This window comes from Pseudophryne corroboree, chromosome 5 (assembly GCF_028390025.1).
Source record: "Pseudophryne corroboree isolate aPseCor3 chromosome 5, aPseCor3.hap2, whole genome shotgun sequence".
In the NCBI taxonomy this organism is placed as follows: Eukaryota; Metazoa; Chordata; class Amphibia; order Anura; family Myobatrachidae; genus Pseudophryne; species Pseudophryne corroboree.
In genome coordinates this window covers 489,369,944-489,442,032 of record NC_086448.1, presented here as the reverse complement: position 1 = coordinate 489,442,032, position 72,089 = coordinate 489,369,944, and positions in this window count along the sequence as shown.

The window sequence follows — 72,089 nt, the reverse complement described above, 5'->3', positions numbered from 1 at the left end:
CGCCCCATTGCCGGCTCCGTCCCTCCCCTGATGGCAACCCAACTCAGCATATTGCTGGGTCGATTTGGCAGTTTGAAAGGTCCAATGGTGGGTCGTACCCGAGAAGGACCCGTTTTCAATTCCCTGGTGTGACTCGGCATTGCAGTGTGGAAGCGGTATAAGCAGTTTAACACTGGTTATACAGTCCAAAGCTAGACTCAGGGCTGTTTCTAGACAATTTGGCTCTCAGTGTGAACATTAAAAAAATGTGCCCCCCAGAGACATTCAAAAATGTACCCCCCATAGACATTCAAAAATGTGCCACCTCCCCCATAGATATAAAAAAAAACTATTTTGCACATGTCAAAGGCACATGTCCTCGTGCTGAGGGGCGTGGTCTCTCTAAAATGGGCCTGACCCCTCTAAAATGGGTATGGCCTTGCAGAAAAAGACTACTTTACACCCCAGTTTTTGACCCTGCAAAAACAGACCTTGGCCACCACAGGAAAAAAAAAATTACACCATATTAAACCCAACACAGTAGTGCCCCTTGCATCATATTATGCCCCTGCACCATATTATGCAATACACCGCAATGCCCGTGATACATTATGCCCTACAGTAAAGCTTCTTATTACTTTTAAATGACCTACTCATTACGAGGGATTTAATGCGCTGGGTATCATGCTCGTTGTCAGGGGTTTCATGCTCTGGGATCTATGCTTGTTGCTAGGGGTTTCATGCCCTGGGTGTCATGCTTATTGTTAGGGGTTTCATGCACTGGGTGTTATGCTTATTGCCAGGGGTTTCATGCCCTGGGATCCATGCTTATTGCCAGGGGTTTCATTCACTGGGTGTCATGCTTGTTGCTAGGGGTATCATGCACTGGGTGTCATGCTCTGAGGTACATGCTTGTTGCCAGGGGTTTCATGCTCTGGGATCCATTCTCATTTCCAAGGGTAATACTCATTGCCAAGGGGTGTATAATCGCTGGCTGGTGTTAGCCCGCCAGCACTGTTATCTGCTTCCCCTCCTCCCGCCCATAGAACTCCGCTCGGGGTGTGGAGTTTTGCGTAATGATGCGGTTGCATAGTGACGTCACAATGCAACCTCGTCATTCCACGAAACTCCGCCCCCCGAGTGGAGTACAATATGGGAGGGAGCAAGGGGAGCCACATAGGAGCTGCAAATGCCATAGTGGGCACCCCATGCGATCGCATGGCTTGCCCGCCGCTTGAATCAGCTCTGGCTAGACTTACACTATATAATACATTATATTGTACAATGTTTCTTACAAGAACTGTTTTTAAAGACTTAGGTTGCCAAGGAAATGCATGTAATGATTTCTGAAAGTGTATTCATTGTAAAAGGAAACATATATTGTGTAATTTAGGTGAGTTTAATATCAGCCTCATACTGCCCATGATGTGTGTGGGTTTTCTGAACTCAGGTTACAGGATTGTAAATACAGATTGCAACTTGCAAGCCATTCCAAATTAAAAAAAAAACTGAGAGAATGTGCGATTTACAGCATCATAGGTTACATTAAGTAAAGCCAACAACATAATACTAGACAATTTGATGGCAGCTACTTATCCATCACCTACAGTACATCATTAGATAACAACACAAAGAAATAATTCAAGAAATATATGCCAGACATTATGTAAAGGGCCAGTTACCACTGCAGGACAAAAATCAGCAGTTTGGGATATTTTCAGAGTAAAATGGATAACAAGCCATTTGTTAAGTGCATAGCTTCTGTGGAAAGGGGTCAGTCTAGGTCACCAGGGTTCAAAGCTTGAAACATTAGCTCTGATGTAATATATGTTAAGGCATCATCGTCTCCCTTGGGAAAAACACAAAAGATCTGACAAACCAGATGCCAGTTTAAAAAATAGACATGAACAGAGTAATTGTACAGCTAGCATTTTTGTCCTGGCTGGTGTTAATGAGTTTTAGGTGTAAAAATCTTTTTATTAAAGTCACACACAAAAAAGAAACAGAATACAAGCATAGATCTTACAGTGCGTTAAACATATTGCATCATTTTTCATACAAAATGAACTGCAGAATCCAATTTACAGAGTTTAATTACAAAGTGAAGTTACTTAACATTTTGAATATCTGTCTTTTACATACAGTACTGCAAAAAGAAATCTAAAGGCTACATAAAGGACATAATTTAGAGATAGGTCTATATCTATTTAGCGTAATATGCACATTTTCTTATCATGTATCTGAGCCATGCTGCCCCTTACTGTTGATCATGGGGGAAAGGAGGCAGTAAGCTGATACAGTAAGGTTTTGTAGTTATAAGTGTAGTATGCCCAGGGGAAGATTGGAAATTTAAAATGACCCTAGAAAAATTTCCAAAAGTGTCCCTATGTAGTCTTTCTAGATTGCAACCTGTAAAGAGGGGACATGGATTTAAGTATATGGCAGTTGTATCAAAGTGAAATGCCATTCCTACAAGCCACTCACCCCACCTTTGTCATGCTGGGGGCATGCCCAGTGCTCCGGAACTAATGAGAGTGCCCCCAGTTCTTTGCTCCAGTGCATAGGCACTGCACGCATACTGCATCTATTTACCACTTGCTATAATGTTGGTAAATTGTCGACAGTGTCGTAACTAGACATTTTAGCGCTGTGTGCAAGAGACAGCATCTACGCCCCCCCCCCCCTTCCATATACAAGACAGGGCCATTGCGCGTCGTAGGCGTGTGCCAAAAATATAAGGGCGTGGCTTAATGGGGAAGGGGCATGGCCACAGAGCTCCCTTTGACACATTACAGCAGGTAGAGCCCCCTTTTACACAGTGCTGCAGGTAGAGTCCCCCTTTTACACATTAGGCGGGTAGAGCTTCCTTTTACACATTATGGCGGGCCGAGTCCCCCATTTTACATATTACGGCAGTCAGAGTCCCCTTTTTTACACATTAGACAGGCAAAGGTCCCTTTTTTTACACATTACAGCACTAGAGTCCCCTTTTACACATTACAGAAGCAGAGTCCCCCTTTTAACACATTAAGCAGAGTCCCCTTTTTACACATTACAGCAACAGAGTCCCCCTTTTGTTCTACACACTACAGCAACAGAGCCCCCCTTATTTACAGATTAGGCAGAGAGAATCCCCCTTATTTACACATTACAACAGCAGAGTCCTCCTTTTTACACATTACAGCAGCAGAGGCCACGCCACATTTAAAAAAAAAAATGAACCATAGAGCAGGCACCTCCAGCTGACCTGGCCGGGAGAGGAGATCCGGGAACCAGGCAAGGACCTGCAGTGTCCAGCAACACATCAGTTTAGGTGCCCCTCTCAAGCTGGGCCAGTGCGGAGTCGTGACTAACAGGTTTTGTTGGGCGGAGTCTCTGCCTTGCTTCCTCAGGGACTGCAGCAGCAGGCAATTGTGAGGGGTGCTACTGCGGCTCCAGAGTCCCCCTCCCTCCTTCTCCTCCCCTCGATCCGGTGTCAGCAAACATCACAGGTGGCTTGTAATGAGCCACTCTGACTCATTACAATGTTGCAGACTTTTGGCCCCTTGAACGGGGATGCGGGCAGTTGCGCCCTCAGGCCGACTGCGCTGTGTGCCAGGCACCGCTGGCACACAGGTAGTTATGGCCCTGATTGTCGATAACCCTCATAGTGGCTACAGGAAGATTTAGTGAATAAATGAAAATTAGACTGTATGCATTAGGTGCATGTAGAAATTGCATAGTAAAGCAATGGGCCTAGTTATCAAAAATGTAATTGTTGCTATAAATGTAACTAGAAATAGTAATTTGTCATGGTGATTTCAACAGCAATTTATTGTCACAGAAGCTGAGTACAGTATCACTATCCAAATAGATCATTGATGAAGCTCTGGCTGTCATCTGGTTTTTTTCCCATATAGTATATTTATAAATAATAAGAAAATGTACATTGTCTGGGTAGCAGGAAAATAGCTCTATTTTACTTTATAGAAATGTAATAATTTGTTTCATCAACAGTATTTTACAGTCTAATACTTCAGCAATGTCATCTTAAGAACAGATATAGCAATGAGGATATAATTGTGGGTGAAAAGTTAGGGGGCTAAGGGTACAGTAGTGTGTGCAGGGTTAATGGACTAAGGATACAGTAGAGCGCATAGAGTTAGGGGGTAAGGGTACAGTAGTGTGTGCAGGGTTAATGGACTAAGGATACAGTAGAGCGCATAGAGTTAGTGGGTAAGGGTACAATAGGGTGTGAAGGATTAGGAGTGTAAGAGGTACAGTAGTGGGTGCAGGTTTAGGTGATAAGCACATGGTTTTGGGTGCATGGTTGTAGGGGTAAGGGTACAGTAGAGAGCACAGAGTTAGTGGGTAAGGGTACAATAGGGTGTGAAGGATTAGGAGTGTAAGAGGTACAGTAGTGGGTGCAGGTTTAGGTGATAAGCACATGGTTTTGGGTGCATGATGGTGGGGTAAGTATAGTAGAGACCACAGACTTAGGGGGTAAGGGTACAGTAGAGTGTGCAGGATTAGGAATGTGAGGGGTACAATAGTGGGTGCAGGTTTAGGTGATAAGCACATGGTTTCGGTCCATGTTTGTGGGGGTAAGGGTACAGTAGAGAGCACAGAGTTAGGGAGTCCATGTTTGTGGGGGTAAGGGTACAGTACAGTACAGTAAACATCACAGGCATAACAGTACAGTAATGGATGCAGGGTTAAGGGTGTAAGGACACAATATTGGATGCAGTTTGGGGTGGTAAGGACACAGTACAGGGTGCAGGGATAAGGAGTAAGATAGAGTTGTGGGAGTAGTAAGTGCAGGGTTAGTTAGGTAAGAACACAGTATTGGGATATAAGGCAACATTGTGAGGGTCAGAGTAGCATAGTGCTGTGGCAATAGTCTATGGATGCAATTCTGAAGAGTTCATAGGACTAGGGAGTCAGGGCAGAATATTGGATTGCTGGGGAGAGGGGGCACATACAGATGATACTGTAATGAAAAACTGCCTGAGATTTAAAGCCTACATTACACAGGTATAGTAGAGTGGTTTTCACCTTGCTGATATTCCCTATGCCCCAATGTAATGAGAAACAGGACGGTAAATATTATACTCAACTGCAGAGATCTGATCTATGGTGTGAAGTGAACAGTCTTATGAATTTATATGAGAAATGAAACTGCTTCACACGGTGCCGCCCTATGCTGAGTATAGACAAATAAATGTGGCACTGACTGAAAAGATTTCAGAAAAAATGCAAAATCATTTTGAGTACCTCAGACAGCGACTATGGGGGTAATTCAGACCTGTAGCAGCAAATTTGTTAGCAGTTGGGCAAAACCATGGGGGTCATTCTGACCCGTTCGCACACTGCAAATTTTTGCAGCCGTGCAAACGGGTCAGAAATGAGCATGCGCGCAGGCGGCAAAGGGCAGGCATGTCGCTGCCTGTCAACGGCCGTCGACGTGCAGCTACAACATGAACCAAGAAAGCGTTTGCAGCTCTGAACGCTAGAAGATTGACAGGAAGAGGCTGGCCGGGGTGTCTACTCACCGTTTTAAAGGCATGTCCGGGCGAACGCAGGCGTGTCCAGCCGTCTCCAGGGAGGGATCCTGACATCAGCTCCAGACAAGATCATCGCAGCGGGTAAGTCCTGATCTGTGCAGAAACTGCACAAACTTTTGTTTGTGCAGCTCCCAGCACAGCGGTTCACAGCCCGACAAAGCGAATCCACCCTTCCCCTGTAGGCGGTGACTACCTGATCGCAACAGTACTAAAAGTAGCCTGCTAGCGATCAGGTCGGAATCACCCACCATGTGCAGTGCAGGTGGGGCAGATATAACATGTGTAGAGAGAGTTAGATTTGGGTGGGGTCTGTTCAAAATCTTAATTGCAGTGTAGAAATAAAGCAGGCAGTATTTACTCTGCACAGAAACATTATAACCCAACCAAATCTAACTCTCTCTGCAAATGTTATATCTGCCTCCCCTGCAGTGCACATGGTTTTGCCAAACTGTTAACAAATTTGCTGCTACGATCAGGTCTGAATTGTCCCCATTATGGGGGTCATTCTGAGTTGATTGCTCGTTAGCTATTTTTTGCAGCGATGCGAACAGATAGTCGCCACCTTTAGGGGAGTGCATGTTTGCTTTGCAAGTGTGCAATCGCATGTGCAGCCGAGCACTACAAAAAAGTTTTGTGCATTTTCTGAGTAGCTCAGAACTTACTCAGCCGCTGCGATCACTTCAGCCTGTTCTTTCCCGGAATTGACGTCAGACACCCGCCCTGCAAATGCTTGGCCACGCCTGCGTTTTTCCAACCACTCCCAGACAATGGTCAGTTGACACCCACAGACGCCTTCTTCCTGTCAATCTCTTTGTGATCGGCTGTGCGAATGGATTCTTCGTATAATCCATCGCTCAGCAATGATCCACTTTGTACCCGTACGACGTGCCTGCGCATTGCGGTGCATACGCATGCACAGTTTTGACCTGATCGCAGCACAGTGAACAATCCTAGCGTGCAATCAGGTTGGAATGACCCCCTATGTCTTGATCTAGACAAAGGGTTAAGTGACTGATAGGTGCATTCCTATTTTCTTTCCCTTGTTCTTTTAGAAACATAACAGAGTAGTGGTTATACCAGTGAAACTTTTATGAACATGTATTAATATCAGATTCTCCTAATAGCAGACATTTTCTACTGACAAATGTAATGTTTACTACAATCTGCACATACAATACACACATCATTGCTGAATGTTTGACTACATAACACAGTGCTGGACCAGATCACCATCTATAAAAGTGTATAGCAGTGGGCTATAAACACAGAAACATGGTTATGCACAAAGACATGCGTACAAGTCCTGGGGCAGAAGGGAGTGCTGGTACCAGGGGTTATAGTAATGCTTGATAGGGAGAGGGACAAAGCTTCACCATGGACACAGTGAGAGTATGAGAAAGGCACTGAGGGAACAGCTACTGCACCCGGCACTGAGGGAGAAGCACAGAGAGTGCCGCAGCACAGATCACCAGCAGAGCGGAGCATGATTTTAAATGTGGGGACTGTATAGTAGGGTGCATATCGCACCAGCAGCAAAGAGTGTGAGACAGGACATGCGCTGCAGGAGATGAGGTGGGAGGGCTGTCGGAGAGGGCAGAGGTGGGGACTATGGGCACTATTATTATTGGCTGATAAAGTAACTTGGGCAAACTGGACAGTTCTTCAGATTGCAGAGGGATAAAGAGCTAACTAGAGAACCGATTACAGACAGAACAGGTTTCAGGGAGCTAGAGACTGTAAAGTCCTAGCAAAGAGACTGGCAATAAAAATATCACATGCCCTTAATCATCAATGCAATAATGACTGCTTATTATAACTTTTCCAGACAGCTGTATGCTGACCACTCTCTGGGGCACATGTGGGTGGGAAATGGGGACAGGAGGAGCTCTATCTTGTGAGAGCCCCTTCTCGCAATCTCAGTAGGTCACGGCCCCTCTGCGGATGGGCCGCTGATAGGCACCAGCAGGCTGCCTGTCAAGCAAGAAGGGTGATGCACTACTGGGATGGGGCCACATGTGACAGACAGACTCGCAGTAGGGATGACCCTTGACCATCAATGATTCAAAATCATCGATTGTCTATGACCAGATTGTTTCCCGCCATTGATGGTAAAGAGTGATTCAATTTTTTTTTTTTTTTACTCTAGGGTGTCAGAGACATGGAGCATAGCTCCGCCCCTGGCCACCTGGGAAGCCATGCCCCCAGGCTCTGATTGGCCCAAGTCTACCTAAATACTAATGTAATGGGGACTATCAATGGGCAAAACCATCGATGGTTCCCTTACAGATGGTTGCACACCATCAAGGTTATCCACCGATGGTACCATCAATGGATAACCCACCGATGGCCATCCCTACATCACAGTCCTGTCAGCTCATTGGGGATCTTCCCTGTGAGTTATACAACCAATACACCCCTGGCCACACCCCCTGAAACTGCACATTAATTAAAATGATGATGTCTGTCTCTGGCGGGTACGGAACTGGTATTAGAGGGGAAATACAACAGAGCACATCCAAGAATGCTCTCCCTAAATGCACACTTCATAATTATTTTTTTAAACTACTCTAACTAATGGTGGCTTCATACACAGACACTTAAAAGAACACACAATTGTAACTTTCAGATACCCTCCCTAGCTTTCACTTGCTGTGTTGCGCTGCTTGTTACACCCACATAGATTTTAGATGGTTGATAGGAAGTGGTCATGGTGAATAGTAGATGGGAATGCAATAGTGATTTCTGGATCTGGCTCAATACACAGACGCCTCAGTAAATGCAAATATAGATTTTAGACAATTTTATTATTTGCCACAGCTGTGAGTATTACTGTTTAATTATTTCATTGTTTTTGGTATTTAGGTATGCTATGAGGGTAGCTTCTTTACACCTTGAAAAATAATCTTTAGGTGTAGAAACATGTTGGTGGTACTGCACAAAATTGGCAGAAAAGCTTCTCCATCCATCAGAGCAGTTACCTGCATTGTGTTTCAGGAAGCCTGCAGTTTACTGTCATACTGTACTGCAGGCATTCCCAACCGCGGTCCTCAAGGCACACCAACAGTGCAGGTTTTAGTGATATCCAGGCTTCAGCACAGATGGTTAAATCAAAATAACTGAGGTACTAATTAAGTCACCTGTGTTCAAGCCTGGATATCACTAAAACCAGGACTGTTAGTGTGCCTTGAGGACCGAGGTTGGGAAACACTGCTGTACTGAATGCTTTATTGTACCATTTTGCTGGGGCTGTCTCTCTGGTAGGCAGATTATACTCTACATTGTGTTAAAGCTGTCAAACAACTGCTATATTCAAATATATTTTAGACTTTTTATTGTGAAATTAATATTCAATGAATTAATGCACTAGAGATCTTTTCTATTTTTTTATGCTATTTCCTTTTGGTGGAACACGATTTGGAGGTGATTGTGCAAGTCTGCAGATGACCATACTCTGCACTGTTAATGGAATATATCTAAAGAGAACATTCTGTGAAAATGAACAGGTCATCATAACTGTGTCTCTCCATTCTGTTGGTGATTGGGAAAATGTACCTTGTCAGATAAGGTCACATTTTTATCCTTGTCCTGAGAATCCTGGGTTACAGTGTCACATTTTAGTGTCTTGAAAGTATTTTTAATAGATTTTGACCCATTTTTTATTCCTTCCATATGTACGCATGAGAGTATGAAGAACTGTGTGTAAACAAAGGAGAGCACCAATGGACTTTACATATTTCTTATGTTACGTATAATTTTAAAAGTAAACTAATTGGGGTAAACACAGAATTTATGGTGCATCAGACATTCTTTATTATGAGGTGAGATGAAAGTTTCACTTTGGGTTGCAGAATTACTGTATAAGGGCAGAAGGGAAAAAAAAACATATTTTGTGGAAATGAGATACATTTTCCCAATATTCCAACCATATAGGAATAATCTTTTTTCAAAACGGCACCGTATAATGATGCTTAATTATGGAACTGCCATGACGTTTTATGAAATGTTTTCACCTACTCTGGTAATTATGTGCATTTTTTGTTAGGCTGGATGCAGGGCCACAGCTCGTTAATGTCAGATTTTCACTATTGCTGGCCTATAATTAGAGGAGTTTAATGGTTGTTTTCAGTTCAGCTGGCCTTTTGTGGAAGAGAAGCCTTTTTGTCTAAGCGCTCTGGGGAAATGTCTATAAACTGTAATGAACTTGGTGAAATAATGGAAATATACTACATTAAACTAGCCACAGAGTAATAAAGTCTGTAAACTTGAAATTCAAACAGTAAATTAATCCATAACACATGACCCTCTCCAGGAGGGACAGACTGCTCTGCTCCTGGACATCACTCTTAACGTATGATTGCCGGCACCTGTGCAGGTTAATGGATAAGAAAGGTGTTTCATCACAGGTGATGGCAATCATACATTGAGGAAAGTCCAGGAGCAGAGCATTCTGTACCTCCTGGAGAGGGTCATGTTGGGAGGTATGATAACAGTCAAACCCAAATTAAACTGGCTAAAATAATGATGGTCTTAAGAAAAAGTTTTATGCCCTTTAACCAGACAAATTTGATTGAATGATCAACAGTAAATCATACAAGTTGATGCCTCTACTGAAAAATGGGAAACCCATACCTCCCAACATGACCCTCTCCAGGAGGGACAAAATGCTCTGCTCCTGGACTTTTCTCTTTCTCTATGATTGCCGGCACCGGTGTTGTACAGGTTACTGGATAAGAAATGTGTTTCAGCACAGGTGATGGCAAGAGGAAAGTCCAGGAGCAGAGCATTCTGTCCCTCCTGGAGAGGGTCATGTTGGGAGGTATGGAAACCCCAAATCTCAACCTCACATTTGATAATATTTCTGGGAACACCATTGTTTAACTGAGTGTGTGCAGAGCAGATATTTACACTGAAAATGTGTTATTGCTTTTACCCATAACTCCCAACATGACCCTCTCCAGGAGGGACAGAATGCTCTGCTTCTGGACTTTTGTCTTAATTTATGATTGCCTGCACCTGTGTTGAACAGGTTAATGGATAGGAAAAGGTGTTTCAGCACAGATGATTGCAATCATACATTAAGAGGGAAGTCCAGGATCAGACCATTCTGTCCCTCCTGGAGAGGGTCATGTTGGGAGGTATGTTTTACCTGCTCTGTAGCAGGTGCACTGATTCAATGTGATGCTGTTTTTATTTGCATTCTACATGTGACCAGGTTGATGCGTGTAGGGAATAGTATGATGAAATATGTACTTTATTTGTATAATGGAGAAAATTGACAGTTCTATTGGCATTGGAACTATTGCATACTGTACTATTTTTATAAATCCAGAATGATACATTAGGGGCAATCTGTATACATGGTGATAGGTTGTGTCCATTAGACTGCTACAGTATAGTTAGCACTCCTTATGGGACTGTTTTTATAATTTATACAAACTGAGGAAGAGTAAAAAAGTGAGTGATAGACTTATAACCAACATTACTAAAATTGAAATGAACACCTAACCCTTACCTTGAAGTTCTGTTAACCTAAGTCTCCTCCACTTAACTGAAAGTGACCAAAATGCACAGAATGTTATGTCTGGCTCTGTGCTTAACAGTAATATAAGTCAGCAAAGGTTATTTTTGCTCAGAGTAATTGAAAGATCCTAGACATATGGGAACCAGATAAAAATGAAAATGTTATAAAAAGAAAATACATGGGGAACACATAGAAGCTGATGCTAAACTCTTTTATGCGCATAACTTACAGCACTTATTGTATTATATTGTTAAAAAATAGAAAAATACTCTGATAATGTTGCCACATTGCTAGGTTTCGTTCACTTTCCCATTTATGGGGAGTTGCCCTTATTAAAGTATAATTTTTTCCCAATGTATCCTACACCATCTAGAGATGAGTGGGTTCAGTTCTCAGAGAACTGAATCCCCCCCGAACTTCACACTCCAAGCCCGTATCCAAATCCAGCTCGGGACTTCCAACCAGACTCAGAAATCAGAACGAGGCAAATCTTTATCATCTCGCTGTCGGATTCTCGTGGGTTTTGGATTCCATATAAACAGCCGCACGTCACTGCCATTTTCACTCTGGACTTGGAGTGTGAGGGAGACAGACCTCTGTCTCTCTGTGGGTGGTGGTGTCAGGTGGGGTTAATTTGTGCTCTGTATGTGTGCTGCTGCAGTCACTGTGGTGTACCTGTGCTGTGTTACGGGTGCTGTCCTGGCTGTCACTGGTGTTTCATGTGCTGTGACAGGTGCTGCAGCTGTACATGAGTGTAGCTGTCCTCCTGTATTCTGTAAAATATAGGGGTGCTGCTGCTAAAATAACATTACACTGTCCCTGTATGCTGTAAAAATTCAGAGGCACATTTGTTAAAAATTAAAAGCACACTGCTCCTGTATGCTGTAAAAATATAGGGGTGCTGCTTTTAAAATAACAGTACGCTGGCCCTTTATGCTGTAAAAATTCAGAGGCGCAGTTGTGAAAAATTAAAAGTACACTGCTCCTGTATGCTGCAAAAATATAGGGGTGCTGCTAAAATAACATTACACTGGCCCTTTATGCTGTCAAAATTTAGGGGTGGAGTTGTGAAAAATTAAAAGCACACTGGTCCTGTATGCTGTAAAAATATAGGGGTGCTGCAGTTAAAATAATATTACAATGGCCATGTATGCTGTAAAAATTCAGGGGTGCAATTGTGAAAAATTAAAAGCATACTGGTCCTGTATGCTGAAAAATTTAGGGGTGCTGCTGTTAAAACAACATTACACTGGCCCTGTATGCTGTAACAATTCAAGGGTGCAATTGATAAAAATGAAAAGCACACTGGTCCTGTATGCTGAAAAATATAGGGGTGCTGCTGCTAAAATAATATTACACTGGCACAGTATGCTGTAAAAATTCAGGGGTGCAGTAAAATCAATGTAAACTGGCCCTGTCTTGTATGCTGTAAAAATTCTGGGGTGCAGTGAAAATAAATGTACACTGGCCCTGCATGTTGTACAAATTCAGGGATGCAGTGAAAATCAATTTACACTGGTACTAAATGCTGTAAAAATTCAAGGGTGCAATTGATAAAAATGAAAAGCACACTGGTCCTATATGCTGAAAAATATAGGGGTGCTGCTGTTAAAATAATATTACACTGGCCCTGTATGCTGTAAAAATTCAGGGGTGCAGTAAAATCAATGTACTCTAGCCCTGACTTGTATGCTGTAAAAAATCTGGGGTGCAGTGAAAATAAATGTACACTGGTCCTGTATGCTGTAAAAATTCAAGGGTGCATGGAAAATCAATGTACACTGGCCCTGTCTTGTGTGCTGTAAAAATTCAGGGGTGCAGTGAAAATAAATGTACACTGGCCTTGTATGCTGTAAAAATTCAGGGGTGTTGTGAAAATACAGGGGTGCTGGGGCTGTCTGGGGTTGCAATGTCTAGGCCTGACCTTCACAACACTATATGAAGGTCACCATTTTCACACCCCCTGCAAGTGCTGGGAGGTGCACCGCCTGTCCAGTTGCTGATATTGAGATTGAGGATGTCGCTGTAGAAGTACACCAGGATGAGTAGTATGGGTGTACCTGGCGCTGCAGAGGAAGTTGAAGATGAGGATTCTGATGGTGATGTGGTTTGTTTGAATAAGGCACAAGTGGAGACAGTTGTTGCCCATGGAATGAAAAAGCCCATTGTCATGCCTAGGCAAAATACCAAAAAAGCCACCTCTTCAGTGTGGAATTATTTCTCCACAAATCTGGACTACAGGTGTCAAGCCATCTGTTGCCTTTGTCAATCCATAATACGTAGGACATTAACTACCTGGGAACATCCGCCCTTAAACATCACCTGCAGCGCATTCATCATAAGTCATTGTCAAGTTCAGAAACTTTGGGTAATAGCGTAAGCAGTCCACTGACACCTAAATTACATGGTTTGTTTGTTTGAATAGTATTTCTTTGTGAGGATGTAAACACTGAAGGGGTGGGGGGAATCTGAGAATGAGGATGACATCTTGCCACTGTAGAGCCAGTTTGTGCAAGAAGATATTAATTTCTTCTTATTTGTTGGGGGCCCAAACAAACCTATCATTTCAGCCACAGTCATGTGGCTGACCCTGTCACTGAAATGATTGATTTGCTAAAGTTTGCATGTCCTGTTTATACAACATAAGGGTGGGTGGGAGGGCCCAAGGACAATTCCATCTTACACGTCTTTTTTTGTCACATCATTCCAGGGGTGCTGCCCTATATGGGATGCTGCCCCTCTGACCTATCAGTTGAGGTGTGCTACCCCACTGCTGTTTAAGTCCAGGTGTGCTGTTGCCTGTCTGATGTGCTGTGTAATTCTCCAGGGGTGCTGCCTATGCTGTATAAGTCCAGGGGTGCTGTAGTATAATTCCAGGGGTGCGGCTGTACTTGATCCTAGGTTTAAATGAAAGCCTAGAGCAGATATGAAACAAGCTTCAACATCACAAACATATTTGTGAAAACTAGCCGCAAAGGTGGAAATGGAAATTGCCGAAGTGTTTTTAAATAAAGTGGGGAGAGACCACATTTGTGGCCAAGGTCAGTGTGACTCAGAAGAGACTGAATCATAATCCAGCGCAACTGCCGGAGAGGTAAAAATTATATTTTCTGCCAGAGTATTAGAGAGAGTTTCTTCTCAATTATTTCATGTTAGGGACTCACTCAAATGAATGGCTCCAATTAGTCAACCTTAATTTTGATTTATTATTGATGTTCCACATTTTGGGATTATTTATTTAGAAGATGCGCATTTGTTGTACAGGCATCAGCTTTCCATTGCACTGCAGCACTAGATGGGCCAGGAGCTCCTGTGAGGCACAAACAGTTACTGAGTAAGGCCCAGTATGTAGTCTCATGGTCACTTACAGCTAGGAAAATGTCTGGCTTTCCAGGCTGAGGCATGCTGTGGGCACAGAGGTTATCATTGCTTCCTCCCACAGTCCTACTTATAGTATGAAATGAGTTTGGACTGTAGAGTGATATGCTCAAATAGGGCAGGGGCTGAATAACAAAAAAATTTACTGCACAGTCGTGTTTAGTACTTTACCGAACCCAGCCGAACTCAACTTGCCCCATCCGGGGCTGCTGTGGGGGCTCAGGAAGGGCTGCTAAAACATCTAAGGGGCTGCTTTATTTAAAAATAAAATATTAATAAAATAAACAAGACACACAGGTATGCTCACATGCGTGTAACTGGGACACACAGGTATGGTCACATGCGTGTAACTGGGAGCTGTGAAAAACAAAAATTAGACATCTGTATTAGTACATATGTAAATAAAAATGCAATAAAAAAAATGGAAAAAAAAGAAACCCACAAGATTTTCATAAAATAATTCTCCAGACTCCGTGGAGGGGAAAATATCCAATCTTGATTATGTGGTATGCATCAGTTATTTGCATCCCAGCATTAAATCCGAGAATATCTTAATCCCTGAAAATGGAGAAGGGGGTACAATTTTGGAGGCTTTGGCCCCTAGTATTTCAGTTTGTCCAGTAATGTGGTAACTAATAATTATATATTTGCTTGGTTGAAGTCCTTTCTGTTCAACACCAATATAGGAGTGGAGGTGAAAGCCTGTGTGTTGTTCCTGATTGCATGTGCTTCTCTAATTTTTAATCATCTTCTTGGCACTGTCCTCTTCCTCATGCCTCTTCTCATAATGTGAAAAGACATCAAATATGGAGGTGGCATGTTTGTAGAACTTGATTCGGAGAACTTGGCAAGCTTTTCCAGGGGGACCACCTGTCACTGAAATGATGGATTTCTTAAACTCTGCATGTCCTTTTTAAACAACATAAGGGTGGGTGGGAGGGCCCAAGGACAGTTCCATCTTGCACCTCTTGTTTTTCTTTGCATCATGTGATCTTTGGGGCCTAGTTTTTAAAATTTCCATCCTGTCTGCCACTGCAGTGCCACTTCTAGATGGGCCAGGTGTTTGTGCTGCCCACTTGTGTCGCTTAGCTTAGTCATCCAGCGACCTTGGTGTAACCTTTTGGCCTAAAAACAATATTGTGAGGTGTTCAGAAAAGATTGTAAATTAGTGTAAATAAATGTTATTGAGGTTAATAATACCATAGGATCAAAATTACCCCCAAATTATGTGATTTTAGCTGGTTTTATGTTTTTTTCAAAAATCATCCAGATCCAAAACCAAAACCCGAAAGGGTGGTTTTGGCAAAACCAATCCAGATCCAAAACACGAGCGGGGATCGAGATCCAAACCCAAATATAAAAAACCCGAAAATTGTCCGCCACACATCTCTAACACCATCTGAATGCTACCTATATATCTCCCATCAGCAGACATACTTACAATGTTAAAAAAAAAACATCAACACAAAATATGTGCTTGTGGTAACATAAACAAAAACATAATTGCCTTAGCTAAAATGTGTGCGTCATAAAAACAAGGACGTTTAAGTATTCCTTATGATTTTTATCACATACAGGTTTATTTCACTATACAGTATTTTAGACTGAATCTGAAATTGAGCTATTTTATTCCATTTTTCTCCATCAGCCCTTTTTATGCTTACATCACTTATTCCACCCCATATCTAGCTAAAATTCTCTTTCATGATACCTGTTATTCATGGCTGGCTAATAACTCCAAACTTGCCAGGCATCCTACTGCTACTAAATAACCCTTGGGCTTTATGATGCCATTTATCTGCAATAGACAGAGAAAGGGATTGCACTTGTAAATGATTTGTTTGACTCTGTTGGGTCTATACTCATGTTCCTTGATATTCATGCTAAATTCACCAATCCTAAAACACAGCTTTACTGTATATGTAGGCTTATCATACTATCCCTTAAACCAGGACACTCTTGAATAACACAGGTTCTCTAGCTGATAAAAAAAAAAACAGATGAAAAGCAGTCTTGAAGTCAGTCAGACACAAAACCTACAGTATGTAATTCATGAGTGTCGTGGTTTAAAGGGAAAGTACAGTATGCTAATCTTATTTATATGTATTCACAATGTGCTCACTTTGTTCACTCCCTGAAGCAACAGGTGGACCTGTTGTTTTTAATGCCTTATTTACATATTTGAAAATCAATTCATATAAATCTAGATATCTCTATTCTTATCTGATTGACTCTAACAAGGATAATTTCTGGCATAAACCTGTATTCAGGTGGCAAAATGATATCTCTGACATTTGAATATCCGAGATTCTTTTACATCATTATATTGATACTATGATAATCTTATATTCTTCTATACTACAAGAGGTTCATATTAAAATGATAAATTAAATGTACTGTATACAGTATCTCCCATAGCCAGTGAAAAAACGTGGAAAAAACGGTGGTAGGGAAAATGGGAAGGTGTCTCAGGTGTAAATGTCCTTATTATTATTATTATTATTATTATTAGCATTAGCATTACAATTAGCATCAGTTATTTATATAGTGCATGCATATTATGCAGAGCTTACAAAGAATATTTCATCAATTCACATCAGTCTCTGCCCCAGTGGAGTTTACAATCTATGGGGGAGATTTATTAAAGCTTGGAGGGTGATCAGGTACCAACCAATTAGCTCCTACATGGGATTATTCCACACCAGATCAATACAAGTTTCAAACTGACTGTTTCAGATTGTAATGAAACTTGGTATATTAAATGCTGCCATGTGTGTGAAGAAAATACCCAAATCTTATGCTTATACTTACACCGGTTTTGAAGTTATATGCCTTGAAGACTGCTTTTAAATTTGTTCTTAACATTTTTTTAAATTACACTTGCACCTCACCTAATTGAAATAGAGAGTTGGTCCAAGTCTCATTTTAAACCGCTAGTAGTGAAATCTAGTAATGTAGTGAACTGGAAAAAGTATTGTTTTGTTCATTTTTAAATATAATTTTCATCAATCTCTAAAAAATGAAAGCTCTAGTAACAAGTGATCCCATCATGATCCCAAAATAAAACTTTTTCAAACATTTTTAAACAATTGGCTTTTTGAGAAAATCAAAATTTGATTTTGCAAATATTTTATTTTTTTATTTTTATGGAAACACACTGCTGTGTTATATATCATTTGAAAGCCCATAATAAGAGATTTAAATGAGATCTTGCCCAACTCTTTAGGACAATTAAGTGAGCTGCAAGTACAATTTAACAAAAATGTTAATAGTACATTTTTCATGAAAACTGCAACTTTAAAGGCATCTACATTAACTTCAACAAAAGATTTTGGAGAGGAGTATATAGCGCTGAAAACACCTAAAGTCCAGATATGCCTATGTATTTAACACAGTGCCGAAAATATCTTCACACATAGAAAGAATAAAAAGTGTACAATAATAAAAACTCAGGTGAGTATCTTAATAGATAAAAAAGACATCTGATATAAAGAGTGTTAAAACATAGGGTAATTATTATGCAGACTTTGTATCCAGCTGGTTGTCAGTGATGAGATCAATTTAAGCAGAGTCTCCGATTTGGCTATGTTTGCTTAAAAACTGACACTCACTTTAAAGAAACCAATACCAGTCACTTAAAGGTATCTTTATCTTGTCTGGCACCCTCTGGATTCGACACTCCAATAGATCAATACCAAATAGGTAAAAAGAAATATCCCCATAGGGACTTTATTCACAAGTACTAAACAGATTTTTCTTTAAAAAGGACACAGAACGCATACCCGCTCCCAGATAGAGGCTGTGCTTCACTACTGAGATGTCCGGAATATCTCAGTCCGCTGTAACGGCAAACAGCCTCAGGCGTGCGGGTAAGTCACGGTTCCCTCCTGGATCGATTTCCACGTCACTGCAGCATCAAACAGCTTCAGGCGTGCGGATAAGTCACGGCTCTCTCCTGGATCGATCTCCACGTCACTACAGCATCAACGCGTTTCGGGGGTCCGCCCCCTTTTTCAAGATACACTGTAGTAGATACGGATCTTCCTTATATGTTCCCAAGGATGTTCTGATTGGATCTTTCTTGGTGAGATCATTGTAGGCGGGTAGTTTCAAAACCATTCACACACCCATTCTGAACATTGCGTGTCTCACTAATGTATTGATTCTCGTCAGCATGTTTAAACAGATACAATATAGCGGATAAGTTTGCACAGTATTAAATACTAAAAACATATACACAGATTAACCCTAAAAGCTAAAACAGATAAAAAAGGACTATGCACGCACTGCATTCCCATTCATACTATTCCTCCATGAACGGGTTCCATGTGCATACAAGAAAAGAAGAGAAGGAAAAAAAAAGACAATTATTAATAATGGTTATTATAAAAACCATTTGGTCTCAAATTCTTTATTGAGGCCATCAGGTAACAATGTTTTCATTTCAAAAATAGTTTGCATTTCCAACTTAGCAAGCCTGACCGATCTATCACTAGTCCTCCAGTTGCATTTAGCAATCTTTATCCATGCAAACATTTTAATATATTTAGGGTCACAGTTATGTGTGGTCTTAAAATGCATTGACACATTGTGGTTTTCGTACCCCCGTTTGATGTTCCTGACATGTTCTGTTAGTCTCTGCTTCAGTGGACGTGTCGTTCGTCCAATATACTGTTTATCACACTGACATACTAACAAATAGATTACATATTTGCTATTACATGTGATAAACGTATTAATCTTCTCTTTTCTGTTATTACTGCTTGATGTTACTTCTACAATTTTTCTTTCTGTTTAAAGACTTTACACATCGCACATTCCCCACATCTGTGGAAGCCCTTAGTGATGATTGACATATTAGACTTAGGAGTTTCTATAGCACTACTTACTAGAATATCTTTGAGATTATCTGCTCTCCTATATATAAAACGAGGAGTGTCGGAAATGTGTTCCCTTAAACTAGAGTCCGCCTGGAGTATCCCCCAGTGTCTTCTTATAATACTCTCCATCTCTCTATGATGGTTTGTATATTTGGATATGAAGGGTACTGCATGTTTCTTGTCTAGTGTGTCTCTTCTTGTATTCATAAGGATGGTGTCCCTATCCAGATCTCTACACTTACTGATGGTATTATCTAGAGCCATCTCCTTATATCCCTTGCTAATAAAATGATGTTTCATACCAACAGCCTGTTGATCAAAGACGTTCACATCTGTACAATTGCGACGCAGTCTTTGAAATTGGCTGTTAGGGATGCTAAATAACCAATTGCTGTGGTGATTACTACTCACATCAATGTAAGAATTACAGTCGGTGGGTTTACTGTAATTCTTGGTGCAGATGTGATTGTTCTCCACACAAAATAGTTAAATCCAAAAAATTTATGGAAGTATCGCTGATTGTAAAGGTTAATTTTATATTACGGTCATTATTGTTTAACCCTTCACAAAAAAGATCAAGGGAGGCTCTATCTCCTCTCCAAATGAATATCACATCATCTATATAGCGATTGTATAGTACCAGGCTGGCAGCTGCCCGCCAATCTGCCCACACCGCAGACTCCTCCCAGTGGGCCATGAACAGATTGGCATAGCTTGGTGCCAGCCTGGTACCCATCGCAGTGCCTGTACTCTGCAGATAAAAGTCACCACCATACCAAAAATAATTGTTGGTTAAGATCATGGATATCATTTGACCGTAATATAAAATTAACCTTTACAATCAGCGATACTTCCATAAATTTTTTGGATTTAACTATTTATGTGGAGAACAATCACATCTGCACCAAGAATTACAGTAAACCCACCGACTGTAATTCTTACATTGATGTGAGTAGTAATCACCACAGCAATTGGTTATTTAGCATCCCTAACAGCCAATTTCAAAGACTGCGTCGCAATTGTACAGATGTGAACGTCTTTGATCAACAGGCTGTTGGTATGAAACATCATTTTATTAGCAAGGGATATAAGGAGATGGCTCTAGATAATACCATCAGTAAGTGTAGCGATCTGGATAGGGACACCATCCTTATGAATACAAGAAGAGACACACTAGACAAGAAACATGCAGTACCCTTCATATCCAAATATACAAACCATCATAGAGAGATGGAGAGTATTATAAGAAGACACTGGGGGATACTCCAGGCGGACTCTAGTTTAAGGGAACACATTTCCGACACTCCTCGTTTTATATATAGGAGAGCAGATAATCTCAAAGATATTCTAGTAAGTAGTGCTATAGAAACTGCTAAGTCTAATATGTCAATCATCACTAAGGGCTTCCACAGATGTGGGGAATGTGCGATGTGTAAAGTCTGTAAAACAGAAAGAAAAATTGTAGAAGTAACATCAAGCAGTAATAACAGAAAAGAGAAGATTAATACGTTTATCACATGTAATAGCAAATATGTAATCTATTTGTTAGTATGTCAGTGTGATAAACAGTATATTGGACGAACGACACGTCCACTGAAGGAGAGACTAACAGAACATGTCCGGAACATCAAACGGGGGTACGAAAACCACAATGTGTCAATGCATTTTAAGACCACACATAACTGTGACTCTAAATATATTAAAATGTTTGCAGGGATAAAGATTGCTAAATGCAACTGGAGGACTAGTGATAGATCGGTCAGGCTTGCTAAGTTGGAAATGCAAACTATTTTTGAAATGAAAACATTGTTACCTGATGGCCTCAATAAAGAATTTGAGACCAAATGGTTTTTATAATAACCATTATTAATAATTGTCTTTTTTTTTCCTTCTCTTCTTTTCTTGTATGCACATGGAACCCGTTCATGGAGGAATAGTATGAATGGGAATGCAGTGCGTGCATAGTCCTTTTTTATCTGTTTTAGCTTTTAGGGTTAATCTGTGTATATGTTTTTAGTATTTAATACTGTGCAAACTTATCCGCTATATTGTATCTGTTTAAACATGCTGACGAGAATCAATACATTAGTGAGACACGCAATGTTCAGAATGGGTGTGTGAATGGTTTTGAAACTACCCGCCTACAATGATCTCACCAAGAAAGATCCAATCAGAACATCCTTGGGAACATATAAGGAAGATCCGTATCTACTACAGTGTATCTTGAAAAAGGGGGCGGACCCCCGAAACGCGTTGATGCTGTAGTGACGTGGAGATCGATCCAGGAGAGAGCCGTGACTTATCCGCACGCCTGAAGCTGTTTGATGCTGCAGTGACGTGGAAATCGATCCAGGAGGGAACCGTGACTTACCCGCACGCCTGAGGCTGTTTGCCGTTACAGCGGACTGAGATATTCCGGACATCTCTGTAGTGAAGCACAGCCTCTATCTGGGAGCGGGTATGCGTTCTGTGTCCTTTTTAAAGAAAAATCTGTTTAGTACTTGTGAATAAAGTCCCTATGGGGATATTTCTTTTTACCTATTTGGTATTGATCTATTGGAGTGTCGAATCCAGAGGGTGCCAGACAAGATAAAGATACCTTTAAGTGACTGGTATTGGTTTCTTTAAAGTGAGTGTCAGTTTTTAAGCAAACATAGCCAAATCGGAGACTCTGCTTAAATTGATCTCATCACTGACAACCAGCTGGATACAAAGTCTGCATAATAATTACCCTATGTTTTAACACTCTTTATATCAGATGTCTTTTTTATCTATTAAGATACTCACCTGAGTTTTTATTATTGTACACTTTTTATTCTTTTTATGTGTGAAGATATTTTCGGCACTGTGTTAAATACATAGGCATATCTGGACTTTAGGTGTTTTCAGCGCTATATACTCCTCTCCAAAATCTTTTCTTTTGTGCAGTATTTAATTACAGGTGTTGGTGTACACCTGGGATTGGAGTTGAGCAGCTGAACACCAGCGCTGTGAGGGGAAATAATTCCTTTTCTATACATTAACTTCATAACCAGCATACTTATCAGCCTAAGATTTGGGGGTTTTCTTTACACCCATGGCATTTATTATACCAAATTTCATTTCAATTTGAAATGGTCAGTTTGAAACCTGTGTTTATTTGGTGCCGTTTTTCAAACACAGCCTGTAAAATGGTAGGGTGGCACTTGATATACCGGCTGTCGGGATCTCGGCGCTCAGCATACTGGTGCCGGAATCCCGACTGCCGGTATACCAACAACTAATCTCCCTCTTGGGGTGTCCACGACACCCTTGGAGGGAGAATAAATAGCATGGCGCACATAGCGTGCCACCGTGCCCAAAGCGAGCACACAAGGGGCTCTTTTGCACGTGCACCACTGCTGGCATTTAGGCGGTCGGAAACCCGGTGTGGGTATGCTGGGCAGCGGGATCCCAAGCGCCGGCAATTCATACTACACCCAAATGGCAGGTAGAAGCTGATTAGCAGATACTTTATCTCTTTCCAATTTATCTCTCTCCAAGTTTTGATACTTCTCCCCCTATATTCCCTGTCACATGGACACACATGTAAACATATTGTGGTTCATTTTTTTGTCAGAAGCCAATTAACCTACCAGTATGTTTTTGGAGTGTGGGAGGAAACCCATGAAAAACTATAAGAATATACAAACCCCACACAGATCACCCACGACTGGGAGGTGTACTCAAGACCCTTAGTGTTGTAATACAATAATGCTGACTACTAAGCCAACCACGTTTTCATCATATGGGGTCCTGCATTAAAATCAGGACATTTTGGGACAAGATTATATATTTATTATATTTTTATTTCAAATATGTCTGTACACAGGTCCTGTAGCTATCCTCTGCTCTAATTTAACAAATTGTAATCGGATTAATTAAATGAAACCATCACAGTCAGAGTTGCTGAAAAAAATGATGTTATGTAATTGTAATGTACTGCATCTACTCCTCCCTTCACTTTTACAGGCAATCAACTTTGTCTAACACCGATCTCCTCCCTTTTATGCTTTGACAGGCAATCAACTTTATCTAACATTAAGAATATGTGTTTGTATATATATGAAACAGGTAGGTACTGTGGGAATGTGGTTTCAGGTGTAGGTGTCGGTGGATGTACCTGAATTCTTCACCCGGGATCACCTCTTGGACCAGATCACACTATTGGAACCCTAGGCAGAGGGACGAGAAACCCCAACCGCGGAGGACCCAACACAATAGTCACCACACGCTAGGACACTGACATAAAGATTTATTATTCAGGATCAACTGGTCACCGCTATGGAATGAATGAGTTATTTGCAAATACACTTCCACAAATAAGGAAAATGATGCAGAGACAAAGCATATGAAATAAGACAATGTCACAGTGCACTAGTATAATCACCTTCTAACATAATAAATGTACTGGTTATCAGTAATACTACAACATGTAAACTCAGTGGTGGGATAATGTCTGCTATTACTTTAATCTGCTTCTAACTTAAAGCAAGCATTAGGTATACAGTTGATCGCAAGCAGTTCTGAGGGGATGAAGGATGGCATGCAAACTCAGAACAGAGCTCAGTCAGCAAGGGTACGTGCATATGCTGATAAATTTATGGATGAGGTATTAGCATATAAGCAGTAGAGTTCAATGAGATTGCAACTAAAGATCAGTTTTCAGTCAAAGCCATAACATTTTAAGCACAGCTGGTAGATGCAGATTATATTAGTTCAGGTGGCTCAGAATAGCTAGGTTGTGCTAGCAGTATAGTTCAGCGTTACATGCAAGGGGCAAGCAGATGGCAGCCAAGGTGTAAATAAGACTGACAGAGATGAGCTGTGTAGGGTCTGAAGTACATAAAGGGTCCTCACTTGCCTGACACACTGTCGTGGGTTAATGTCACTGTGGCAGTTTAGAGTTTCTTGTGCTATCTGATGCCCGCCTTTCCTGAGGTAAATTATAACCAAAAGCGTTCGTGTTGGGCATTAACTGGTCTCTCCTGTTGAAAGGTACAATATTTGATACTGTCCAGTACTCTTAATAGCTGTGTCTGCCAAGTAAAAGGAAGAGCATCTCTCTCTCTCTCTCTCTCTCTCTATCTCTCTCTCTCTCTCTCATCTGTTCCCTATTCAGCTGTGTATGTGGAGCTGGGTGACTCTGGGTTTCTAACAGAGGGCATTAACTGGAGTGTCTGTGTATCAGAGGTAGGTACCTGCTATCAGCTCCCTCACCCACTCCCCTCTATCACCTGAGACCTTTCCTGGCAGCTTCTCTCAGTACTGGGCAGGCTGGTGTCACTACAGCGGCTGGCGGCTCACACAGCGGTCAGTTCCGCTCTCCACAGTGTATCTCCTCACAGCGGTCTTCTCAGCGGCGGCTCCACTCTCCACAGCGTGTCTCCTCACAGCGGTCTCCTCAGCGGCTGCTCCGCTCTCCACGGTATGTCTCATAGCGGTCTTCTCAGCGGCGGCTCCACTCTCCACAGCGTGTCTCCTCACAGCGGTCTCCTCAGTGGCGGCTCAGCTCTCCACAGTGTGTCTCCTCACACACCCACACACTGGCGCGAACCCCGCCTCCTCTTTTTCCCACTCTTTCACAGCCAATCAAAACTCCATCAGCCTTCTCACTCCCTCCTCCATTATAAGTAAGTCCAAGGGTCCTAGTACCCATCCACTCATTGGTCCTGCTGACGTCTCCCAGGAAACAGCATAAGGGAGTATTAACCCCTTCAGCATTAACAGGATGGGTAGTAATCAAAGCCCAGCAAGGGGAAACTTAGGGGACCTTACTCATGTCTTATCCAGTCCAACAGTTGCCTGCAATGCATACCCTTTGTAGTACAAATTAAGGGGGTCCGGTTCACAGTGTCTCACACACACACACACACACACACACACACACACACACACACATATATATTATAGGTCCAAAGTTCCTCGCTCACATCACAACCAGAGATACTGTAGTGTAGGGGGGCACAACAGCTGTAGAAAACCATCCAGGCAATCCAGCATATAAATAGTTACAAAAGAAGGCACTCATAACAGAATATGCATCTATAAATTGTTCTTACTCTGTTAATCCATGCCTATATAGTAAGCAAGAAACGTTTTGGTAGCCTCAGGACTTTTTTCAAGCATAACCACATAAATACTTACAGTATCACCAATATAGTTCTTAGCAGGTACAAATCCAATTCAGGGAGGCTAACGTACATTTCAGCTCCTTAAGTACCTCATCATGTCATAATTTCACCGCCGTTTCCCGAGCGTGCATTCCACATCTTGCATACAATAGGTTGTAGAAAGAAGTACTCGCTGTTTGATGGCACACTTTTTCAGGGGCGGATCTTCTGTAAAACTAATGAAGCTTAAGCTTCAGGGCCCCTAATCCAGAGGGGCACTGAAGCAACTTTTTAATGAGTGAATTTTTCAACAAAGTTGATGGCATTTTTTTATGTGATTTATTAAAATAAGGTTATTTAGTGCATTTTAACACAAAGAAAATCAGATTTTCACGTCTTTTTTTATGTATTGTGTGGTTATAGCCCATCACTGTGAGGATAGGGATTCTCTGATCACTCAGGTAAACAGTTTAGTAAAGTGGCAAATACCCTTTATTGTAAATATACACACAGGGGGTAATTCCAAGTTGATCACAGCAGGAAATTTTTTAGCAGTTGGGCAAAACCATGGGGGTCATTCCAAATTGTTCGCTCGCAAGCTGCTTTTAGCAGCTTTGCACACGCTAAGCCGCCGCCTACTGGGAGTGAATCTTAGCTTATCAAAATTGCGAACGAAAGATTCGCAATATTGCGAAAAGACTTCTCTGTGCAGTTTCTGAGTAGCTCGAGACTTACTCTGCCAGTGCGATCAGTTCAGTGCTTGTCGTTCCTAGTTTGACGTCACAAACACACCCAGCGTTCGCCCAGACACTCCTCCGTTTCTCCAGCCACTCCCGCGTTTTTCCCAGAAACGGTAGCGTTTTTTCACACACTCCCATAAAACGGCCAGTTTCCGCCCAGAAACACCCACTTCCTGTCAATCACATTACGATCACCAAAATGAAGAAAAAACCTCGTAATGCCGTGAGTAAAATACCTAACTGCATAGCAAATTTACTTGGCGCAGTCGCACTGCGGACATTGCGCATGCGCATTAGCGACTAATCGCTACGTTGCGAGAAAAAAATAACGAGCGAACAACTCGGAATGACCCCCATGTGCACTGCAGGGGGGCAGATATAACATTTGCAGAGAGAGCTAGATTTGGGTGGGTTATTTTGTTTCTGTGCAGGGTAAATACTGGCTGCTTTATTTTTACACCGCAATTTAGATTGCAGATTGAACTCACCACACCCAAACCTAACTCTCTCTGCAAATGTTATATCTGCCCCCCCTGCAGTGCACATGGTTTTGCCCAACTGCTGAAAAATTTCCTGCTGCGATCAACTTGGAATTACCCCCACAGTACACAATAACATTAACAATTGCAAGCCAGGATGGTATCTTACTTACTAAGTCCCCACAGTAGTAGGTGATTACAGATGCCTGCTTACTCCTGCTGTTACATGCTGGCCGTGGTTCTGTGTCCCCTGGCCTGGGATACCAGCTCACACAGCGTCCTTCACCACGGATTCTTGCCACTGACGGCACCACAATACCTAGTCAGCACCTGCACTTCAGAAGTACATCCACTCTCTGACCTTCTGTGCGGTTCTCTCCCTCACCAGTAGAGCTCACTGCTCTTGTTATTCCCCACCCTGTCTAATCCTCACACAAGCAGGTCAGTGAGGAGGTCACAGAGGAGTGGAGACGAGGTGTCTGGGCTCCTGTACACAATGGGATGTATAGGATCAGATTACCTGCAGCTCCATACATAACCTGGTTACTACTATCCTACTCATCCTAATAACATCTGATTGTACAGCTAGGGGACTTACATTACAATGAATTGATTTTAATATGTAAATAACTCTCTGGCATAGACTTATTCTTGTTAAAAATTACACACATTGCACACAGTATAACCAAATAAACTACATATTCCAAATATAACAGATAAAATATAACTGTACAATATAATAATAACAACACAATACAATACAATATTGCCTAGCATATGACTAATAACATATCGGCAATTAGTGGAGTCCATGGGTAGAACCAGGGGTAGGAAAGTAACTGCATGTCTTTTACCACTGTGTGACACGACATGCAGACTATGTCGGCGCAGTCACCAATAACACCATGACAACCAGACTTCTAATACAGCATAGCTGCAATTACAGCTTGGATGCGCGTTGCTTAGTACTGTGGGAGCTGCTGGGAGTTTTAGTCTAACTCTGTGTTTTGTGGACTATAAATAGTGTGAAATGTGTAGCTGTTTTAAACTTTGTGACATTTCCCAGGAATGGCGGATCCTGAGAGGGCCCATCCTAGGAAGGAGGCTGGGAGCAATGAAAAGTGAGAAGGAGCCTGGTACAAGGAGGCATCTAATAAGATGATTTTGCTGTTGCTGAGTCATGTGTGCTTTCATTGCAAGTGCAGCAAGGCCCTTTGGACTTTGTTGGATGTTGCCCTATTGTTACTGGCTGTGAAGAGGCCCCCCATAACAATTCAAGCTTCAGGGCTCCAAAAATGTGGGTCCACCACTGCTTTTGATTGGATATTGGTGTGGTTAAAATTTAACTTTTATTAGATATGAATAAAATAAAACTAATAAGTGTTGTGACTACTACATTCCCCTGTGTGTCTCCGGGACAGTTATCAGGAAATCTACCACCAGAACATTCTATTCTATACCCAATTATATGAGTTTGTTGGTTCTAGTACACTGGTCTTACATCATCCATACAGGATGTGGTCAGGTTCCTGGCGGTTGACATCCTAAGGCTGTGGAGGGATGGCTAGGGTTAGGGTGCGGGAGGGGTGGGTTAGGGTTTAGCCATCAGGATTTCAACCGCCAGGATATCTATATCATCCCCATCCATACACGTCACTCATTTTCCTCAGTAGTTGAGGCCACTTTTGTGGTATACTGCACTTGTTCGTTGATATTGTTTAAAAAATCTGTAGCTTTTTATGACTCATTAAGTTTATGTCAGACATACAGTATCTTTGATCTGGCTGAATCTTTACATCTTGACTATATTTATATGCTGGATTTCAATTTGCATTATCTTAAAAGAAAAAAGGTATTTTGTTTCCCCCAGCACCCTGAATGATAACAGTAACCAGATTTAAATCCCACACAATATTGGAATTCAGAGATCTCAGTTACATATATTTGCGCAAATGTATGAAGAATTGAGCATCTGCCACTATTATATGTCTGATCTTAAAAGAATACAACTCAAAATATTGGTGTTGAAATGCAAATGCACATGCATATTTTTGTGTCTACATTAAGTACAACGGAAATTAACTCTGCTAGTGTTTAGGATATCATCTCATTTTGAAATACATTTTTTCTGCAGTTTGTTTTAAAATAAAAATACTCTTCTGACTTTTTTTAATTCTTTATACTGTATGGGAAATCAATTTGTGTTTGATTTCTTTACTATGCTAGCACGCCAGTGACACCAAAAGCCTACAGTATGTCAGCGGTACATACTGTTAGTCAGCTCCAGAAAGGCTTCCTGTAAACAAAGCATAATAGATTACTAGAAATCTTTGTGTTCAGGAAGCAACAAAATATCACTAGTGTTTTTAATAGTAATGATTTACCTTGATTCAGGGGTCTATTTATTAAACTAGTTATATCCTTTTAAATGACTGTTTCGGCTTGTTTAAGGCAGAACTACTGTAAGTTTCACACCAATTTCACAAAGTTATAAAGCAGGAGACATCAGAACAGTCTCGTGCTTTGGAGTAACAGCTGCAGCAGCAACCATCAACATACTGTAGTTTTCTATAGAAACAGCATTTTGGGACTATTTAACATTCTCCAAAAAGCTTAGTTTTTCAGAGCTAACCCATCTTCCGATGTCGTTCACTCACTTTTCTCAAAGGACAGCCTAGTTGGAGTGAGAACCTGTAAATCCTTTCCTTGTGGGCTATAGCTGATATAAATGCCCATCACAGCTTTTCTGTGGCTGCTTCTAAACCTGAAATTAAATTGATAGCGTCAGTTGACACTTTACTTTTTACTAATCATTTAGGATTTGCTCTTATCAGAGACCAATATCTCAGCAAATACACATTGGGGGTCATTCATACCTGATCGCACGCTAGTTTTTTTTGCGGCGCTGCAATCAGGTCAGAATTGCGCATGCGTACGCACTGCAATGTGCATGTGCATCGCACGGGTATAAAGCGGATCGTTATTGTGCGATGGGTTTAACGAAGAATCCATTCGCACAGCCGATTTCAAGGAGATTGACAGGAAGAAGGCGTTTGTGGGTGGCAACTGACAGTTTTTAGGGAGTGGTTGGAAAAACGCAGGCATGTCCAAACATTTGCAGGGCGGGTGTCTGATGTCAATTCCGAGACCAGACAGGCTGAAGTGATCGCAGCGGCTGAGTAAGTTCTGGGAAACTCAGAAACTGCACAAATATTTTTTGTACCGCTCGGCTGCACATGTGTTTGCACACTTGCAAAGCAAATATACACTCACCTATGGGCGGTGACTATCTGCTTGCAGCAGTGCAAAAAACCCCTAGCGAGCGATCAGGTCTGAATTAGGCCCATTGTCAAGTAGCCCTGTGAAAACATTCCTTACTGCCTGAAATGTTGGGTTCACTGTGGGTTCATTGTAATTTTAATAATAAAATATGGGCTCAAGTGTTTAAATGGAGAAAATCTGTAGCAGCACAGGGCCTGATTCAGAGGTGGGTGCAAAGTAACCACATGCAATGCCCATGTGTGTGCAGTTCAGTGATTATTTGCTACTGAGCATACAAAAACTATTCTGGAATCCTGTATGGTGCATGCAATATCCTCTGTGTACATATAAATGCATGGTTGCATATGGAGGCACTGGCATCAGAAATTGTATCAGAGTTTACACCTGTGGCCCCCTGAAAGTGGGCAGATCTATAGAATTCTGGCACAACACGACTGAATTCGTACACTAATAAACACGACTGAACAGAATTGCATAGAAGATGATCAGAAAACACGAATCTGTCAAACACGATTCTTAAGGGGGGTACTCACGGGAGAGATGTGTGCTGAGCGATCTTAACAAAGACCGCTCAGCACACATCTCTCACCCCGCTCAGCACAGCGCGATGTGCTGAGCGAGGGGGAAAGCCGACGGGGGGCCGCTCACTTCACACAACGGTGAAGTGAGCGACCCGCTAGATTGAGCCTGCATGCAGCTCAATCTAGCATCGGCGATAGCGATGCGCGGCTATCGCTGGAGGGCATACACACGGCAGATCCGTGCTTAAAATCTAAGCAATCTAGCAATATTGCTTAGATTTTAAGCACGGATCTCTCCGTGTGAACCCCCCGTTAGTAAATTTGAGTGTCTGATCTTGAAGAACTATCACATATCCCAGTGGTGCCCAGTGTGTTCAAACTCAGATCAAACACAATTCTTTGCAATCTTACACCTTTATCTGTAAATTGTAATTGTTGCAATTTGCCTATTTCACTGTGACTTTGTTATGGACTCCCAAATGCAAACTCCTATTGTGGCGTACTGGGGATAATTCTCTTTTTATTTTGATACAGACATATTTTGTTCTACTAATCACTGGCTGGTCCCAGCCTGCTACTTAGTTTTTTTTTATTAGTGTTTAGGGGGAGATGTACTAAGTAGTGATAAAGGTAGAGAAGTGAGCCAGTGTAGAAGTTGCCCATGTCAACCAATCAGCATTGACATAACATTTATAATTTGCATACTATAAAAGTATACAGAGCAGCTGATTGGTTAACACGGGCAACTTCTCCACTTGCTCACTTCTCCACTTTTATCACTGCTTAGTACATGTCCCCCATAGTGGGTTATGTTCAGGCATGTCCAAACTGTGGCCCTCCAGCTGTTGAGAAACTACACATCCCAGCATGCCCTGACACAGCTTTAGCATTCTCTGACAGCAAAACTGTGTCAGAGCATGCTGGGATATGTAGTTTCAAAACAGCTGGAGGGCCGCAGTTTGGACATGCATGGTTTAGTTCCTTTGTATGTAGGGATTAGGTATAGCTTGTTGGGGTTAGTATGCTATTGTTTTATGTTATTTGTTTACAGTATTTATCTACATCAAGGCATTGCTGTTGAAAATAGTGTTTTGGAATGTAAGGGGCCTTAATGATTAGATAACATTTTTCCTGATGATATGTCAATTGAGGTCCCCCCCATCAAGTATTTCATGTCACCTAGAGATGCATCTGACTTGTGGTGGTGGTGGTGGTGGTGGTGGGGATTATAGTTTTTAAAATGCTCTGAGTTGGGTGGTCCTTCCACTCCTCATTTCATTTGAACTGCAAAGCAGTGTCCTCATACATCCTGTATTTTGTTTGCCATAAGTTACATATTGATCCCATAGGTTGCTATGTCTTTCTGAGTAAATGTTGTGAATTTTGGTTAGAATTTCATGATGTGTCTGTTGTCTGTATTGAAGATTTTAATTAGGGACGTGCACCGGGCCATTTTTGCTCGATTTGGATTTGGTTCTGATTTGTTGGACGGCTCTGGATTTGGATTTGCCAAACTGCCGTGACTGGTTTTGGATTTTTTTTTAAATTAACATCAAAAGCTAAAATCACATACTTTGTGCCTTTTTTGTCTCTAGAGTATTATCAATCTCAATAACATACATTTCCAGTCATTTGCCGACAATTTTGACCACCTTAGAGCTCACAATGATGTTTTCATATACTTTAGGCCAAAGTCTGCAGCGAGCTGGCAGGTTTACTAAGCGACAGAGCTGCAACACAAACAAGGCAGTTTTTAGCATATCTATGAAACACTGACACACAGCAGTGGGAGATATGAACAGTGGTACAAGATGGAATTGTTCTTGGTTGGGCCCTTCCCACCCACCCTTATGTTGGATATTAAAAAGGACATGCACAGTTAAACAAACCAAGCCCTCCAGCGACAGGTACTGCAACTTCTGTGGCTGAAGTGCTTGGTTTGTTTGGGCACCCACAAAACAAGCTACCAATTGGCTCAAAGTTACAGCTCTACAGTGGCTATATGTCATCGTCATTGCCTTCCTCACCCTCATCAATGTGTACATCCTCCTCACACAATATTCATTCATCAGCGCTGGAGTCCACCATTACAAAAGTCTCTAATTTGAAGTTATTGCGGAGAAAGATCTTCCTCAAGGAATTTCCAGTTCATTTTGATGAACATCAGCTTTTCCACATTTTGAGAAAGTAGCCTTCTATGCCCATTGCTGACATGGATCTTGGCTGTGCTGAAAACTCTCTCTGAGTACACAATGGAGGGTGGGCAGCTTAAGTTTGCAAAGCCAGTTTGTAAAAGTGCCTCCAAATTCCCTTTTTTTTCTTCTAGTACTTGAAGGGACTCTATGACATGCCTACTTTTATGGTTTCATGAAAATAATCCTCCACCATTCTTTGGATGGTGAGCATACCAGATGAAGTAACGGTAGGTGTCACAAATGCTGGGCAATTCAGTTAGACCCAACCAAATGTCAAAATGTTGTGTTGACTTATCTGCATCACTACTAGGTCTTTTGGGAATGGTGAGTTTTTTACTGCTGCTGAAGAAACTTAAGGAGAAGCTGTAGTCCCACATGTCACTTCAGCTGCCAACTTACTTACCAAGAGCTCTTTGCATCTCTTAAATTCTGGGTATGGTGGCCAATCCTGGGATCAAGATCAGCAGGATCCCGGGATTTAGGCCAAAAAATGGCCGGGATTCAATCCCAGGATTGGAAGCTCCAATACCAGGGATTGAGGGATCAGTGTTGAGCATCCATAGGATGCTCACACGCTGCCCGGCTTCCTTGTTCCAGATCCCCAGTGCAGCGTGAGAGGTCACGCTGTGCCATCAGCCGACAGCAGCGATCAGAGGATGTTCCACACCCACCCGCCCCCGGTATATGGTGAGTTATGTGTGCGGGGCTGGGTGGGGCAAGGGGGCGGCCACATAGCAAAAAGACAATCCCAGGTATCCCGGGAATCCCGGGATTGGCCATTTTTGAATCCCGATACCCGGGATTGAAAAAATGGCCCGGGATTGGCTTCCCTAGTTCTGGGTTAGTTGAAAAGAAAGACACAGCATATGACTTAAACCTACAATCAAGTATGGTTGCCAAAATGTAGTGGTCCTATGTCAAGATATTGGCAACCTTTGGATCCAGGCAAAGCAAATCAATGACTTGATCTATAAACCCAGCATACTTTGTGGATTTGGTTTGTTTTATCTCCTCCTTCAATTTCTTCAGCTGATTTTTTAAAAGCCTAATTAGGGGAATCACCTGGCTCAAGCTAGCAGTGTCAGCACTCACTTCACAGGTGGCTACTTAAAAGGGGTTGAGTATCTTGCACAAGACAGAAAGTACTCTCCACTGCGATGGGCTAAGGTACATTCCCCAACCTCTCCCAAAGTCATGGCTTGTTGTATAGCTATGGATGGCTTTTTTCTGCTCTTCTGTCTGCTGAAGCATATAAAGGGTGGCGTTCTACCTTGTTACCACCTTTTGCTTCAGTTGATGACAAGGCAAATTTAACTGTCCTTGCAGGTGCTGCAATCTCCTGCATGCTGTACTGAATGCCAAAAATGTCAAGAAATCTTTTAGGCACAGACAGCATCTCCTGCATGCCCCTGTCATTTAAAAAAGAACCCTGTACCACCAAGTTGATCCTGTGAGCAAAACAGGGGATGTGTTGGAATTCACCCATCTGTAATGATTTCATATTTGTTGCATTATCAGAAACCACAAATCCTGAGGAGAGTCCACGTGGGGTAAGCCATATTGCTATTTTTCTAAGAGGTTGTCAGCAGTATGCCTCTTAGTGAAGCCAGAGATACACAGAGTAGCCTGCCTCTGAATAAGCTGGCGTTTGTTAGATAATGCTTATACTGCTGATGATTAAGGTGATTCACTGACCCAGTGGGTTGTCATGTAATCTTTAGTTTACCCACTACTGCTTGCCCACATATCTGTGGTTAAGTGGAAAGTGATTACATTGGCATTTTGTGGAGCAAAAATTTGATTTTTTTTTATTGTCCTGGTACAGCCAAGGAATGGCTTTTCGGGTAAAATGGAACTGAGATGGGATTTGGTACCAGGAACATGGGACCTCAATTAACTGACTAACCCACAGCATTAATGGTGAATACTGGACAAGATCTAATAGTAGCATAGCAGTCATGGCATGAGTGATCCGCTGTGCACGGTGAGAACTATCATACTTGCTTCCTCTTGCAACTACTAGCAGTCTACTTGGCCCACTTCTGGGATGAAGATTCACCCCCAGCAGCAGCAGGCTTAGCTCTCAAGGATTCTTCAGAGGAATCCTGGAAAGAAGAGGAGTCACCTAGCATTGACAAATTGGTTGCAGGATTATCTCTGATCATTAATGAGGATATTGAGGATGAAGGTGTTAGTGGTGGAGATTATATGTGCTGGGATCTAGCAGACAGAAGTGAGCTACAGTAGCTGATGCTGGAGTGCTTGCTGTTTTTTTAGCACCAGTTATGGATGTTATAAAATACTTGTCATGAACTCACTGCAGATGATGTAATAGGGTGGAGTTTCCTAAATGCTTAACATCCCTACCTCTACTGTGGTTCCACAAAGGCTACAGATGGCTTGACAAAAGTTGTCAGGATTTGGGAAAAATAATTCCACACAAAAGAGGTGGATTTGTTGGTCCTATGGCCAGGCATGAAAATGGCCTTCTTTTTATCATGGCCAAGAGATGCTTTCACTGGTGCCTAACACAAACAACATCCTCATCCTCAACATCCTCATTAGTGCCAGCGTCAGCTACACAAATCTCCCCCTCATCCTCTTGCAATTCCATGGTGGCATCCTCAATTTCTATGTCATCAGCATAAATGTTATGCTGCTCATTCCCACATATGCAGAGGAAGCAGAAATGGTGGAAGGCAGCTTCTCTGCAAGTATAGTATCAGAAAGGTCAGACTCACACATAGCACTCAGGGACACACTTAGACTGTCCTTACGTATTCGTGACATTTCTGTTTCTGATTGCACAGTTTGTTCTACTGATCAGTGGTTTTCAGCTTTTTTACACCTCTTCTAGACTCCGAGTCTGAGGCACCATGAGAGGCAGAAAAAGACGCCTCGCTGACTGGTGCAAAACCACCACTCAGAAATAAAGGCCAAGGCCTGGCCTTCCTTGACACTGCATGCTGTGAATGGTATGTTGGCAATTTTCTCCCTCCCTCTATGTCTGATGCTTTAATAGTGTTTCCTAAATCTGGTAAGGAGACTACCCTCTCTGATGTTTTTGCCTCCTGTAATTTGTTTGCTGTCCATGGATGGTAAAAACCTAGCTAAAATCATTGCAATACATCTAAATATGGTTGTTATTGTGATAATTCACCCTGATCAAACAGGTTATATACCTAGTAGATCATCCACTAGTACAGTGGTTCCCAAACTGTGTGCCGTGGCACCCTGGGGTGCCGCAGGACACTTGCAGGGGTGCCTTGGGTTGGTGGTCCAGGACCAATTCAAAATATTTATTATCCATGTAATAGGCAAAACTAGTACTTGTGTCTGCCAATCATAAAATATGTGTACAAACAGAAGCAAATCTTGTCCCTCACTACATAACTGAACCTAAGTATGATATATAAACATAATTTACTTAATTTCATATTTTTTATAAATTTCCCAATAAGAAACTTTTGGCCTAGGGGTGCCGTGATAAAAATTCTGATACTCTAGGGCGCCGTGATTCAAAAAAGTTTGGGAACCACTGCACTAGTAATTTATGGTGCTTATACACCTATTTCATATTTACAAATTATGCCGGCAGGGTTGGACAGTGCAGTGGCCATGTATCTGGATGTGGGCAAAACATTTGCTACTTGTGAAAGCCCATTTTCGTGGGCAGTTATTTATGAGTTCTGGGTGTCCTATCCACCTCTCCACTTAAACATCTTAAGGACTAGTTCGATACACCAGACCTCTCAATCCTTAATGGTCATTTTTTATTTGCACTGTATTGTCCTTTATTTATCCTGGTATTGTTACTTCATAAATGAACTGCATGTTTTTTTTTTTTAATATCTGCTCATTGTTTTATTTGTTGTGGCTTGTTCTATTACTTTTGACATTATTTTTGTTTCTGTACGACGGTGATTCAATAAATACTATATGGTAACAAGACCTCTTATTGCATAAAGTTATTCAACTCATACATATACATACTGTATAGTCAATAATACGACATTGGTACAATTTTTTTTCCACATAGTCCCCATACTGTACTTGGCAAAACATTTGTACCAGCTGTTCACCAAGGCATCTATCCTTGCATAACGATTTGCTTAACTTCACTGTCAGTTGCGAATCACCTTCCACCCAGTGCTTCTTCAATGGTCCAAAGAGATGCACATCACTCAGTGCCAGGTCAGGTTGTAGGGAGGATGGTCCAGTATCTTCCAATGGTAGTGCTGTTACAACTCAAGTGTGAAGTTGGCTGAGTGTGGCCTGGCATTAATGTGCAGCAATGTCTGTTTATAGCAACCCAGATCGTTTTTGACAAACAGCCCTTCGCAGCCAGCTCAATTTGTCACAAAAGTGGTCAGCATTATCAGTATCTCTGAAATCCCTCTAAAGAAAGCGCTGATTAAAAAGGACTGAAAATACACATGATGTGCTCTGCCAACCTGAAAAGTGAATCTCTATATACTCTTTGACCAATCTAATAAATTATTTTAAACACACATGCTATATAGACAAATTTAAGACATAAATACAGCGAAACTGATCAGTATTTTAAGACAAAAATTTAACAGTTTGTATGAATAAAGGTCATGCTCCTAAAGGGAGAGTAGACTGGGATACTGTAGATTAGTTTGGAATATAAACTGCTGTAGTTTTAAACATGTACAAAGTCATACAGTAGAGGAAGCACAATTTAATGTGGAAAAAACTGCGGCTGCTAGAATCCTTTGTACACAGATTCAGACTCAGTCACACGCACATATACATATGTTGCATATCAAATTGATCAGTGCAAGCTAGCCAGGTAGTTTTGTTGCTCCCTGTTTTATGTATCTGAATAAGGTGCACGCTTTGGTAGAGCAAGATGCTTGGCACTTCTGAGTTGCTGAGGACCTGTCACTTAAAGAGGGGCTATTTGGCACGACTTAAGCAACAGTGGGGCAGATGTATTAACCTGGAGATGGCATAAGGAAGTGATAAACCAGTGATAAGTGCAAGGTGATAAACAGCTCCAATATGTAAATTAACAGTTAGGAGCTGATTGGCTGGTGCGTTTTATCACCTTGCATTTATCACTGGTTTATCACTTCCTTATGCCTTCTCCAGGCTTAATACGTCTGCCCCAGTGTATGATGACACATCTGTCTGAAATTAGAGACCTGGGCCAACCCCCGTGTTTTGGTTTTGGACCTGTCTTAACTTCCTGTTTTGGTTTTGCCAAAACCGCCCTAATGTGTTTTAGTTTTAGATCTGTATTTTAATTTTAATTTAGAAAAATGGCTAAAATCACGTATTTTGGGCATTTTTTGTTCGTACAGTATTATTAACCTCGATAACATTAATTTCCAGTCATTTACATCCAATTTTGACCACCTCACAGATCACAATATGGGCCAAAACGTTGCACTGTGCTAGCTTCCTGAGTAAGCTAAGTGACAGCAGTGGGCAGCACACACACATTGCTATTCAACTTAAAATATGGCACATCTTGGAAACAGAGTCGCAGTGCAGTGGCAGACAAGATGGCAGTTTAATAAACGATATGACCCCATAGAAAGTAACCAATAATGTTTTTTTTAATCAGGAACTAGATCAGAGGCCTGAGGGAGCTACAGGGAAATGGAGGTAATAATTGAAGAATAAAATAATGATCGATTAATTGTGGTAGACAACTGTATGGTCCACTCGCGCAGAGACAGGTGTGAATGACTACTTTTTCACTGTGAGGCCTACCAGCAAAAAGGCAAAAGGGCAATAAAAGAACAATACAAAAATTATTGATTGATTGATTGATTGATCAATTGATTATTTAAAATTAAAATTTGTGAGGCTGCTCTGTGAGGAAAAATATGGCCATCAATTACAAGAATTACTTATTGTTTGATTGATTGATTGATTGATTAATTAAAATTAACACATGTGAGGCACAATTCTTATTACAAATTACTTAGCAATGTTGGATAAATTACCAATAAAAATGTGTGTATATGCAAAATAGACCATCACCATTGCCCCTAAAACATACAGCCCATAATGAAATGAAAAGTTGTGCAAGATGGAATTTTCCTTAGGCCCTTCCACCTACATTATGGTGGATATTAAAAACTAGGACATGCAGTTTAACTAATCAAGCACTTTAGTGACAGGGACTGCCACTAATGTGGCTGAAGTGCTTGCTTTGTTTGGGCCCCCACAAAAAATGTTTTTGGAAGGACTACCTTTGATCTCAAATGAGGAGGTTGATGATGAGGGTGTTAATTACATTATAAACTTGTAAAATAAATTTCATGATCTTGATGTAATGTAACATAATGTGATGTAATATGGAGGAGGTGCCTAGATGGTTAACATCCCTACCTCTACTGACTTTGGCCTCACAAATGGAGCAGATGCCTTCACAAACAGTGCCATGATTTGGGTAAAAATAATCACACATCCAAGAAGTAGCTTTTTTGGTCTTATGTCCAGGTATCACACTCACTTTATTTTAATCACAGGCAAGAAATGCAGCTACTGGTGGCTTATTTATACAAACAACATCATCATCAACATCCTCCTCAGTGTTAGATAGTAGTAGTACACAAATATCCCTTTCATCCTGTAACACTTTCACACAAGCATCCTCAATTTCTATTATGTCCTCATCACCATCTACTGTTCCCCATTTTTACAGATGGTGCAGAAATGGTGGAAAGTGGCAAAAGAGGCTTCTCTATGATAACAGTGTGAGAAATGTCATACTCACACATAGATTGACAGCAGCTGCAGCACTAGTATTTGGTTGCTGCTCCTGCTCTTCTCTCAACTGAGTGTTATGATCAATATTGATGAACACAAGTTGTGCAAAATCAACTATAGTTTAATAGTAATATTTATTTATTTGAACTTTTTTTCCAAAAATCACCACTAACTGCAAAATCACAGTGTTTATATGTTATTATGACATAAACACACTAGGGTATTGCCTGTGGAGTCACAGTATTTGTATGAGAATTGGTGTGCGGCACCTACATTACACACCAGTTGTACAAAAAAGAACAATTATAGTATGTATTTAAAAAAAAATTTGCAAATGCCAACTCACTGCAGACTGACAGTGCTTCTATTTATGTGAATGCAGTGGGGAATACAGCATACACAACAAGTTGTACTAAAAATATATATATTTTTTACTTTTTAGGATGAACACTGGACATATACTGTACATCAGCAGCACTGGAGTTTATGGAGACTGGACAGATATGTCAGCTTATATGTTATGTGAACATAGTGGGGAGTACAGCACATACAAGTTGTAAAAAAATTACTTTTTATTACTTTTTGTTAACTTGTTTGTTTTTTTACTTTTGTAACTTTTTTACTGATTTTAAATTTGTAAACTTTTTAAAAAACTTTTTGGGATGGACACTGGACAGATAAGTCAGAAGCACTGGAGTGTATGAACACTGGACAGATACATCAGCAGCACTGGAGTGTAGGAACACTGGTCAAATATGTCCACAGCTCTGGAGTGTATGAACACTGGCCAGATACGTTAGCAGCACTAGAGTGGATGGACACAGCACAGCAGTCACTGGACATAGCACAGCCACTTGAGTGGATGGATACAGGAAGTATATGGACACAGAAGCAGCCACTGGACACAGGGAGAAGATGGACAAAGCACTGCAGCCATTGGACACAGCGCAACCACTTGAGTGGCTGGACACAGAGTGGATGGACTCAGAAACAGCCACTGGTCACAGGGAATGGATGGATGCAGCACAGCAGCCACTGGATACAGCACAAACACTTGAGTGAATGAACACAGCAGAATCCACTGGAAACAGGAAGTGGATGGACACAGCATGGCAGCTACTGGACACAGCACAGCCACTTGAGTAGATGAACACACAGCATAGCAGCCACTAGACATGACATAGCCCAGCCCAGCAGTGAGCACAGCAGCATAGACAGTGGGAAATGGTACAGAGTCACCGCTGCGGGTCCATATATAGAATCCAAAACCTGTGAAAATCGATGGCAGGACTATGACATTTTGCCTCGCTTTGGAATCCATGCAAGGCGAGAAAACCTAAGCCACATATCGGAACAGCAAAGTCCGGGTGGACTCAGATCTGAGCCTACACATCTGTGATGAAAATCAAAACAAAGTGAAGAATCCTTGGCCACTGTATAAAAAGTCCTCCTAGTAGGTATCTGGTGGTTAGACCCAGCAGGTAAGTGGCTGACGTGTTTCAACTGGTCTAATAGATTTCCTAAGGTGTGTTTATATATACATTTTGCTCAATTTGGCACGTCATGCCTAGCACGGCTAAGCTTTTTTTTTATATAAGTAGCGAGTGGATGGAATTTAGTTTTTTGTTTGCCATAATAGAATATGTATAAAGTAACATATTAAAGAAGCAAATTAAGAAGAATCACAAGGCATGGATAACTCAATATGTCTATGGCATGCCAAACCATGCCATACATGGCAGCATATAGGAAAGGCATGTGGACACATCTGTACACAAATTATATTTATCCAGAATGATTTTGCTACAAGTCCATAATCCACAAACATCATAGAGGGAAAGAGAGCACTCACAAGACTTTTTAAGCTTCTACAATTTTAATATAACCAGATATCTTCATAACAGTGTTTTATTGCAGTAATCACAATTTAGCAGTCTGTTTCTACTTCTACATATTTCATACATATTTCATATCTGTAAATTCATATCTATTAAAAACACATAAATCCATTCTCTATATCTTGCCCTTTTATTTGTAAGCATCACCCCTACTCCTCTGAACTTCAAACCATCTGGATTGGCACCATGACACAACTTAATGTGTCTCGGCAAACTATGGTACATGACTCCATTTTTTATATTGTGCAAACAAGATTCTAAGATTCTTATTTTTAGAACACGTTTTGTCTTACCTATATATTTGAGGCCACAAGGGCATACAATTAAATATAACTTGCCTGTTTTAGAAGCTTTAATAGCCTACCCTGAAGCTTCTTAAACTGTGCTAAATTGCTGCTGAAGCTTTCGTAAACCTACCTCTTCATCTCTATCCATTTAACCAAGTTTGCTCAATTTGTGATCCATTTAGCAGTTGTGTGAGTTTACACAAAGCATCCATAACCTTTGTGAGAACAGCATAACTTGCAGTTAGAGTTAATACCATCTGTGAGTAAAACCCATATAAAGTGGGAACTAGAGGATAGTGGCCATGGAGCAAATGTATCACGTAGTGATAACCCCTTTTTTCAGTGTTTTCAATGAAGAAAGAGGTTATTACTGCTTCTTTGAGATGTACAGGTGTGTCCATCTGCACTCCATGCACTCCAAGTCGCGTTACACATAATGTGTGAGTGCTGTTAGATGCAAAGTAATGTGACAGGGTGCACAAGCAGCTTCTGCTGATTAAAATGATATGCAGCCTGCCAATATATATTATTTTGTGTCTAAGACTTTCTAGTGTGGAAAAAAACACAAAAAAATAAGATACTCAGTGGTACCGAGTCCCGCCATGGCAGAGCACGACTTCAAGGGCTGTTTAGGGTGACTGCAGCAAGGATGTAAGAGGAGAGGACACATCTGTATCAAAAGGCAGACCGTGGAGAAATCAGAGATGTCTCCAACAGGACCTTTGTCTTTTTTAAATAATGCTGGTTACACTAGCCCTGAAGGGGGAGAGATCTGCTTACAGCCACACTGCCAGCTAATACCAGGTGTCCCGATTTTGCAATAAAGATCCCAGGAGGAAACTCCGATTTCACCAGCGCTGCATTCATAGGTGAATAACCAGCAGCAGTGGGCAAGAGGGAGGACACTGGTCCAGGTGCCACGATTTCACCCAAATTTGTTGAAATTGCAGACTTTGAGGACTTGCCACGCTTCGGGATTGGTGGCTCGCTAGAGCTGTCCCTGAACCTAGAGCGCATGCGCAGATGCCCCGCCATTTTCCCAGTGATTTCTGCAGTGCTGCTGCACCGCGGGACTCCGGAGGGTAAGTATTAAATATAATGGGTGCAGGGTGTGTGGTGTAGGTCTCCAAGGACCCCGGGGGCCCATATGCACTGCATACACTACACCCATTATAAATACGCCAGTGTGCAATACATTTCTGATGTCATCATATCAAAAGAGATTCTCTAGAGTTTGTTTAACCTGAAACAAGTGTCTACTACTGATCCAACAAACTGCAACAGCAATATATGTGTTTCAGCAGTTTGTTGGTGAATATTAATAGTATGATCTAGTGCAAATGAGTAATGGAGCTGCCAAGATATAAATGTCATGCTTAGATTCAGACATACATCGTACTATGACCCATTTACTCAACATATTTATTGTATGGTTTCACTTAGGCTCACTGTTTAATTTTTAGTAACTGCAATTGTTATTTCACTACTGTGAACAAGATGAAAAGCGATGCAGATTGGTAACCCTGACCTAAATCATCTTAGTAAATCTATCAATTCCTTTATGTAGGAAGAGAAACTAGCATTTTTCATTAGGCCAGTTTCCTCCCTTCACGGGATGCAGACACACATCATATTTGAATAATTGAAATCCTTTCATCTGACTGACTTACCTCTTTATGACAGAGATCTGAAAGTATATCATTTGTCTGTGACCAACATGCTGTATTTCACTGTACATTACCACAATTTGTTTCATTGAGTAGACATCATTTCAGTTTCTGCCCTGCAAATGAGTTATGACTTGGCTGTTTATTTGATCTCTCTCTCTCTTTCTCTCTCTGGTGAGATTTAACATTCTCATCTGCCTTCTGCATCTGCATCAACGCTCAGCAATCAGTGACAAAAGGAGGAGAACAGGAAACAGAAGTTTCTGAAGAAAGGATTATTTATTGAAATCGCTTGATGAACAGCCCACAATTGATCCAATGTACACAGAAGTAGTTTGAAACGTATAGGTGGTCCTTTAAAATCACTACACAGCTTGAAATCCAAGTACCTCACAGCTGCCAAGTGAAGATGAAAATGTTCTAAACAGACCCTCAGACATTGATTAAAATCCCCAGTGTATCCCAATGCAACATGATATTGCAGTACTTATTACAAATGGGAGATGCATGGCTTTGATTGCTTTCCTAAAATAAAATTAATAATTTCATTGAAAGCAACCTTTCATTGTAAAATATATTCTGTAATCCTCAAACACCCAGGTGGATTCATTTATAAGCTATTGTTAATAATGTTTTGGCTTAATATAGAAAACATAATGAATTGTAAAAATTGTTTGCAAACATTCCAATGCTATCAACTATATAAATAACACAAATAAATAATTAGAGATGGAACATATATTTTTTTTTACTAATAACCCTTGCAGATTGAAGGATTCAGGATTGGTCTACAGTATAGCAGTCCTTTAGCTTTTTAGATAGATTTTATCATCACTTTAAGGGTTTTGATTTCACTGACAATAATATGGTGTTTCCATGGCGATGAATTAAATGTTGAGTTTTTTGTCTACTTATGTCTACTACTGTAATTCACACTAAGGAGGTGACATTTCTCCTTGAATAATTGTTGAATACACACATTCAGTAGTTAAGTTCATATAGGAATGGGCTGTGTAAGGGCTCATTATACTTGCATAAACACTAGTCTGTACATGTTTTTATGCAATCGATTCACTAATAGTGCTCTGATGTAGGAGCCATGTGTTCATTGAGGGTACTAATTGAGGGAACTGATGCCATCTAGGCAGGCCCAGATCAAGGTTTTACTACTGCCTATTGCCCCCAACCACCACCAATACCCTCCCCCCCAATATGAAAGTGTTACTTATAAGTTTCACAGCCGCCACTTGCATTAAGTACATCAAGGATGTTACTTTCAGAGACATCCTTAATTTTGTGTTTGGCAGACTCATTGGCACCCCCCAGATCCCAGCACCCTAGGTAAATGCCTAAAGCTGCTTAATGGCAGAGCCGGCCCTGCATCTAGAGTATAGTGAGCCCCACTGCTTCCTATTGGAATGAAACCTGGAGTGCGAAGAGTGATCCACTCTGATATCTCCAGCTCCTCCAGGCCTCTCTGTTCAGCAAGCACAGCAATACTGCCCAACAATTTAACCATTCACTGCTACTAGTTAGCTGCCAAAGTTGGTCTGTAGAGCTTAGAAGAGATGTTGCCCCACATCAGAGCAATACTTAAATACTCACTTGCATTGGTATCCGCCACAAAAGTTTGTTGTGAGTTGAAACCTAATTTACATGGAGCCCTCAGGTCCTAATAATGAAAAGGCCCCTGAATGGTGAAAATAAATAAATAAAAGTATTACGACACACACTTGTAGGAGTTAAATTATCTGTTAATGAGGACCCTGGAAAACATCAGATAGCTAACGTCTTCTTCACCCTGATGTTCCAAAATGTTATTTGTGGTTGAGACAGGAATGGGAAAGAATTTAAGTCAGAATCTTTATTGTTTATGGTTTTATTTACACCTACTTTCTGCCCATATTTTTAGTAGAGATGAGCGCCTGAAATTTTTCGGGTTTTGTGTTTTGGTTTTGGGTTCGGTTCCGCGGCCGTGTTTTGGGTTAGACCCCGTTTTGGCAAAACCTCACCGAATTTTTTTTGTCGGATTCGGGTGTGTTTTGGATTCGGGTATTTTTTTCAAAAAACCCTAAAAAACAGCTTAAATCATAGAATTTGGGGGTCATTTTGATCCCATATTATTATTAACCTCAAAAACCATAATTTCCACTCATTTTCAGTCTATTCTGAATACCTCACACCTCACAATATTATTTTTAGTCCTAAAATTTGCACCGAGGTCGCTGGATGACTAAGCTAAGCGACCCTAGTGGCCGACACAAACACCTGGCCCATCTAGGAGTGGCACTGCAGTGTCACGCAGGATGGCCCTTCCAAAAAACCCTCCCCAAACAGCACATGACGCAAAGAAAAATAAAAGAAAAAAGAGGTGCAAGATGGAATTGTCCTTGGGCCCTCCCACCCACCCTTATGTTGTATAAACAGGACATGCACACTTTAACCAACCCATCATTTCAGTGACAGGGTCTGCCACACGACTGTGACTGATATGACGGGTTGGTTTGGACCCCCACCAAAAAAGAAGCAATTAATCTCTCCTTGCACAAACTGGCTCTACAGAGGCAAGATGTCCACCTCATTATCATCCTCCGATATATCACCGTGTACATCCCCCTCCTCACAGATTATCAATTCGTCCCCACTGGAATCCACCATCTCAGCTCCCTGTGTACTTTGTGGAGGCAATTGCTGCTGGTCAATGTCTCCGCGGAGGAATTGATTATAATTCATTTTAATGAACATCATCTTCTCCACATTTTCTGGATGTAACCTCGTACGCCGATTGCTGACAAGGTGAGCGGCGGCACTAAACACTCTTTCGGAGTACACACTTGTGGGAGGGCAACTTAGGTAGAATAAAGCCAGTTTGTGCAAGAGCCTCCAAATTGCCTCTTTTTCATGCCAGTATAAGTACGGACTGTGTGACGTGCCTACTTGGATGCGGTCACTCATATAATCCTCCACCATTCTTTCAATGTTGAGATAATCATATGCAGTGACAGTAGACGACATGTCCGTAATCGTTGTCAGGTCCTTCAGTCCGGACCAGATGTCAGCATCAGCAGTCGCTCCAGACTGCCCTGCATCACCGCCAGCGGGTGGGCTCGGAATTCTGAGCCTTTTTCTCGCACCCCCACTTGCGGGAGAATGTGAAGGAGGAGATGTTGACAGGTCGCGTTCCGCTTGACTTGACAATTTTGTCACCAGCAGGTCTTTGCACCCCAGCAGACTTGTGTCTGCTGGAAAGAGAGATCCAAGGTAGGTTTTAAATCTAGGATCGAGCACGGTGGCCAAAATGTAGTGCTCTGATTTCAACAGATTGACCACCCGTGAATCCTTGTTAAGCGAATTAAGGGCTGCATCCACAAGTCCCACATGCCTAGCGGAATCGCTCCCTTTTAGCTCCTTCTTCAATGCCTCCAGCTTCTTCTGCAAAAGCCTGATGAGGGGAATGACCTGACTCAGGCTGGCAGTGTCTGAACTGACTTCACATGTGGCAAGTTCAAAGGGCATCAGAACCTTGCACAACGTTGAAATCATTCTCCACTGCACTTGAGACAGGTGCATTCCACCTCCTATATCGTGCTCAATTGTATAGGCTTGAATGGCCTTTTGCTGCTCCTCCAACCTCTGAAGCATATAGAGGGTTGAATTCCACCTCGTTACCACTTCTTGCTTCAGATGATGGCAGGGCAGGTTCAGTAGTTTTTGGTGGTGCTCCAGTCTTCTGTACGTGGTGCCTGTACGCCGAAAGTGTCCCGCAATTCTTCTGGCCACCGACAGCATCTCTTGCACGCCCCTGTCGTTTTTTTAAAAAATTCTGCACCACCAAATTCAAGGTATGTGCAAAACATGGGACGTGCTGGAATTTGCCTATATTTAATGCACACACAATATTGCTGGCGTTGTCCGATGCCACAAATCCACAGGAGAGTCCAATTGGGGTAAGCCATTCTGCGATGATCTTCCTCAGTTGCCGTAAGAGGATTTCAGCTGTGTGCGTATTCTGGAAAGCGGTGATACAAAGCGTAGCCTGCCTAGGAAAGAGTTGGCGTTTGCGAGATGCTGCTACTGGTGCCGCCGCTGCTGTTCTTGCGGCGGGAGTCCATACATCTACCCAGTGGGCTGTCACAGTCATATAGTCCTGACCCTGCCCTGCTCCACTTGTCCACATGTCCGTGGTTAAGTGGACATTGGGTACAACTGCATTTTTTAGGACACTGGTGAGTCTTTTTCTGACGTCCGTGTACATTCTCGGTATCGCCTGCCTACAGAAGTGGAACCTAGATGGTATTTGGTAACGGGGGCACACTGCCTCAATAAATTGTCTAGTTCCCTGTGAACTAACGGCGGATACCGGACGCACGTCTAACACCAACATAGTTGTCAAGGACTCAGTTATCCGCTTTGCAACAGGATGACAGCTGTGATATTTCATCTTCCTCGCAAAGGACTGTTGGACAGTCAATTGCTTACTGGAAGTAGTACAAGTGGGCTTACGACTTCCCCTCTGGGATGACCATCGACTCCCAGCAGCAACAACAGCAGCGCCAGCAGCAGTAGGCGTTACACGCAAGGATGCATCGGAGGAATCCCAGGCAGGAGAGGACTCGTCAGAATTGCCAGTGACATGGCCTGCAGGACTATTGGCATTCCTGGGGAAGGAGGAAATTGACACTGAGGGAGTTGGTGGGGTGGTTTGCGTGAGCTTGGTTACAAGAGGAAGGGATTTACTGGTCAGTGGACTGCTTCCGCTGTCGGCCCAAGTTTTTGAACTTGTCACTGACTTATTATGAATGCGCTGCAGGTGACGTATAAGGGAGGATGTTCCGAGGTGGTTAACGTCCTTACCCCTACTTATTACAGCTTGACAAAGGGAACACACGGCTTGACACCTGTTGTCCGCATTTCTGGTGAAATACTTCCACACCGAAGAGCTGATTTTTTTGGTATTTTCACCAGGCATGTCAACGGCCCTATTCCTCCCACGGACAACAGGTGTCTCCCCGGGTGCCTGACTTAAACAAACCACCTCACCATCAGAATCCTCCTGGTCAATTTCCTCCCCAGCGCCAGCAACACCCATATCCTCCTCATCCTGGTGTACTTCAACACTGACATCTTCAATCTGACTATCAGGAACTGGACTGCGGGTGCTCCTTCCAGCACTTGCAGGGGGCGTGCAAATGGTGGAAGGCGCATGCTCTTCACGTCCAGTGTTGGGAAGGTCAGGCATCGCAACCGACACAATTGGACTCTCCTTGTGGATTTGGGATTTCGAAGAACGCACAGTTCTTTGCGGTGCTACTGCTTTTGCCAGCTTGAGTCTTTTCATTTTTCTAGCGAGAGGCTGAGTGCCTCCATCCTCATGTGAAGCTGAACAACTAGCCATGAACATAGGCCAGGGCCTCAGCCGTTCCTTGCCACTCCGTGTGGTAAATGGCATATTGGCAAGTTTACGCTTCTCCTCCGACAATTTTATTTTAGGTTTTGGAGTCCTTTTTTTACTGATATTTGGTGTTTTGGATTTGACATGCTCTGTACTATGACATTGGGCATCGGCCTTGGCAGACGACGTTGCTGGCATTTCATCGTCTCGGCCATGACTAGTGGCAGCAGCTTCAGCACGAGGTGGAAGTGGATCTTGATCTTTCCCTAATTTTGGAACCTCAACATTTTTGTTCTCCATATTTTAATAGGCACAACTAAAAGGCACCTCAGGTAAACAATGGAGATGGATGGATACTAGTATACAATTATGGATGGACTGCCGAGTGCCGACACAGAGGTAGCTACAGCCGTGGACTACCGTACTGTACTGTGTCTGCTGCTAATATAGACTGGTTGATAAAGAGATGTAGTAGTAGTATGTATGTATAAAGAAGAAAGAAAAAAAAACCATGGGTAGGTGGTATACAATTATGGATGGACTGCCCAGTGCCGACACAGAGGTAGCTACAGCCATGGACTACCGTACTGTACTGTGTCTGCTGCTAATATAGACTGGTTGATAAAGAGATGTAGTAGTAGTATGTATGTATAAAGAAGAAAGAAAAAAAAACCACGGGTAGGTGGTATACAATTATGGACGGACTGCCCAGTGCCGACACAGAGGTAGCTACAGCCGTGGACTACCGTACTGTACTGTGTCTGCTGCTAATATAGACTGGTTGATAAAGAGATGTAGTAGTAGTATGTATGTATAAAGAAGAAAGAAAAAAAAACCACGGGTAGGTGGTATACAATTATGGACGGACTGCCGAGTGCCGACACAGATGTAGCTACAGCCGTGGACTACCGTACTGTACTGTGTCTGCTGCTAATATAGACTGGTTGATAAAGAGATGTAGTAGTAGTATGTATGTATAAAGAAGAAAGAAAAAAAAACCACGGGTAGGTGGTATACAATTATGGACGGACTGCCCAGTGCCGACACAGAGGTAGCTACAGCCGTGGACTACCATACTGTACTGTGTCTGCTGCTAATATAGACTGGTTGATAAAGAGATGTAGTAGTAGTATGTATGTATAAAGAAGAAAGAAAAAAAACCACGGGTAGGTGGTATACAATTATGGACGGACTGCCCAGTGCCGACACAGAGGTAGCTACAGCCGTGGACTACCGTACTGTACTGTGTCTGCTGCTAATATAGACTGGTTGATAAAGAGATGTAGTAGTAGTAGTATGTATGTATAATATAAAGAAGAAAGAAAAAAAAACCACGGGTAGGTGGTATACAATTATGGACGGACTGCCCAGTGCCGACACAGAGGTAGCTACAGCCGTGGACTACCGTACTGTACTGTGTCTGCTGCTAATATAGACTGGTTGATAAAGAGATGTAGTAGTAGTATGTATGTATAAAGAAGAAAGAAAAAAAAACCACGGGTAGGTGGTATACAATTATGGACGGACTGCCCAGTGCCGACACAGAGGTAGCTACAGCCGTGGACTACCGTACTGTACTGTGTCTGCTGCTAATATAGACTGGTTGATAAAGAGATGTAGTAGTAGTAGTATGTATGTATAAAGAAGAAAGAAAAAAAAACCACGGGTAGGTGGTATACAATTATGGACGGACTGCCGAGTGCCGACACAGAGGTAGCTACAGCCGTGGACTACCGTACTGTACTGTGTCTGCTGCTAATATAGACTGGTTGATAAAGAGATGTAGTAGTAGTATGTATGTATAAAGAAGAAAGAAAAAAAAACCACGGGTAGGTGGTATACAATTATGGACGGACTGCCGAGTGCCGACACAGAGGTAGCTACAGCCGTGAACTACCGTACTGTGTCTGCTGCGACTGGATGATAAATAATGATATAAAAAATATATATATATCACTACTGCAGCCGGACAGGTATATATTATATAATGACGGACCTGCTGGACACTGTCTGTCAGCAGAATGAGTTTTTTATAGAATAAAAAAAAAAACACCACACAAGTGAAGTCACACGACGAGTGTTTAACTTTTTCAGGCAATCACAATATAGTATACTATACTACTAACTATACTGGTGGTCAGTGTGGTCAGGTGGTCACTGGTCAGTCACACTGGCAGTGGCACTCCTTCAGCAAAAGTGTGCACTGTTTAATTTTAATAATAATATGTACTCCTGGCTCCTGCTATAACCTATAACTGGCACTGCAGTGCTCCCCAGTCTCCCCCACAATTATAAGATGTGTGAGCTGAGCACAGTCAGATACGAGTGTTTAACTTTTTCAGGCAATCACAATATAGTATACTATACTACTAACTATACTGGTGGTCAGTGTGGTCAGGTCACTGGTCAGTCATACTGGCAGTGGCACTCCTGCAGCAAAAGTGTGCACTGTTTAATTTTAATAATAATATGTACTCCTGGCTCCTGCTATAACCTATAACTGGCACTGCAGTGCTCCCCAGTCTCCCCCACAATTATAAGATGTGTGAGCTGAGCACAGTCAGATATATACATAGATGATGCAGCACACTGGGCTGAGCAGTGCACACAGATATGGTATGTGACTGAGTCACTGTGTATCGTTTTTTTCAGGCAGAGAACGGATATATTAAATAAAACTGCACTGTCTGGTGGTCACTGTGGTCAGTCACTAGTAAACTCTGCACTCTCTACAGTTCTACAGTACTCCTAAGCTCCAGTAAATCAGGTCAATCTCTCTCTCTCTCTCTCTTCTAATCTAAATGGAGAGGACGCCAGCCACGTCCTCTCCCTATCAATCTCAATGCACGTGTGAAAATGGCGGCGACGCGCGGCTCCTTATATAGAATCCGAGTCTCGCGAGAATCCGACAGCGTCATGATGACGTTCGGGCGCGCTCAGGTTAACCGAGCAAGGCGGGAAGATCCGAGTCGCTCGGACCCGTGAAAAAAAACATGAAGTTCGTGCGGGTTCGGATTCAGAGAAACCGAACCCGCTCATCTCTAATTTTTAGTCCTATAACTCAATCAGATAATTCAATAATATCAATACTTTTGCATGTCATATTTAATTTTTAAATTGATTAAATAATCGGGCTTACTTCTGATATACTGTCTGAGTTGCAATTAACATGTTTTTTTATTAAATACTGGACAGCAATACCTGATTTTCTTCAGTGGTGCAGTATTGCTCCTCTTAATAATTTCAACATTACTGTATTGTACTTATGTAATTGTTTGTTCAGATAGCACATTTCATGATGCACACACATTAGCTTTTTGGATCTGCCCCCAGAAATTCAGTCCGTAACTACTTTTGAATGCTTTGAAGTTAAAACTGAAAATAGGTAGGGTGTGATGTCACTTCCTGAGTGGTTAGAGTAGCAGCCCAGTATCGTCAGTGATGATGAGTGGTGTTTTGCTGCATCTGCAAAATTAAAAGAAAAATAAAGAATGCTACATCTAACGGAGCATCTCAGTCAAACCTTACATCTCATGCTGTACGGAGGACAGATTCTAGGGAATATTTACTAAATTGTGGGCTTATAGAAGTGGAAATGTTGCCCATAGCAACCAATCAGATTCTACTTATCATTTATCTATTACTTTCTAGAAGATAGTAGCTGGAGTCTGATTGGTTGCTATGGGCATCATCTCCACATCTATAAAACATCACTTTAGTAAATTTAGCCCTAGGTGCAAGAGGACATCTCTAGGATCACACATTTAAAAATGCTGTCCCAAGGGGATGCGGTCATGCTTGGGATCCCGGCGGTCACCATGCCGACGCCACAGGTCTATTCCCCCTTGTGGGTGTCCATTACACCCATTGAGTGGGATTAGGACCTGTGGCGAGTGCAGAGAGCCACCGAGGCTGCAAGGGGCATTGTTGTGCTCCCCACCGGCATTCTGCTGCTGGGATCCCGGGTCGGTATGCTGACCGCTAGGATCCCGGCAGCTGGCAATGCGTTCCTAAACCGTTCCAAGTATGGTCATCCAATTTTCTTTCTGATATAATAGACCTGTTTAAGTGTTCCTCTACATTTGAGATACATTGAAACTAGAAGTATCAGCTGAGTCCCTGGTGAATCAGTTACGAATAGAAATACTTTACAAGTTATTTACCACTAAGCTAAAATGTATTCTCTCTGAGGTCCACTGATAACTTTTTAAATGTAGATGATCCCCCATATCTAAACATACTACAATATTTTCCCTTTTTCCCATTTATGTGAGAGGTAAGTTCAGCACAGAGATTACCCCTGGGTGCCTGTTGATGCACAGCCAGTGTCTCAGGTGATACTTCTAGATTCAATATAGCTGTGTAACAAAATAAGCTAGTATTTTTCCTGAACAGAAAAAAATATAAATATTTTTACTCCCCTTGCATGGCAACATGGGCCCTCATTCCGAGTTGTTCGCTCGCAAGGCGAATGTAGCAGAGTTACACACGCTAAGCCGCCGCCTACTGGGAGTGAATCTTAGCTTCTTAAAATTGCGACCGACGTACGCGCAATATTGCGATTACAAACGAGTTAGCAGTTTCAGAGTAGCTCCAGACTTACTCTGCCTGTGCGATCATTTCAGTGCTTGTCGTTCCTGGTTGACGTCACAAACACACCCAGCGTTCGCCCAGGCACTCCCACCGTTTCCCCGGCCACTCCTGCGTTTTTTCCGGAAACGGTAGCGTTTTCAGCCACACGCCCCTGAAACGCCGTGTATCCGCCCAGTAACACCCATTTCCTGTCAATCACATTACGATCGCCGGAGCGAAGAAAAAGCCGTGAGTAAAAATACTTTCTTCATAGTAAAGTTACTTGGCGCAGTCGCAGTGCGAACATTGCGCATGCGTACTAAGCGGATTTTCACTGCGATGCGATGAAAAATACCGAGCGAACAACTCGGAATGAGGGCCATGGTTTGTTCCAGACACAAATACCTGCTTTTTTTGGCTTTGCTTATAAACATGAATCAGGCCCTACAGTACAGTAGGTCTTTCCTTACAAGCATATTCCAACCTTCATAGTGATTCATCTCACTACAGTATTTGTTTCTTCCTGTGACAATATATAACAGTACATATCATATTAAGTACTAATTTATCCTACTTAGGCTCCCATTTATCAAGCCTTGGAGAGTGACAAATTGCACGGTGATAAAGTACTAGCCAATCAGCTCCTAACTTCCATGTCACAGGTTGTGTTTCAAAAATTACAATTAGGTGCTGATTGGTTGGTATTTTAGCACCGTGCTATTTATCACTCTCCAAGGCTTGGTAAATCTAAACCGTTAATCTATACAGGATCAGTATGATCCCAACAGCGGAATCCTGTCCTCCATAATATCGGCAGTGGGGCGAGCGCTAGAAGCCCCTTGTGGGCTTGCTGCGCTCGCCACACTGCGGGAACAATGGCTCACTGTGCTCACCACAGTTTCTGTTCTCCCATGGTGGGTGTCATGGACACCCACAGAGGAACAATAGGCTGTGGTGCCGGTATTCTGGCGGTGGCATATCACCGCTAGTCAGAATTGTGACTGCCAGGATCCCGACTAGCTGTATTTTAACCGCTTCCCATCTATTCTTATAATAAAGTTGTAAGGTTTGTGTCTGTAGAAATACTCTTTGGGTCTGTATATGAACAATGGAGACAAACATTTTTATTTTCTGGAAATATCGTTTGTTCATTTTGGCATCATTCAAAAATGACTGGATTTGGATCGTGTTTACACAACTGGATAGCTTAGTGACCTAGAAAGAAACTGAGGTATGTATTACCTCAATGTGACATCAAAGAGATGTTTGACACTCTGCATATGCAGTGTGCAGGCTCCTCAATGTATATGTACGATATATATTTATATTAGTGATGAGCGGGTTCGGTTCCTCGGAATCCGAACCCCCCCGAACTTCACCCATTTTACACGGGTCCGAGACATACTCGGATTCTCCCGTATGGCTCGGTTAACCCGAGCGTGCCCGAACGTCATCATCCCGCTGTCGGATTCTCGCGAGATTCGGATTCTATATAAGGAGCCGCGCGTCGCCGCCATTTTTCACTCGTGCATTGGAAATGATAGTGAGAGGACGTGGCTGGCGTCCTCTCACTTTGTTTCAGGGGGCTGCATATCTTTATTCTGGGGACCAGCAGTATTATATAGGAGGAGTACAGTGCAGAGTTTTGTTGACCAGTGACCACCAGTATTATACGTTGTCTGCCTGCAAAACGCTCCATATCTGTGCTCAGTGTGCTGCATATATCTGTGCTCACACTGCTTTATTGTGGGGACTGGGGACCAGCAGTATTATATAGGAGGAGTAGAGTGCAGAGTTTTGCTGACCAGTGACCACCAGTATATGTTGTCTGCCTGAAAAACGCTCCATATCTGTGCTCAGTGTGCTGCATATATCTGTGCTCACACTGCTTTATTGTGGGGACTGGGGACCAGCAGTATTATATAGGAGGAGTACAGTGCAGAGTTTTGCTGACCAGTGACCACCAGTATACGTTGTCTGCCTGAAAAACGCTCCATATCTGTGCTCAGTGTGCTGCATATATCTGTGCTCACACTGCTTTATTGTGGGGACTGGGGACCAGCAGTATTATATAGGAGGAGTACAGTGCAGAGTTTTGCTGACCAGTGACCACCAGTATACGTTGTCTGCCTGAAAAACGCTCCATATCTGTGCTCAGTGTGCTGCATATATCTGTGCTCACACTGCTTTATTGTGGGGACTGGGGACCAGCAGTATTATATAGGAGGAGTACAGTGCAGAGTTTTGCTGACCAGTGACCACCAGTATACGTTGTCTGCCTGAAAAACGCTCCATATCTGTGCTCAGTGTGCTGCATATATCTGTGCTCACACTGCTTTATTGTGGGGACTGGGGACCAGCAGTATTATATAGGAGGAGTACTGTGCAGAGTTTTGCTGACCAGTGACCACCAGTATTATACGTTCTCTGCCTGCAAAACGCTCCATATCTGTGCTCAGTGTGCTGCATATATCTGTGCTCACACTGCTTTATTGTGGGGACTGGGGACCAGCAGTATTATATAGGAGGAGTACAGTGCAGAGTTTTGCTGACCAGAGACCTCCAGTATTATACGTTGTCTGCCTGAAAAAGGCTCCATATCTGTGCTGCATTGTAGTATATAGTAGGAGTACAGTGCATAATTTTGCTGACCACCAGTATATAATATATAGGAGTACGGTACAGAAGGCCACTGCTCTACCTACCTCTGTGTCGTCAAGTATACTATCCATCCATACCTGTGGTGCATTTCAGTTTTGCACAGTTTGCTGACCACCAGTATATAATATATATGAGTACGGTACAGAAGGCCACTGCTCTACCTACCTCTGTGTCATCAAGTATACTATCCATCCATAACTGTGGTGCATTTCAGTTTTGCACAGTTTGCTGACCACCAGTATATAATATATAGCAGTACGGTACAGTAGGCCACTGCTCTACCTACCTCTGTGTCGTCAAGTATACTATCCATCCATACCTGTGGTGCATTTCAGTTTTGCACAGTTTGCTGACCACCAGTATATAATATATAGCAGTACGGTACAGTAGGCTACTGCTCTACCTACCTCTGTGTCGTCAAGTATACTATCCATCCATAACTGTGGTGCATTTCAGTTTTGCACAGTTTGCTGACCACCAGTATATAATATATAGCAGTATGGTACAGTAGGCCACTGCTCTACCTACCTCTGTGTCGTCAAGTATACTATCCATCCATACCTGTGGTGCATTTCAGTTTTGCACAGTTTGCTGACCACCAGTATATAATATATAGCAGTACGGTACAGTAGGCCACTGCTCTACCTACCTCTGTGTCGTCAAGTATACTATCCATCCATACCTGTGGTGCATTTCAGTTTTGCACAGTTTGCTGCTGACCACCAGTACATAATATATAGCAGTACGGTATAGTAGGCCACTGCTCTACCTACCTCTGTGTCGTCAAGTATACTATCCATCCATACCTGTGGTGCATTTCAGTTGTGCGCAGTATATATAGTAGTAGGCCACTGCTATTGATACTGGCATATAATTCCACACATTAAAAAATGGAGAACAAAAATGTGGAGGGTAAAATAGGGAAAAATCAAGATCCACTTCCACCTCGTGCTGAAGCTGCTGCCACTAGTCATGGCTGAGACGATGAGATGCCATCAACATCGTCTGCTAAGGCCGATGCACAATATCATAGTAGAGATCATGTAAAATAAAAAAAAATAAAACTCAGTAAAATGACCCAAAAATCTAAATCAAAATCGTCTGAGGAGAAGCGTAAACTTGCCAATGTGCCATTTACGACACGGAGTGGCAAGGAACGGCTGAGGCCCTGGCCTATGTTCAAGGCTAGTGGTTCAGCTTCACCTGAGGATGGAAGCACTCATCCTCCTGCTAGAAAACTTAAAAGAGTTAAGTTGGCAAAAGCACAGCAAAGAACTGTGCGTTCTTCTAAATCACAAATCCCCAAGGAGAGTCCAATTGTGGGAGGGCCCAAGGACAATTCCATCTTGCACCTCTTTTTTCTTTTCATTTTTCTTTGCGTCATGTGCTGTTTGGGGACTATTTTTGGAAGTGCCATCCTGTCTGACACTGCAGTGCCACTCCTAGATGGGCCAGGTGTTTGTGTCGGCCACTTGGGTCGCTTAGCTTAGTCACACAGCTGCCTCATTGCGCCTCTTTTTTTCTTTGCATCATGTGCTGTTTGGGGACTATTTTTTTGAAGTGCCATCCTGTTTGACACTGCAGTGCCACTCCTAGATGGGCCAGGTGTTTGTGTCGGCCACTTGGGTCGCTTAGCTTAGTCATCCAGCGACCTCTGTGCAAATTTTAGGACTAAAAATAATATTGTGAGGTGTGAGGTGTTCAGAATAGACTGAAAATGAGTGGAAATTATGGTTATTGAGGTTAATAATACTATGGGATCAAAATTACCCCCAAATTCTATGATTTAAGCTGTTTTTGAGGGGTTTTTGTAAAAAAACACCCGAATCCAAACACACCCGAATCCGACAATAAATTTTCAGGGAGGTTTTGCCAAAATGCGTCCGAATCCAAAACACGGCCGCGGAACCGAATCCAAAACCAAAACACAAAACCCGAAAAATGTCCGGTGCACATCACTAATTTATATACTGTAACACTGTAAGGGTACAAGGTGCCATTTCCTGGGGTAAAATGGCAGCACGAAGCAGCTGAGGAACCACACAAGTCCAGTTTCTGGTACAACTGGCTGCAGCCAGTTTTATTATACAGAAAATAAAACAAACACCAAAAGAAAATACCTTGCTTGTCCGGCACTAACTAAACACAAGATGTTCCTAACTATCACTAAACAAAAACACAGAGTTCTCCAGTAAACACTGTATAGCTCACTTGTATCAGGAAGCGTGTTTCTCTCACACAGATCCAGCAGTCTTCCCAGGCAGTCTGCCCACATTAATCAGGCTAGAAGCCCTATAAGACTCTTGCACAGCTGAAAGCCCTGATTAGCCCTCTGTGAGGCCAAAGATCCGAACTGGCCCCAATGTCTGGAACTCCCCTATCTCTCTCTCAGGGCCCTTATCCAGCTTTTCCAGCAAACTGAAAAGGTTCTAACAAAACAAAAGCATTTTCCTAGAAGTTTTCATTTTCTAAAACATGTAAGACAAGAACCTGGGACAAACATACCTGCCTTCAAACACTATCCCAGTGTTCTTGTCACAATACCTATAGTTATTTTGGACTTCAGGAGCCTGTTCAAATTTTGATAAAAGCATAGTTCCAAAACAGTCCCTAGTAGTAAATTTGTGCCCCAAAAATAATATTTATATACAGTATATACAATATATACAATACATATATTGCACACCCTGAACGCAAACAGTTATATATGTATGCCTACATAAATATATATATTTTGTGAACAATGTCTACAATATAAAATATACATCACAATATTAGATGCCACTGCTGTCTTTGTAAAATAAGTTCCACTGAGCAATAACAGACATCCACGCAAGCGAAGCTGCGGGAACACGCTAATATTCTTATAAGTCTCTTCTCCATTAATGGTCTCAATAAAAGATAAGTCTGTTGGAAAAAGGCAGAAAGAACTGCTTGTTGCATTTACTGTATTCCTAAGGGAAACATTACTTAAATAAACAGCTGCATTTACTGCTATATTCTCAGAGGACTATATATCACAACAAAATAAAATAAAATTGAGCTTCCCCAGAATATTGCATTTTGCTATTTGGAATATTGATCTACTGTAACGTGAAATCGTTCCTTTAAAGAAAATCTAGCATTCGGGCATAATGTTGTATAATACACTACGATTTATAATTATGCTAAATAACTTGATATGTTTTATTAATGTATGATATATTTGAAATTTTGAATATAGTAAATCTATTTTTACTTACAAAATACTTAATTATCATTTATTGGGGCCCTTAATAAGAACTTTTTTGGCTGTTCACTCTAGTTCACATAGATTGGCAAGTGGAGATCCTGCCTCTAATGAGCAGCTTTTCTCATTGTTAAGCAAAACTGAAACTAGAGAACAGTCTGTTTATTCCTCCCTCTCCTGGGGGTAAATTTACTAAGAATCGTGTATGGTCGGGTATAAACACTCTGGGTTACAAGATTTTTCCAAACAAACACATGGATTTACTAAGAATTGTATTTGACTGTATCGTGTTGTCCAGTTGTCTAACCAATTGTTTTTAGTAATGTGTAATTTCATGTCATATTGTGTCTGCTCTGAACTTTGTTGGACATACTTGTTAATAATTCACTCCACATTCTAAAAATATGCTTGAATGATATCAAACACAATTAGTAGAAGGCATTACATGCACCAGTGTCATCATCAAATCCATTTAAATATGCCCCAAAACAATCAGAGCATGTGCATTTTAGTGGGTTTCTGTGCATTTGAACTAGTGGAGTTTGGAGAGACGTTTCTTTTGGAGTATTAATTGCAGTTTGGAGGTCTTTATATGTAAGTAGTCTTGTGTTGTATCTTTAGAATTGCACTAGCATGTAGGGGATAAAATTGCTTTTCCACTTCTGGAATTTTCCAGTTCTTCTGGGTTAATGGATACTTTTAGAAAATGTCTCCCATTCTCCTAACAGGTTCCACAAGCAACCATTCTACCTGACAGGCTTTTAAATGTTTTGGTAAATATGACCCACAATATGTATGCTTTTAAAATGTGAATTGGCTCCATTGATATACATGAAAGCACCAGACATAAATAAGAAACTTGTAAGGAACGACATCACCAGACCCAATCTGATACAAATGAGCATGGACAACCATTCACAGACTGGAGGTTTCTACTATTGTGATACATGCATCACATGCAAAACTATAATTACAACCACCAAAGGAAAACACTTCTGCCAATCTAAGAAAACCAACAAAAGGTAAAAAATCAAAGAGCAGATTAGCTGCAACAGTGAAAATTTAATTTATATGGCAGAATTCCCATGTGGGCTACAATACGAGGAACATAGCACCAGAATACTAAAAATATGCAATGTAGAACATATTAGGAACATCTGAAAAGACCCAGAAATGCACAGTTTATTAAACTACTGTACTTCCAATCCACACACAGTACAGATCCAACAGGATTTAAAATAATAGGAATTAAACAATTGAAGAAGAACTGAAGAGGAGGTGACCATGAGAAAGCCATCAATTCGGAAGAACTAAAATGGATATATACCCTTAAAACCATGACAGCTTTTGGTCTAAATAAAGACAAAGAAGTTAGGTCAATAATCGTGAGCTCAAACTATGACTAACATCATTGAACATATAGTGATTAAAGATTGCTAGATAATCGGACAACAAGACATATATGGAGATAGATAGATAGACAGATAGATGTAAAATAATCCATCAATCACAACACAAAATCATACAATTAATATGACAACTAAAAGCCTCAAATAATACACTGATGCATATAAATTACTGCTAAGATTAAGCATGCATTATCATGCAACGAACAGATTAACATGTAGTAAAATGCAGATACATATTTACAATAGCACTTATCCATAGATAGAAGAGACTTGAACCCCACAACTTGGCCATAATATAGTCAACCCAAAACAGAATTGATTACAGGGTTACTGTTTACTTGTAGAATGCACAAAGCTGTGTATTTTAATTGATGTGTTTATTGAGTGTACTTAATTGTGGACTGCACAATGCCCAAGAGTTAATAAATGCAGTCCACTTTACATAGACAACTGTTTCATCTGTATGTAAATATGAACTGCAAAGTGCCTATTTTCATTTGCACTGAATCAGAAATGCAGGAGTTAACAAATGCAGCTCTGTTCCACACAGACAACTGTCTTCATCACTATGGCATCTTAATTACTACACCCAGATCATGACATCATCAAAGACAAGGGGATAAAGAGCTATACACTCTACAACCCCAATCATATTCCTGAGGAAGGCTTTGTGTCGTTACGCATCAGATCAATCACACTAACAATAGAACAGCTTATTCTCCACTCATTTATAGATGGTTTCTGTGACTACCATTGAACTCCAGCAATAACGGTCTATCGCGAGAACAGAGAATCTAGAAGTCTCGGCACCACAAGAGGTCACCGCAGCTCCATGCTGGTGTGTGCCAATACTTGTTATTATACAATCTGGACTAACTACAGCCTACCACATATGTAGCCAAAAATCTGGACTTATTGCTATAGCTGCAGTTAACCACTTCATGTAGGTAATTTGCATTCTCCTACTGTATATACAAATGTTTTTCATGTTACCTATATTTTTTTAATAATAAATGTTGTTGTATACAGTATTAAGTAAAGTATTTTCTAAAACTTTCTAGTCTAACTCGGTTACTAATATCACTGCCGGGCGCAGCACCAACCCTTTCTGATTATAAAACAAAAACAAAAAAACATGGCTTGCAAACTGACAAGGCAGATTTATTAATGTTTCAATTTTTTTTCCTATGTACAGCACATTTAAACCATTTTTTCTTACAAAACATACAGACTATATTAATTTGGGCACAGAATAAAATTGGGCTTAAGCAGAGACAGTGTAAGAGTACAGTGTTTAGACAGTAACCAAAAGTAGACCTAATATTTACATGCAGCATTCAGGTCGGAACTGTGCATGCGCTGGCGCCGCAGTGCGCCGGCACATGCATGGCAGCCATCGTTGCCCAGCGATCGCCTCTGAGAAAGAGGCGGTTGCTGGGTGAGAGGGGGCTGGATGGCGGCATTAAGCCACCATTTAGGGGGAGCGGTCCGGCCAGCGCAAGCGTGGCTAGACCATTTGGGTGCGGGCTGCGGCGGCTGCGTGATGTTTCATGCAGCCGCTGCGGCCAGTGGCAGCGACAATTAACTCCTGGCCAGCTGCACGAGCTGCGCTGGCCGGGAGTTACTCCACAAACACAAAAGCATCGCTGCTGTGCAATGCTTTTGTATTTGTGCGCGGGGGGGGGGGGGGGGACTGACATGCGGGGCGGACTAGCCCTGTGCTGGGCGTCCCCCCACATGTCAGGGAAGATGATCGTAGCTATGCTAAATTTAGCACAGCTACGATCAGCTCAGAATGACCTCCAGAGTCATATAGATGGACTAAGTTGCTATGGTTCAGTCACAAAAAAAGCAAGGCCTGCCGTGCCTCTGTGGTACCCGCATAAGCTGCTGAGTGTATTCTGTTTGTTGCACATGGGTCCTTTCAGTCTTTTGGTAGAGTCTCATGAATCTCATCCATGCGCTGTGTAGAGCAACAGAAGCAAATTCAGCCGAGTTTGAGTCAGACATGTTTGAGTCAGAGAAATTACTGCACCTGATTGTGTGCACAATAATTTTAAGTACAAACACATGCAAACATGCCGCTGATGAGGTCATCTGTGTGATTTTTCTATTTTAATCTGAGTTTGCTCCATATTTTATGTTTTGAAACATGATTCTTAGTAAATCCATGAATTGTATTCCTGTCTGTGGAAAGTACTTGTGAGTTTTTTCCGATGGTATGTTGAATCCTATTTATGTGTGGCTGTTTATTTCTGTGTGGATCATGTTTTTATATGTGTGTTTGGCTTTAGTAAATCTCCAAGTTGCAAATTCAGGGAAAACTCGAATGGGAATGCAAACTCGCCCCAAACATGATTCTTAATTTACCCTCTGGTCTTTAGGTATATCACATCTTAGATTAGGCTGAGTAATATATTAAGAAGCCTAATTATAAAAACAAATCTGCTATATTCCTAAAACTTAATATTTCTTATTTCCACATATGATGGCAAAAAAAAAAATATATATTTTTAGGGTATTTACCTATGTGAAGTTACCAGGACATGAGGTTACAGTGATCAGTAAAAAGTAAAGTGATAACATCAATAACATCAATAGACCATACTGTACCTGTAACACATTCGTTTGCGTCTGTATACAGTACTGTACACTACTATTTTTAATGTGAGGATTTCGGGACTTGGATGCTCACATATGCCTAACATCAATGGACTATATTGTGGCTTTATCATGTTCATTTGCATCTGTATATACTGTACTACTGTATTTGCATCTGTACACTGTAATATACTGTATGACATACTGTAGCATATTGTAGGGTAATGAGACGCACCAGTAAAGTAGTTCTTGTGCTTTAATTCAGTATTATATTTTAATGGAGACCACACGCATGCACAATGGTGATTTTAAAAAGTGATATCTGGTGGATGATCGCAGGTATTACACATAAAGGTAACGCCAAACGCTCTGTGCGCCTCCCTATGACTAGACAAGCCTCCTTGCGCCCAGGCACGCTGTGCATGCCCGATCGCGACTAACGCCTCAGCCAGCAAAGATAACAGGCTCCATCTGTATATCACTTTACTATTGGTTTCTTGCATGTGCAAAGCAGAAAACTCTAGCCAACCTTGCCCAACAATGTTAACTCCAACTGAAGATAACATTAGCTACCAATGGCAAGAAACAAAATTATAAGTCTTTTAGAGCTTGATAAATAGCTCAAAAATGTATCCTGATTTATGGCTTTGATAAATTGGTGTGAAACTTGATTAATTTTCCGTACACATGTGCAAAAAGCCATTTCTACATAATTGAAGGACAGAATCTTATATATAAAATTCATTGGTCTGTTTGTTTGTCTGACTGTCCGGTTATGCACCCTTGCACTGATTGGGAAGAAACCAATGTGAAGTAGTCCAGGTATATTCTGACCAAGTTTTAGAGGGGTTAGGGTCCCTGTCGGACCTCACAGTGGAAAGCGATAGGCAGAACTTTGACCCAGGGAACCTGTTCTGGCTCCTACCCTGGATGAATTTGGAAGAAAACTTAACAGAATGGTAAAATTGCATCCTAGAAGACATACTAGGGGATTGGGGTCAGACGGACCTCATAGTGCGGGATCATGATCCTACACATGCAAACAATTGCACAGATCCATGGCCAGCAAAGGCAGGAGACACTGCTGTTAGTCACATCACTAAATTAAGCAGCAGTTTGCAATTCCTTTATAGATCAACTGATAAACTATACTCTCATGAATGTTGGTTCAGCTCAGCTCAGCTTTACTTTAATAATAATTTTGTCTGACTTTTTCATGCGATGCCTAGTACTGATTATTTTTAATTATATTATATGTTAAAAAATAGTTTTCACAGTAACTCATCTGTATATATTGATACACAGGGGTATATTTACTACGAATCTAATTTCTGCAAATTTCAGCTGAGATCAATCTCTGCTGACATCGGCAGCATGAGATTGCAACTTTTTTAGAAAAAACATGGTAATTTACTAAACTACCGTGTTTTTTCAATTGGAATACACCGATGTCAGTGTAATTCGTATTGCCGGCAGTGATTTATGGGAGAGAATATTAAAACACTACCGGACTTAACACAATGAAGCCAGGCTGGATCAGTGAGATCCATGCAGGGCTTCATTGTGTACAGTATGTGAAATAGTTAAAAAATAAAAATTTGCGTGGGGTCCCCCCTCCTAAGCATAACCAGCCCTGGTCTCTGTGAGCTGGTCCTGATTGTTAAAATACACAAAATTGCAGTCTGCGGCTAAACGCGAGGTTAATTGAGGTCACCCACAAGAGTGACCTCAATTAAACCTTGCGGTTAGCCGCAGACCGCAGTTTTCCCACCATAGACTATAATGGAGGACCACGATCCTCCATTATAGCTGGTGCGCTCCGCCTGATTGACAGGCCAGGAGCGCACAGCCATTCAGGAGAACACTATGATGTGGCGCTCACTGATTGCCTGCCGGGTCCTCTAATGACAGCAGTCACGGGGGGTCCCGGCATTCGGGGAAAGGGGATTCATGTGTAAATATGGATCCCATTTAGTTCGGTATTCATTTTGTTTGTTTTTAACCCCTGGGATGCCTACAGGGAAAGAAGAGGACAGATCTACACTGGATTTTTTGAAAGGATATATATATATATTTTACACCTATCCTATTGGATTCTACTGGAGAAGGGGACGTGAATGGCGGCATGGGATGTAGGTAAGTATGTATGAGTGCTTAAGTGTGTTTTATTAAAATTTTACTGTCACAGTGTCTTGTGTTTTTATTTTGGTATTTCTTTTGTTGTGGAACTACAGGTACCAGCGGGCCCAATATTTCCACACATGCTGGTACTTGTTGTTCTCCGAATACCAGCAAGCAAGAGAGGCTTTCTGGGACTTGTAGCTCCATAGCAAAAGACAATATTCTTTTTTTTTTACACAACTTTGGCTATCAGCCTGGCACCCACCACCCTGCGGTGCTGGGGACAGCCTCGGGCTTCACTTCTGGCCCTTGGGTGCCTGGAGGGGGGGACCCCTTGATTTAAGGGATCCCCACTCCCCCAGGGAACTCTAGCCAGAGGTGACTAGTTGGTGGTGGTGGGGGGGGGGGTAATGCCACGGCCGCAGGGACCTACATAAATGTGTCCCCTGGCTGTGGCATTATCTCCTTGGCTAGTGGAGCCCGGTGCTGGTTTCAAAAATACGGGGGACCCCTAAGTTTTTTGTCCCCTGTATTTTTGGAATCAGGACTGGCCCAAGAGCACGGTGCTGGTTTTATAAATACTGGGGAATCCCTGTCCAATTTTTTCACAGTATTTTAACAACCAGGAGTAGCTCAAAGAGCCCAAGGCTGGTTATGCTTAGGAGGGGGACCCCACGCAATTTAAAAAAATATATATTTTAACACTTTTATACATTTTTACACAGATAAGCATGCATGGATCTCACTGATGACCATGACTATCAAAACACACCAGCAAAAAGCAGGTCTATTTGAAAGCTCCATTTCTGTATGAATTCTATGCTTTCCCGGCAGTGTTTTGCTATTGGAAATGATTCAGACCTGATCGCTAGCAGGCTATTTTTTTGCACTGCAGCGATCAGGTAGTCGCCACCTACAGTGGTACAAATGCTTGTGCAGAGAGCTGCATCTCTGCACAGCTCAGGACTTACTCAGCTACTGCGATGATCTTGGAAGGAGCTGACATCAGGAACCCTCCCGGGAAACGGCCGGGCACGACTGCATTTTCCTGGACACTCCCTGAAAATGGTGAGTTGCCGCCCACGAACGCCTTCTTCCTTTCAATCTTCTTGCGATCGCCACTGCAATCACTTTTTTCGTAGAATCCATCGCTGTCCGTTGACTCACGTAGCCAGCCAGCGACGCGCCTGCGCATTGCAGCCTGCACACATGCGCTGTTCAGACCTGATCGTGCGGCTGCAAAAAAAATTGATTCGTATTTTTGTGGACGGCTGTGTATCTCAATATGAATAGCCCCAACACTGCCGAGATATGTGTTTAGTAAATTCCCGAGATGACACTTAGAAAAAAAAAGCAAACTAGAATGGATTGGGGAGCTTAGTAAATTTCCACCACAGAGTTTACCTGACTCTTAGCGAAAATGAATGATGCATGCTATTTTTTCAGTATTGCAAACTTTCAAATAATATGAATGTCTATTTATATTCTAGAAATCTCATGTATTATCTATACAATGTACGTGAAAGATGTACAGTAAATAAAATATACTAGTTGTTTATATAAACACATTTCAACATTGAATGTTTAATAAAATACACTGAGAATAAACAATAAGACAAACTTGACTGTATGACTGAGTTTAGCTTTGTTTGTTCTTAATTCCTATGAGAAAATGCTGTTAAGACACATTTGTAGAACCGCTGCTGCTTTCCATTATAGCATTCATGTGATGTACTTTTCTGACAGATAAAAGGCATGCTTTTGATGTTCTCCATTCTCAGACCATATTCTACTTAGTAAAATGTACCCATTAGATTCAGTACATCTTTCCATTGTTATTTATTATTAACACAAAATACCTTACAGAAGAAACAAATTGAGGTTACCCGCTGTCTACTTTCACATTCACAGCACATAGCTTTTGACCACTTATAACATGTTCTTGAATGTATAGTATTGCATCTGACTAATCAGTCATCCAAGTTTATAGACTCAAATTCAATGGGCGAGATGTAGAGAGTGTTGGGCGAGATGCAAAAAGTGTAAAAACTAGAGATGTGCGGCGGGCACTCTTCGTGTTTTGTGTTTTGGTTTTTAGATTTGGATCCCCGCTCGTGTTTTGGATCTGGATTGGTTTTGCCAAAACCAACCTTTTGGATTTTAGTTTTGGATCTGGATGATTTTTGAAAAAAACACAAAAACAGCTAAAATCACAGAATTTTATTTTTTGGGGGGGTTTGATCTTACGGTATTATGATCATCAATAACATTAATTTCCACTCATTTCCAGTCTATTCTGAACACCTCACACATCACAATATTGTTTTTAGGCCAAAAGGTTGCACCGAGGTAGCTGGATGACTAAGCTTAGTGACCTAAAAAATAGGCCCCAAAGAGCACATTATGCAAAGAAAAAAAAGAGGTGCACAGAGGTTGCTGGGTGACTGTTATGCACACCAGTGCCTGCAGGAATGTACTGGTGTCTGAACTGTTATGCACACCAGTGCCTGCAGGAATGTACTGGTGTCTGAACGGATAGGGATGCAAAACAAATGAACTCACAGACAGACTGGGGAATATGACATTACGTACACAGAAGGTGATAGGGTAACAAAATAAACACAAAGTGAACAGAGAAGCCCAGAGGCTAAGAAACTGGGTGTCTCCCTATTATTAGGAATGCTCAGATGAAAAAAGCAAGATGTTGTGTTTTAATACGTAGAGAACCCGAAATGCTGTTGCTAAGGGCAACAGCAAAACCCTAAAGGGTTACCAATGGGTGTGGCAGTAAACTCCTTGGTCAGAGATGGAATGATAGACACAAGGAGAGTCTCCACAATCCTAATCATCACTTGCAGTGCACAGGTTCAGCTTACTGCCACTAAACTGAATACCTGAACACCTTGCACAGTGAGACAGGATTTAGGCAGGCAGTCTGAGAATACAGCCGCAAACCTGCTAAGTTCACAGAGTAGCAAAAGAACCCCAGCAGGTTAAACGACTGACTCCAGTCTTACTGCTAGGTCTGGATTGGCAGAGTGTAGTACCAAATCCCCAGGCCTATTTGCAGTAAGCAACAACAAATACAAAGCTACACAGTACTGGCTAACTTTCAGGAACTGACTAACCAACAAAGATTCAGCAGCATCTGCTTAACCTGAGAAGAGGCCTTATAAAGCAGGTGCTGTCCACGCCCCACTCAGACCTCACAGACTGTGAGCACAAAAACCAGCACCGGATCCCCTGCCGTGCACAGAGCCTGTAACCACTGCACAGCAAAAGACCCGAACCGGAGTATCAGCTGCGCTCAGGTTACTCCGCTAGCACTTGTCTCCCGGTTGCCATGACGACGTGGCAGCACAGGGCAGGAGACCCTAACAGTACCCCCCCTTTGACGAGGGGTCAAAGAACCCCTACCACCGGGTTTATCGGGGAACTGCGAGAAGAAAGAGCGTATCAGTCTGGGGGCATGAAGATCACAACTGCGCACCCACGACCGCTCCTCCGGGCCATACCCCTTCCAGTGCACCAAAAATGACAGCCGACCCCGAACCATCTTGGAGTCAAGAATCCTTTCAACAACAAACTCCTTCTGGCCACGTATCAGAAGAGGAGAAGGTCTTCCACTGGAAGAAGGATTACTAATCGCCCGTTTTAAAAGGGAACAATGAAATGTTTTATTGATACCCAAAGAACGGGGCAGGTCTAACTGAAATGCCACCGGATTGATTACCCTGGTGATCTTATAAGGGCCGATGAACCGGGGGCCTAACTTATGAGATGGCTGTCTCAACTTCAAATTCTTGGTAGACAACCAGACGAAGTCTCCTAATTTGAAGCTGCAGGGTCTTTTCCGCTTATCAAAAACCCTTTTGGTCACTAATGACACAGACACAAGGGCTTTCTTCGCTTTCCTCCAAATACCTCTATGGACAGAAACCACAGAGGAACCACCAGGCGTGGAGTCCAGGGGGTCAAAAGAATTGGCCTTAGGATGATGCCCATACACACAAAGGAAGGGAGAGATCCCTGTAGCAGAGTGAGCCGCGTTGTTATAGGCAAACTCCGCCATGGACAGATGAGCAACCCAGTCAGTCTGACACTTGGAGACATAACACCTGAGGAACTGCTCCAAGGACTGGTTCACCCTTTCAGTCTGCCCATTAGACTGCGGATGGTAGCCTGACGACAAGCTGACAGAAATCTGGAGATCGGAACAAAATGCCCTCCAGAATTTGGCCACAAACTGGGATCCGCGGTCAGAGACCACATCAAGTGGCAACCCGTGGAGATGCACAACATGCAGCATAAATAATTCAGACAGGCGTCTGGCCGATGGCAGCCCAACCAGTGGAACGAAGTGCGCCATCTTCGAAAACCTGTCAACGACAACCCAGATGGCTGTCATCCCCGAGGATTTGGGCAAGTCCACCACAAAATCCATTGAAATGTGGGTCCATGGCTTAGATGGGATAGAGAGTGGATGTAATGGGCCAACAGGAACCCCTCTAGGAGTCTTATTTCGGGCACAGATGTCACATGCCCGAACCCACTGATCCACATCCTTAGCCACTGAGGGCCACCACACCGCCCTAGATAGCAACTCCCGAGTTCTGGCAATACCCGGTGACCTGCCGACTTCTTGGCATGGAATTCCAGGAACACTCGCTGTCTTAACCTAGGAGGCACAAACAAAAGACCTACCGGAAGGTCTGGAGGAGCCTGCTCCTGTGCTCTAAGGACTAATGACAAGAGGTCCTGGGTAATGCCCACTTTAATACATGATGGGGACACAATGGGCAACGGCTCCTCGGTGGTCTCCTGGATTGGAGCAAAACTCTGCGAGAGCGCATCAGCCTTGATGTTTTTTGACCCAGGGCGATATGTTATCAAAAAATTAAAGCGAGCAAAAAACAAAGCCCATCGTGCCTGCCTGGCATTGAGATGCTTCGCTGACTCTAAATATGCCAGATTCTTATGGTCGGTGAGAATTGAGACCACAAACTTAGCCCCCTCAAGCCAGTGTCTCCACTCCTCGAGTGCATCCTTAATAGCCAACAATTCCCGGTTACCCACGTCATAATTCATCTCGGCAGGCGAAAATTTACGGGAAAAGTAAGCACAGGGATGAAGGCGATTATCAGACACTCCCATCTGAGAGAGCACTGCCCCAATACCCATCTCAGAGGCATCCACCTCCACCACAAAAGGAAGCTCTGGATCTGGGTGTCGCAGCACCTTGGCCGAGACAAATGCCCTTTTGAGACGGGCAAAAGCCGCTTTAGCCTTACAAGACCAGTGAGCAACATCCGCCCCTTTCTTAGTGAGTGCCACCAAGGGCGCCACTATAGACGAAAATCCAGCGATAAATCGTCTATAAAAATTCGCAAAGCCCAGGAAACGCTGAAGCGCCTTCAAACTAGTGGGCTGCACCCAATCCAGGACTGCCTGTACCTTGGAACACTCCATTTGGAAACCTTCTGGGGAGATAATATATCCTAGAAATGCGATTTGCTGAACTTCAAATTCGCACTTCTCCAGCTTCGCCCCAAGCCGGTGGTCTCTGAGTTTCTGGAGGACTAAGCGTACATGCTTCCGATGTTCCTCCAGGGAATGGGAGAAGATTAGGATGTCATCTAAGTATACAACTAAGAATCTATCCAAATATTCCCTGAGTACATCGTTCATGAAATCCTGGAAGACTGCCGGGGCATTACAGAGCCCAAAAGGCATCACCAAATATTCATAATGCCCTGAGTGGGTATTAAAGGCAGTCTTCTATTCATCCCCCTCTCTTATTCGGATTAGATTGTACGCCCCGCGTAGGTCAATCTTAGAAAAAATGGTGGCAGTACGAAGCTGGTCAAACAAGACCGAAATGAGAGGCAGTGGGTATGAGTTTTTAATCGTGATACGGTTCAATTCCCTGAAGTCGATGCAGGGTCGCAACGAATCGTCCTTTTTACCCACGAAGAAGAACCCCGACCCAACTGGAGACTGTGAAGGTCTGATAAATCCCTTAGCCAAGTTCTCCTGAATGTACTCTGCCATAGCATGAGTCTCAGGACGTGACAGGGAGTACAACTTGCTCTTGGGAAGCTTAGCATTTGGCAACAAATCAATGGCACAGTCATAGGGGCGATGGGGAGGTAGTACCTCTGCAACTTTTTTGGAGAACACGTCCGCAAAATCTGCATAACACCCTGGCAATCCTGGCAAACTTAGCTGCGAGAGCCTGACTGGAAGGCTCAAGCAACTCCTGAAACAATCAGTACCCCAACTAAGAATCTCCCCAGAGACCCAGTCAAATTGAGGATTGTGGGCCCTTAACCAGGGTAACCCCAACACCAATGGGGCAAAAGTACAGACAGTCACATAAAAGGACAATTTTTCAGAGTGTGTGGCTCCAATAAACAAAGAAATCTGGCTAGTGCAAGAGGTAATTTTACCTTGGGATAATGGTTCCCCGTTTAACCCACAAATCTCAATTTCCGATGCCAAGGGTACCAAGGGAACAGAGTGTTTCAGGGCAAATTGGCGGTCCATAAAAACCCCGTCGGCCCCACTGTCCACAAAGGCCTCAGTCTTGACAGTTTGACCGAGGATCTTCAAGGTCACCGGAATGATAAAAGTCTTCTTGGGAAATTCTGACTTCTGGCCTGACAGGATATTTCCCATCACCCTCAGGCCCTGAAGTTTTCCGGCTTTTCTGGGCATGATACTACCACATGACCTTTATTCCCACAGTACAAACACAACCCCTGCTGTCTCCTCCGCGTCTTCTCACGCGAGGAGAGGCGGGTAGCCCCAATCTGCATAGGCTGCTCGGAAAATTCCTCAGAGTCTGAGGTTC